Below are 70,225 nucleotides of genomic sequence, written 5' to 3' on the forward strand. Positions count from 1 at the left end.
CGTGAGCCACCCGGCCCGGCCAAGGGGTGATTTTTTAAAATACTGATTTCTTTTCTTTAATGGCCATTGATTTATTTAGAGTTTCTCTTCTTTTTGAATAAACTTTGATCACATATACTTTCCTATTTCTCTATTTCATTTATGATTTTATTTTATTTTTTTAAAGATGGGGTTTCACCATGATGGCCAGGCTGGTCTTGAACTCCTGACGTCAGGTGATCCACCCACCTCGGCCTCCCAAAGTGCTGGGATTACAGGCGTGAGCCACTGTGCCCAGCCTCATTTATGATCCTTAAAACTTCCACTCTCTCCGTAATTTCACACTTTTTTCATTCCTAATACTAGATATTTGTGCCTTTCCTCTTCTTTTCCTTGATTAACCTTGCTGGATGTTCCTCTGTCTTACATGTCATGTAAAGAGCCAGCTTTGGGCTTTGCTGAACATTTTGTAATTGTTGATTTCCTTTTCACGGATGCTCTTATCTTTATTGTTTATTATTCCCTTCCACTGTTGTTTTGTTTTTTTTTTTGAAGCTTCTTTAGTTAGTTGAAAGCTTTACACATGTATGTTTCAATCATTCTTGTTTTAAAGCAAATGCACTTAAGATTATATATTTCTCCATAAATGTCCTTTTAGTTGCATTCTGCAAATTTTGTTTTGTATTGATTTCTTTTACACACTATCAAATATTTCATAATTCCCACTGGGATTTCTGTTGCCTTTGAGTGGGCTTAGTGAATAACTTCCCTTTCCCTCCTGGATTTGAACTGACTGAGAGACAGGACAAGAGTCAGCAGAGGAGGGCAAACATTTTTTTTTTGTGGTTAAAACGTTTTTTTTTTTTTTTCGTGGAGATGGGGGTCTTGCTTTGTTGCCCAGGCTGGTCTCGAACTCCTGGCTTCAAGTGGTCCCCCTGCCTTGGTCTCCCAAAGTGCTGGGATTAAAGATGTGAGCCATCAAAGCCGGCCTTAAAAAATCATTTTCTGGCCGGGCGCGGTGGCTCAAGCCTGTAATCCCAGCACTTTGGGAGGCCGAGGCGGGTGGATCACGAGGTCGAGAGATCGAGACCATCCTGGTCAACATGGTGAAACCCCGTCTCTATTAATACAAAAAAATTAGCTGGGCACGGTGGCGCGTGCCTATAATCCCAGCTACTCAGGAGGCTGAGGCAGGAGAATTGCCTGAACCCAGGAGGCGGAGGTTGTGGTGAGCCGAGATCGCGCCATTGCACTCCAGCCTGGGTAACAAGAGCAAAACTCCGTGTCCAAAAAAAGAAAAAAAAAAGAAGAAGAAGAAGAAAATATTTTCCTTTTGCTCTCACTCCTTTTTTTTTTTCCTCGAGATGGAGTTTTGCTCTTGTTGACCAGGATGGAGTGCAATGGCACGATCTCGGCTCACTGCAACCTCTGCCTCCCGGGTTCAAGTGATTCTCCTGCCTCAGCCTCCTGAGTAGCTGGGATTACAGGCATGTGCCACCACGCCTGGCTAATTTTGTATTTTTAGTAGAGATGGGTTTTCTTCATTATGGTCTGGCTGGTCTCGAACTACCGACCTCAGGTGATCCACCTGCCTCAGCCTCCCAAAGTGCTGAGATTATAGACATGAGCCACTGCACCTGGCATTTTTTTTTTTTTTTTGGAGATAGAGTCTTAGCCCTGTCACTTGGGCTGGACTGCAATGGCATGATCAGGAGTCACTGCAGCCTCAATCTCTCAGGCTCAAGTAATTGTCTCACCTCAACCTCCCAAGTAGCTGAGATTATAGGTATGTGCCACCATGCCCAGCTAATGTTTAAATTTTTTGTAGAAACAGGGTCTTGCTAAGTTACCAGGGCTAGTCTCAATTCCTGGGCTCAAGTGAACCTTTTGCCTTGGCCTCCTAAACTGCTGGGATTACAGGTGTGAGCCGTCGCACCCAGCCTGCTCTCACGCTTTACTGATACTTTAGCTAGGTATGTTATGCTGAGCTGGGAGTTAATCTTCCTTACTCCACTGATTTCCTGCCCTTTTTGTGGCTCTGGAGAATTCTGCTATTGGTTTATTTGTCATTTCTTTGTCAGTAATTATTTTTCTTCCTCAAAGTTGCTTTTAAGATTTTCTCAAAAAAAAAAAAAAAAAAAAAGGCTCACGCCTGTAATCCAAGCACTTTGGAGGCCAAGACGGGCAGATTACCTGAGGTCAGGAGTTCAAGACCAGCTTGACCAATACGGTGAAACCCCGTCTTTAAAAAAAAAAAAAAGATTTTCTCCATTCTGAATTACAGCATATCATATGAAATGTGTATTTTTAGTTATTTAGCTTGGCTTTCATTGGGCTTCTTTATTCTGAGAACTCATGTCTCTTTATTCTGAGAACTTACTCACTTTTTGAGAATTCTCGCTATTTTGTCTTTGAATATGCGTCTCTTGGCATTCTGTCTATATCGTACTTCTGGAAATTCCTGTCATACGGATGTTTGACCTTCTAATATTATCCACCATTTCTCCTAATTTCTCTCGGATTTTTTTTTTTTTTTGCCACTTTTGCTGTATTGCCTTCTATGTGAATTCTTCGGTTCTAGCTTTTTATTATCCACCTCTCTGCGTTTAGCCAAGAGTTTATTCTATCTCTTGAGCTTTTATTTATGTATTTATTGAGACAAGGTTTTGCTCTGTTGCTCAGGCTGGGGTGCAGTGGTGCAATCATGGCTCACTGCAGCCTCAACCTCCTGGGCTCAAGCAATCCTCCTACTTCAGCCTCCTGAGTAGCCCAGCTAATTAAAAATATATATTTTGTCAAAACTACATTGAGATACCATCTCACGCCAGTTAGAAAGGAGATCATTAAAAAATCTGGAGACAACAGATGCTGGAGAGGATGTGGAGAAATAGGAACACTTTTACACTGTTGGTGGGAGTGTAAATTAGTTCAACCATTGTGAAAGACAGTGTGGCGATTCCTCAAGGACCTAGAAATAGAAATTCCATTTGACCCAGCAATCCCATTACTGGGTATATATCCAAAGGATTATAAATCGTTCTACTATAAGGACACATGCACACGAATGTTCATTGCAGCACTGTTTACGATAACAAAGACCTGGAACCAACCCAAATGCCCATCGATGATAGACTGGACAGGGAAAATGTGGCACATATACACCATGGAATATTATGCAGCCATCAAAAACGATGAGTTCGTGTTCTTTGTAGCGACATAGATGAACCTGGAAACCATCATTCTCAGCAAACTGACACAAGAACAGAAAATCAAACACCGTATGTTCTCACTCACAGGCGAGTGTTGAACAATGAGAACACATGGACACAGGGAGGGGAGCATCACACACTGGGGTCTGTTGGGGGGAAATAGGGGAGGGACAGCGGGGGGTGGGGAGTTGAGGAAAGATAGCATGGGGAGAAATGCCAGATATAGGTGAGGGGGAGGAAGGCAGCAAATCACACTGCCATGTATGCACCTATGCAACAGTCTTGCATGTTCTTCACATGTACCCCAAAACCTAACATGCAATAAAAAATATATATATATTGTCCAAAAAAAAATTGAAAATAAAAAAAGGCCAGGCACGGTGGCTCACGCCTGTACTCCCAGCACTATGGGAGGCCAAGGCAGGTGGAATATTTGAGGCCAGGAGTTCAAGACCAGCCTGGACAACATGACCCTGTTTCTACTAAAAATACAAAAATTAGCTGGGCATGGTGGTGCATGCCTGTAATCCTAGCTACTTGGGAGGCTGAGGCATGAGGATTGCTTAAACTCTGGAAGTGGAGGTTGTGGTGAGCCAAGATTTTGCCACTGCAATCCAGCCTGGGTGATAGAGTGAGACTCTTTGTCTAGGAAAAAAAAAAATTGCCAGACACAGTGGCTTACACCTGTAATCCCAGCACTTTGGGAGACTGAGGCAGGTGGATCACCTGAGGTCAGGAGTTTGAGACCAGCCTGATCAACATGGAGAAAACTTGTCTCTACTAAAAATACAAAATTAGTTGGGTGCGATGGTGCATACCTATAATCCCAGCTACTTGGGAGGCTGAGGTAGGAGAATTGCTTGAACACAGGAGGCAGAGGTGGCGGTGAGCCAAGATTGCACCATTGCACTCCAGCCTGGGCAACAAGAATGAAACTCCTACTCAAAAAAATAATTAACTTTTTTGTAGAGACAGGTCTCACTATGTTGCCCAGGCTGGTCTTGAACTCCAGACCTCAGGTGATCCATCTGCCTTGACCTCCCAAAGTGCTGGGATTACAGGCATGAGCCACCAATCCCGGCCTCTGTTAATGTAATGGTGTTTTTTGATGAACAAAAGTCTCTATTTTAATGAAGACCATTTGGTTACTTTTTTTTTAAGATTAGTTCATGGCGGGGCACAGTGACACATGCCTGTAATCCCAGCACTTTAGGAGGTTGAGGACGGTGGATCACGAGATCAGGAGTTTGAGACCAGCCTGGCCAACATGGTGAAACCCTGTCTCTACTAAAACTACAAAAATTAGCTGAGCGTGGTGGTGGATGCCTGTAATCCCAGCTACCTGGGAGGCTGAGGCATGAGAATCGCTTGAACCCAGGAGGTGGGGGTTGCAGTGAGCCAAGATTGCGCTGCTGCATGCCAGCCCTGGCGACAGAGCAAGACTCTGTCTCAAAAAAAAAAAAAAATTAATTCATTTCCTGTCCTATCTTTTCTTAGTCCAAGGCAACTGATTTTTTAAGTGTTGACATTTTTTTTTTTTTTTTTTTGAGACGGAGTTTCGCTCTTGTCACCCAGACTGGAGTGCAATGGCGCAATCTCGGCTCACCGCAACCTCTGCCTTCTGGGTTCAGGCAATTCTCCTGCCTCAGCCTCCTGAGGAGCTGGGATTACAGGCACGCGCCACTATGCCCAGCTAATTTTTTGTATTTTTAGTAGAGACGGGGTTTCACCATGTTGACCAGGATGGTCTCGATCTCATGACCTCGTGATCCACCCACCTTGGCCTCCCGAAGTGCTGGGATTACAGGCGTGAGCCACCGCGCCCGGCCTAAGTGTTGACATTTTATCCAGGCACTGTGACCAGTTTACTTACAGATGCTAATCATTTGTTTATTAATTTACTTATTTGCCTCCTATGTATACAATCACGTTGTCTGTGAGAAGTGACGGTTTAAATTCTTTCTTTCTCATTGTTACACTTTAAATTTATTTTTCTTGCTTTATTGCACTGAATAGTCTCTACTGTACAAAGTTGGACAGAAGTGGTGATATTCAGTGGGGAACAGCTTCATTTTCCTCCTGACCTGTGAAGGAAATCTTTAAATATTTTGCCTTGCTTTTTTTTTTGAGACAGAGTCTCATTCTGTTGCCCAGGCTGGAAGGCAGTGGTGTGTGATCTCAGCTCACTGAACCTCCACCTCCCAGATTCAAAGGATTCTCATGCCTTAGCCTCCCAAGTAACTGGGATTACAGGCGTAAACCATCACATCCAGCTAATTTTTTGTATTTTTAGTAGAGATGGGGTTTCACTATGTTGGCCAGGCTGGTCTTGAACTCCTGGGCATAAACAATCCACTCGATTTGGCCTCCCACAGTGTTGGGATTACAGGCGTGAGCCTCCACACCTGGCCTATTTCTAGTTGTTAAGAATTTTTATTCTGGATAAATATTAAATGTATTTATTTATTTTAGAGACGTTCTCCAAGCTGTAGTGCAGTGGCATGATCATAGCTCACTGTAACCTCCAACTCCTGGGCTCAAGTGATCCTCCGCCTCAGCCTCCTGAGTTGCTGGGACTACCAGCACCCACCACCACACCTGGCTAATTTTGAAATTTTCTGTAGAGATGGGGTCATGCTATGTTGTCCAGACTGGTCTTGAACTCCTGCGCTCAAGGGATCTTCCCACCTCAGCCTCCCAAAGTGCCGGATTTACATATGTGAACCACCGTGCCCAGCCTTATATTGGCTGATTTTTTTAACTCTTAAAATTACTGAGTCACTCTTGCTTCCTAGAATAAATCCTGCTTGGTCAAGCTATGATCTTGATAGCACTTGATATTGTTCTTTAGAACTTTGCCATTTTAAACCCCATCTTTAAAAAAAAACACAAAAAAACTCATGCCTGTCATCCAAGCACTTTGGAGGCCAAGGCGGGAGGATCACCTGAGGTCAGGAGTTCAAGACCAGCCTGACCAACATGGTGAAACCCCGTTTTTTAAAAAAAAAAACAACAAAGAACATTGCCATTTTAACAAGTGTGTAATGGGATCTCAATGTGGTTTTCATATAAATTTCCTTAGTGATTAGGGAATGACATCGAGTATCTTTTCATTCATTTACTTGCCATTCATATATCTTCTTTGTTGAAATGTCGGTTCAAATCGCTTGCCCATTTAAACAATTGTATTATGGCCGGGCGCAGTGGCTCACGCCTGTAATCTCTGCACTTTGGGAGGCGGAGGCAGGTCGATTGCTTGAGGTCAGGAGTTTGAGACCAGCATGGCCAACATGGCGAAACCCCGTTTCTACTAAAAATACAAAAATCAGCCAGCCGTGGTGGCTCCCGCCTGTAATCTCAACTACTTATGAGGCTGAGGCAAGAGAATTGCTTGAATCTGGGAGGAGGAGGTTGCAGTAAGCCAAGACTGCACCATTGCACTCCAGTCTGGGCCACAAGAGTAAAACTCTATCTCAAAAAAAAAAAAAAAAAGAAAAGAAAGAAATTGTATTGTTTGTCTTTTTTTTTTGAGACAGAGTGTTGCTCTATCACCCAGGCTGGAGTGCAGTGGTGCAATCGTGGCTCCGTGTACAACTTTGACCTCCAGGGCTTAAGTGATCCTCCCATCTCAGCCTCCTGAGTAGCTGAGACCACAGGTGTGCACCACTACACCTGGCTAAGTTTTGTACTTTTTGGGTACAAATTGGTTTCACCATGTTGCCCAGGCTAGTCTCAAACACCTGGGCTCAAGTGACCTATGAACCTTGGCTTCCCAAAATGCTGGGATTATAGGCGTGAGCCACTGTGCCTGGCCAGTTTGTCTTTTAATTGTTAAGCTGAGAGTTCTTTTTTTTTGAGACAAAGTCTCGCTCTGTCGCCCAGGCTGGAGTGCAGTGGCATGATCTTGGCTCACTGCAACCTCTGCCTCCTGGGTTCAAAGGACACTCCTGCCTCAGCCTTCCGAGTAGGGATTACAGGTGCAGGCCACCATGCCTGGCCAAATTTTGTATTTTTATTAGAGACAGCGTTTCACCATGTTGGTCAGGCTGGTCTCAAACTCCTGACCTTGTGATCTTCCCTCCTCGGCCTCCTAAAGTGCCGGGATTACAGGCGCGAGTCACTGCGCCTGGCCCAAGAGTTCTTTATATAATCTGGTTATAAATCCTTTGTTGGATATTTGGTTTGCAAATATTTTCTCCCAAACTGTGGCTTATTTTTTCATTCATTTTTTTGTTTTTTTTGACAGGGTCTCACTCTGTCACCCAGGCTGGAGTGCAGTAGTGGGATCTTGGCTCACTGCAAACTCTGCTTCCCGGGTTCAAGTGATTCTTGTATCTCAGCCTCATAAGTAGCTGGGATTACAGACATGTGCCACCACGCCTGGCTAGTTTTTGTATTTTTAGTAGAGACAGGGTTTCAACATGTTGGCCAGGCTACTGCCTGTAGTGCCAGCTACTTGGGAGGCTGAGGCACGAAAATTGCTTGAACCCAGGAGGTTGCAGTGAGCCGAGATCATGCCACTGCACTCCTACCTGGGTTGATAGATCGAGACTCTGTCTCCAAAAAAAAAAACAATCACTCGGCCACATTTGTGTGGTTCTGTTTATGAATTCTCCGCTCCGTTGACCTGTATGTCTGTCCCTTTGCCAATCCCACGCTGTCTGCTTACTGTAGATTTATATTAATAGCAAGTCTTGAAATCAGATGATGCCAGTCTCCTTTGTTCTTTTTAAAAATTGTTGTTATTCCAATTTGTTTTCTTTTCCATATAAATTTTGGAATTAGCTTGTTGATTTCTACTAAAAATTATCCTTAGATTTTCTTTTTTCTTTTTTTGAGACAGAGTTTTACTCTTGCTGCCAGGCTGGAGTACAGTGGCTCAGTCTTGACTCGCCCGCAACCTTGCCTGCTGGGTTCAAGTGATTCTCCTGCCTCAGCCTCCTGAGTAGCTGGGATTACAGGCATGTGCCACCACGCCTGGCTAATTTTTTGTATTTTTAGTAGAGATGGGATTTCTTCATGTTCGTCAGGCTGGTCTTGAACTCCTGACCTCAGGTGATCCGCCCACCTCGGCTTCCCACAGTGCTGGAATTACAGGCATGAGCCCCACTGTGCCCAGCCTATCCTTAGATTTGCTTCGGGATTGGATTGACTCTATAAATCAACTTGACAATTGACAGCTTAACAGTATTGAGTCTTCTAATCCATGAACATGGTATATGTCTCCATTTATTTAGGTATTCTTTGATTTATCATATTAATATTCTGTAGCCTTCAGCATACAGACTTATATTCAAATATTTATTTTTTCAGTTCTATCTCTTAGTTTTCATTTCTAATCATTCACTGGGAGTATATAGGAATATAATATTTATGTTTTATGTTTGTATATTGATTTGCATTTGGTGACCTTGCTAAACTTATTAGTTCTATGGGATTTTTAAACATACACAGTCTTTTTTTTTTTGAGACAGAGTCTCACTGTATCATTCAGGCTGGAATGCTGTTGTGTGCTTCTGGTAAACTGCAATCTCCACCTCCCAGGTTCAAGCAATTCTCATGCCTCAGCCTCCTGAGTAGCTGGGATTACAGGCATGTGCCACCACATCTAGCTAATTTTTTGTATTTTTAGTAGAGATGGGGTTTCACCATGTTGACCAGGCTGGTCTTGAACTCCTGACGTCAAGTGATCTGCCTATCTCAGCCTCCCAAAGTGTTGGAATTACAGGCGTGAGCCACCATGCCCAGCCAACATACACAGTCTTCCTGTGTGTGGGGAGGCAGATTTCTTTCTTGCTTTCCAAGCCATGTATCTTTTCTCCTTGCCTTGTCGTGTCGGCTAGGAATTCCTTTATAGTGTTGACTAGGAGTAGTGACAGAAAACATCCTAGCCTCATTCCTTATTTTAAGGGAGAAAATATTCAGCCCTTTACTATTAAGTATGATCTGAACAATCCAACACCAAATTTCAAACCAAAGGTTTGCTTTCCAGGGTTGCTGTCTAGGGCTTGAGAATTGAGGTAAAAGTGAAAGGCTAGTAATGTGTTAGGGAGCACAGCCACAGGAAAGCTAGAAGGAGGGAAATAGGAAAAAGGGGAGAACCCATGTGAAAAGTTATTCAATCTGTCCACCGCTTGATAATAATCACCGTTGATTTCTTGGTCTTGGGGAGCCATCTTGCACATACATGGGCATTGATGGATCTCATGGCATTTCAAGCACAAACACGGAGAAGCCCGTGGGGGCCAGAGGTGAGAATGCCGTCGGGTTGTGCCTGCACAGAGCTGTGCCCTTGTGGAACTGGTTCAGAGAGAACAAGTGGCCAAGACCCTCATAAACTGATGGAGTTGAGAGGATTCAAGATGGCACATGTGATTATATGAGAAACTTATCCAAATGTAAATCTTTCTCAATGGCTTTTTAATTTTCATTTGTATACACATGTGCAGTTTAAAGCATCGACTAGGTCCACAAAGTTTATTATGAGGAACTACAGCCTCCTGTCCCCCATCCTGGAATGCCTCAGTTTTTTGCTCCTAGATGCAAACTCTTTGAACTCTTTTAGCTGTTGCTTTTAAAATTTACCTCTGTATCCCTAAATAACTGTGTGTGTGCATGTGTGCATGTGTGTTTAGTCTTAAGCATTGTCTATCAACTTTCCACAAAAGAAATAAATTGTCTGACTTTCACCGGCACCACCACCCCTCCACCCCCACCCCTACTTCTGCTCCTTCATTCTCCCGACATACTGAAATCATCATTTGGGCTAGCTCTATATTGAAAGTTTACAACGTCGTGATTGCATAAATCCTATTCGCCCCCTGTACTATGTAAAATACTACAGATGGCGGGGTGCGGTGGCTCACACCTGTAATCCCAGCACTTTGGAAGGCTAAGGTGAGTGGATCACCTGAGGTCAGGAGTTCGAGACCAACCTGGCTAACATGGTCAAGCCCTGTTTCTACTAAAAATACAAAAAATTAGCTGGGCATGGTGGCATGCGCCTGTAATCCCAGCTACTAAGGAGGCTGAGGCAGGAGAATCGCTTGAACCCAGGAGGCAGAGGTTGCAGTGAGCCGAGATCATGCCACTGCACTCCAGCCTGGGCAACAGAGTGAGTCTCTGTCTCATAAATAAATAAATAAAGTACATTAATGTGTTTTCATGTGCGAATATCTTCATCCATTTTGTTAGATACTTGTCACGCATTTTCAATCTGGAAACTCATATCTTTTTGTTTTGTTTTTTGAGACAGTGTCTTGCTGCGTCACCCAGGCTGGACTGCAGTGGCATGATCAGGCTCACTGCAGCCTTGACCTCCTGGGCTTAAGCAATCCTCCCATCTCAACCTCCCAAGTAGCTGGGACCCCAGGCACCTGCCACCATGCCTGGCTAAGTTTTTAATCTTTTTTGTAGAGATGGAGTCTCACTATGTTACCCAGTGTGGTGTTCAACTCCTGGGCTCAAGCAATCCTCCCTCCTGCCTCATAGAGGGCTGGGATTATAGACGTCAGCCACTGGGCCCAGCTCCACATCATTTAATTTAAAGAAAGTGGCTGAGCACAGTGGCTCACATCTGTAATTCCAGCACTTTGGGAGGCGGAGGCGGGTGGATCACTTGAAGTCAGGAGTTCAAGACCAGCCTGGCCAACATGGCAAAACTCCATCTCTACTAAAAATACAAAAAAATTAGCTGGGTGTGGTGGCTCACACCTGTGATCCCAGGACCTAGGAGGCTGAGGCAGGAGAATCACTTGAACCCGAGAGGCGGAGGTTGCAGTGAGCTGAAATAGTGTCACTGCCACTCCAGCCTGGTAACAGAGCAAGAATCCAGCTCAAAAACAACGACGAATACATAAAATACATTTTTTAAAAAATAAAGAAATTGCCGGGCGTGGTAGCTCATGCCTGTAATCCCAGCACTTTGGGAGGCCGAGGTGGGTGGATCGTCTGAGGTCAGGAGTTCAAGACCAGCCTGGCCATCATGGTGAAACCTCATCTTTTAAAAATAAATAAATAAATAAATAAAAATAAAGAAATTTACTTGAGTAACTTAGCTGATGGTCCCTCTGTCTTTCATTTTCTACGTTCCTTCTGATACTCCTCGTACTTGGAGGTTAGGTCTCCCAGAACGATTCGCTAACTTTCACGTCTTTTCTCTCCTCTGCCTTGTCCTTTTGCTCTGCTGTCTGGGTTATCCATATCTCCCAAACCTTCCACTAAGGTTTTTTTTTTTTTTTGAGATGGAGTTTCACTCTGTCACCAGGCTGGAGTGCAATGGCACAATCTTGGCTCACTGCAACCTCTGCTTCCTGGGTTCAAGCAATTCTTCTGCCTCAGCCTCCCAAGTAGCTGGGACTACAAGTGCGTGCCACCATGCCCAGCTAATTTTTGTATTTTTAGTAGATACGGATTTTCACCATCTTGGCCAGGATGGTCTCAATCCCTTGACCTTGTGATCCCCCTGCCTCAGCCTCCCAAAGTGCTGGGATTACAGGCGTGAACCACCATGCACAGCCATCCACTAAGCTTTTAATATGTGCTATCTAAGGTATTTTTTGTTCTCAGAATGTTCCTTTCTTTCTTTCTTTCCTTTTCTTTCCCTTCTTTCCTTCTTTCCTTCCTTCCTTCTTTCTTTTTTTCTTTCACACGGTCTTGCTCTGTCACGCAAGCTGGAGTGCAGCAGCACAATCTTTGCTCACTGTAATCTCTATCTTCCCCAGCTCAAGCAATTCTTCTACCTCAGCCTCCTGAGTAGCTGGGATTATAGGTGCACACCACCATTACCGACTGATTTTTGTTTTTTTTTGTTTTTTTTACTAGAAATGGGGTTTCACCCTGTTAGCCAGGCTGGTTTTGAACTCTTGACTTCAAGTGATCTGCTTGCCTCGGCCTCCCAAAGTGCTAGGATGATGGGTGTAAGCCACCATGCCTGGCCAGAATGTTCCTTTTTAATAACATACTGTTCTTGTTTAATGAGTGCTATAGCTCATCTTTGGTACTAATAATGGTATTTTCTTAAATATATATTTTCTTCTCCTTATCTCTTTCCAAAGTGTTTTTCTTTAAAAAAAATCTATTTGTTATTGTTTGTGTCTGTGTTGGAAGCCTCCCTCAGTTGCCTTAGTGACCACTGACTCCTGTGAGCAGAGGCTGCTAGGCAGCTGGGAGCTCAGAGCTGGCTGCCCACCAAGAACTTTACTGTTGGGTGATCTGGCCGGGTTCTTTCATCAGCGAGCTCACAATGCCAGTGTCTTTTGGCCTTTGCTCTTGGGCTTCTCAGATCCCCAGGGAAATTTCTTTGAATCTCCTGCCTACAGGTTCATACTAAGCCCGGATGCCAACTGGGAGTCTTCATATTCAGTACAAAGGCCCTCAACGGATTCCTCTATTTTCAACGAGATGCCCCCGTCTCCAGCTAGACTTACTTTTCCTCAGTCCAGAGACCCTTGGCTTTAACCGTCTGCAAGATAAACCGTCTGTCTTCTGGCTTATGGTGGAGAGAGTCACCTTGGGGGGAATGTCTCTTGGTTACTGAGGGCTCTTTAAAATGTCTTTCAGCAAATCCCCTGTGATTCAATACGCTCCTCACCTCTGCTGCCAGAAGCACCTGGTACTCAATTCCTCGCCTTTGGGGGTTTCTTCTTGTTTCCAGGCTTCGTCACTTCAGCTTAGGACTCAGGTTTTTCATCAGCTAAGGTGGTTCTCATTCGTCCATTGCTTTCCAGTTTCAAAATTTTGTTTCTCTTGCTTCACATCCCATTTCCTTTGTCATTGTGATATTTTGAAAATGCCTTTTCTGCAATTTTAAAGGAGTTTCAGGAAGTAGCAGGGATAAATACCTGCAGTTTATTCTGCTGTCTCTAACCAGAAACTCTGTTTTTTTTTTTTTAATATATAAATCATTTTGATGTTTCCCAAAACTTCTTTATGTCTTTATTCTTTTTCTTTTTGAGACAGAATCCTACTCTGTCATCCAGGCTGGTGGTACCATCTTGGCTGATTGCAACCTCTGCCTCCCAGGTTCAAATGATTCCCCTGCCTCAGCCTCCCGAGTAGCTAGGACTACAGGCACCCACCACTATGCCCAGCAAATTTTTGCATTTTTAGTAGAGATGGGGTTTCGCCATGTTGGCCAGGCTGGTCTTGAATTCCCGACCTCAAGTGATACAACAGCCTTGGCCTCCCAAAATGCTGAGTGTCATTTTTTTTCCTTTTTAGACAAGGTCTTGCTCTGTCACCCAGGCTGAAATGCAATGGCATGATCATGGCTCACTGCAGCCTCAACCTACCAGGCTCAAGTGATCCTCTTACCTCAGCCTCCTGAGTAGCTGGGATCATAGGCATGCATCACCATACCATGCTAGTTTTTAATATTTTTTGTAGAGATGGGGTTTTGCCATGATTCCCAGGCTGGTTTTGAACTCCTGGGCCCAAGTGATCTGCTGACCTTAACCTCCCAAAGTACTGGGATTACAGGCATGAGCCACTGCACTTGACCTGTCATTAGTAATTTTAATCATAGCTATTTCATGGTCTCTCTCTCCTGGATCTATCATCTGAGGTTCTTGGGTGTCCACTTGTACTGTTGGTTTTGCAGCTGGATCTTGCTTATGGCTACTTTTGTTTTGTAATTTACCTTTGTGAGCTCATCTGCAGGGGAGTCTGTCTGTGGGAACCTTGGGCAGCCTGGGTTGAGGTCATAGCCCTCTAGTGTATATTTGCATTTGTTTCTGCCCTGTGCCAAGGGACCTGTTTTTGTGTTAAGTTCTTGCTTTGGGAGTCCCCAGAGCATGTAAGTAGCAGTCTAAATTTAAATCAAACCCCCTGAGGCTAAGTCTGTGGTTACAAATTCCCAGAGCAGCCTCCTTTCCCCACCCCAAGCCCAGATGTGGCAGGTGATCTGCCTGAGCGGAGACTGGTTTTTACCCTTGTCTACCTGTTCAGAGGATGTAACTCTGGAGAGTCTGGCTTGGGGGTGGGTCTCATTTACAATCCCCTGCTTTGTGGAGCCCAAAGCCTCAATTATTGTCACCATAGGGGTTGTAAACTCCAATCCCCACACTGCAGAGACCAGCATCCCCACCTCCCGCATGCTGCCCACACCACGCCAATACCGGCTGCCTGATTCCTGCTCTAGTTTTCAGCTTCTTCTGTGTTTTTGTCCCCGGGGAGTTCTTTTCCTTTCTTGCAAGCTCAGCCATGCATTTAAAAGTATATTTGTTATATTTTGGCCACCATTTCCATGTAGCATGTTGTAGCAGGAAGGTCTTCTGCTGTCTAGTCTGCAATATGGCTGGAAATGGAGGTCCAGGGTTTTGTTTGGCTATGTTTTGGTTTTCTTAAGAAGGCTTTTTGTTACAAAAATTAGCTGGGTGTGGTGGCATGTGCCTGTAGTCCCAGCTACTCAGAAAGCAGAGGCAGGAGAATCACTCGAACCCAGGAGGCGGAGGTTGCAGTGAGCCGAGACTGCACCACTGCACTCCAGCCTGGGCAACAGAGCAAGACTCTGTCTCAAATAAAATAAAAATAAAAATAAAAATAAATGCTTTTTGCATCACTGTATTCCCTGCAGCAGACCATCAATAGTGGTTTATATTGGGGAAATGGAATGGAATGGATTTGCCCCATTTCTATCTAATTGGCAATTGTGCCAAGCAATGCTGCTGTTCGAAGCAGGAGTCTTAGAGAACAGAGGACCGTGTTCATTTTCTTGAATCTGGCATTCAAGGCCCACCCTGGCCTGGACCCAACCTGCCTCGGGTCCCATCTCATGGCTGGCCAGTCTCCCCGGCATTCTGCCCTTCAACCACACACTTGATCGGAGGCGCCATGGCACCCTGCTTTGGACATGCTGCTCCCACCCTTGGCCCGGGCTGAACGTCCACCCATGGTCCACCCACACGCATCGCCCACACGTCCCCTGCAGACCCTGGCACTTCACCGTGGCTGTTTGCTTGCTGTCTTCTCTCCTGCGCCAGACTCGCACTCCCTGGGGGCAAGGCCAGCTTCCTCTCCTCTCTGTGTCTGCGGCATCCTCACAGTGGCTGCGTAAACATCCGAGGCGCTGGAGAGATGTGTGTCTAATGCGCACACGAGCAAGCCGCGTTCCCACTGCAGCAGCTCCAAGCACCAACTTTGCACTTGACAACATGAAAGGAGCTGTTCCAGGCCCCTCACGAAACCCGACCTTCACCTCGCTCCCCCGTCCCAGATGGTCCCACATACTGCAGGAGCAGAACTGTCCTCCGGCGTTTTAATCGGGAGGTGACAGGTCATTTGGGTTAAAATGGACTCTAATTAGCCCTAGTAAGAGCTCAGCCTCGGGGAGGGTGAGAGGGAGCAGGCCTTTGACGAGGTGAGAGAGCCTCACCTGTTTTGACACGCTAAAAAAAGGGCAGAGAATGTTGGGTGATAATGATGTGTCAGTGTGGGTTCTCATAACGCATCTGGCGGGGACATTGATAATAGGAGGCTGTGCATGTGGGGGCAAGGGACATATGGAATGTCTCGACACCTTCCTCTCCATTTTGCTGTGAACCTAAAACTGCTCTAAAAAAATAAAAAAAATTAAGCCTTAAAAAAAAAAGGGCAGAGAAAGACTTGGTCACTGGCTCCTCCTCAGCCCCGCTCCCTCCCTCTCAAGGCTGGATTCCAGAGCCCAAGCTTGGGGAGAGATCTGTTTCCACAATGGGAACCAGATGTGAGTCTCCCCAAACCTGCGCCCCCTCAAAAGCGAGAGACGCAAGTTCAGCAGCTTTGATGTGTGGGTTCCCTGGCTGCCAGGGCAGATGGCTGGAAGGAAGGTCACGGTGACCAGCTCACAGTAAAGTCACAAAGCACTTTCCCTCAGTGACAGCTGTCTGACCAGGACACCATGGGAGGAGCTCACGGAGACTCAGACGACATGAGAAAGCACTTGCCCAAGGTCACAAGGCAGTGGTGGTGGCACTGTGGAGGCTGGGGTCGCACAGTCCTGCACGCAGGGCACGTGAAATGTGGCTAGCCTAAACTGCCGTGTGCCTTGAGTGTGAAATGCACACAGATGCAAAGACTTAGTATGGGGAAAAAAAGTAAATATCTCATTAATAATCTTCAATATTTATTTATTTATGTATTTATTTATTTTAAGAGACGGAGTTTTTGCTCTGTTGTCCAGGCTGGAGTGCAATGGTGTAATCTTGGCTCACTGCAACCTCTACCTCCTGGGTTCAAGTGATTCTCCTGCCTCAGCCTCCCATGTAGCTGGGATCACAGGCGCCCGCCATCACGCCCAGCTAATTTTGTATTTTTAGTAGAGATGGAGTTTCTCCATGTTGGTCAGGCTGATCTTGAACTCCCAACCTCACGTGATCCACCCACCTTGGCCTCCCAAAGTCCTGAGATTACAGGCGTGAGCCACCATACCTGGCCTTAAATATTTATTACATGTCAAAGTGATAATATTTTGGATCTATTAGGTTAAATACAATGTTTTTTTTCGAGACAGAGTCTTGCTCTGTTGCCCAGGCTGAAGTGTAGTAGCACAATCTCAGCTCACTGCAACCTCCGCCTCCCAGGGTCAAGCGATTCTCTTGCCTCAGCCTCCTGAGTAGCTGGGATTACAGGCGCGCGCCACCGTGCCTGGCTAATTTTTGTACTTTTAGTAGAGAAGGGGTTTCACCATGTTGACCAACCCGGTCTCGAACTCCTGACCCCGTGATCCGCCCGCCTTGGCCTCCCAAAGTGCTCAGACTACAGAGGTGAGCCACCACACCCGGCAAATACAAATATCATGAGAAAAAATTCTACCAATTTCTTTTCTGTTCTTTTTTTTTTAGACAGAGTCTCACTCTGTTGTTCAGGCTGGAGTGAAGTGGCGCAATCTCAGCTCACTGAAACCTCTGCCTCCATGTTTCACCATGTTGCCCAGGCTGGTCTTGAACTCCTGACCTCAAGCGATCTGCCTGCCTCAGTCTCCCAAAGTGCTGGGATTACAGACATGAGCCACTGCGCCCAGCCCCAGTTTCTTTTTATTTGATTTTAATGTGGCTGCCAGAACACTGAAGACGGCTTATGTGTCTTGCATTTGTCTAGAGCTCAGGCCAGGTGACTCCTAGGCAGAGCCAAGGGCCAAGGGCCTCTGCTGGCTCCAGATTAGAAGCTGTGGGTTCAGGCCTCAGCTCCACCACTTCTGACCTGTCTGACCTTCCTCAGCCAACAGTCCCCTACACTCCAGTCCCGTTTTCTCACCTAAATGGACACAGTTGTGCCCGCGGAGGAACCGAATAGTCTAAGGATTCAAATAAACAACCAACGGCCGGGCGCGGTGGCTCACGCCTGTAATCTCAGCACTTTGGGAGGCTGAGGCGGGCAGATCATGAGGTCAGGAGATCGAGACCATCCTGGCTAACATGGTGAAACCCTGTCTCTACTAAAAATACAAAAAATTAACTTGGCGTGGTGGCGCATGCCTGTAGTCCCAGCTACTCGGGAGCTGGGAGGCAGGAGAATCACTTGAACCTGGGAGTTGGAGGTTGCAGTGAGCCGAGATGGCGCCACTGCACTCCAGCCTGGGCGACAGAGCGAGACTCCGGCTCAAAAAACAAGAAAAAACGACCAACTGACATGCAGGTGCTGAGCACCCATCCATAACGAAACCATTCCGCAGGGATGGGCCGCCCGGTCTCTGTATTCACCGCCAGGCTGTGAGTGCCACGAGGGTGGGACTTTGCATGTGGTGCTCAGTGCCTGGTACAGGTGGCCAAGAATGAATGAATGAATGAGCGCTTGTTCAGTGCCACTCGACACTGACTTACAAATGAAATGGTTCACTTCGGCTGTGAACACGAGCCATCCTCAATCTATTTTCCACCTTCGCGTTTATACCATATTTGTGAGATGCACAGCCATGGTAACCAGATTTTTTGAGATTTTTTTTGTGCCTATGTCCTAATTTGGGGTCCCTTGAAAGCAGAGCCCACATTAAGGACTTGGGGGTGATGCCAGGAGGAGGGAGAGTGTGGCGGTGGGGAGGAGAGATGGAGGTGTGTGTGTCTGAGACGGCTGTGGTCGGGGAGGAGAGGCTGAATTCCTCTGGGAATTCTGGAAGCAAACAGAATGCCTCCTAGAATGGTCTTCTGGAAGATTCCAGGTGGGGGCATCTATCCGCTGGCTCCTGCCCTCCACTGCAGAAGTTTGCTCCGGGAGCCTTCACCCCCAAGGCAGGTAGCACCTGAGAGGTGGCCCCTTGCCAGTAGGAGGTGGAACCCGTGCTGCAACCCTGATCAGAGGGGACCGAGGGCATGTGACATGGCACAGAAAGTGTCTGCCACAGTCCTGAAATTCACAGACGCCAAAAAGCACTCATAATGGCTACGACATATAGACAAAGATCAGTAGCAGAACTTGAGGGATGTGGCGCAGACAGAACGGGCTCTGGCTTCTGACAATTCTAGCAATTTCCGGCAATATGGGCAATTTCTGGCAAGCTAGCAGAAGTCTCACTGATTTGTTCATTCATGCACTCATTCATTCATGGGTTTGCTATTATTTACTGCATATTTATTGTGCACCTCGTCTGCATCAAGCCCTGGCGCACCCCAGAAAGGATGGTAGAATGGAAGAAAGGGTGAGAGAGTCATGAGACCCGCTGAAGGGAGGCTTTCCTGCCTCATAGATGACATGTCACTTGCAAACTTCAGTCCTTTCCTCTTCATTGGTAACGAGGCACTGATGCTGAATGTCACTCATTGTTGGGTGACAGCACAGCTGAAGGCCCCGAAGAGGGCTCAGCCGTGTCCTGAATGGAGGAGGACTCAGAAACAAACTCATCCACCCATCCTACCTTCCCGTGTCCACTTGGCCTGCAGCCCTGGTGCCTCCTCACTGCCAGGCTTTGTGCCAGTTGCCGGTGTGGTGAACAAGAGGGAGCCCCTCCCCTTGGGAGCTCACGGTCTGGAGGCAGAGAAGTAACCACCCCTGCAGATGATTCAGAGGCAGACTCCAAGCCCTGGAGAGAGCAGAGAGGGGGCTGAGAACTGCTGCATCTTGGAAGGCTTCCTGGAGGAGGTGGCATTGAACATTCACCCAAGGCCTCTGGGCCCCAGATGTGAGCTTCTGGCACAGATCAGACCTGGCTGAACCCCATAACTGGCTGCTTGGCAAAGGACGTTGGCAAACCCAGGCTTAGTCAGGCTATTTGCATATCATTTGCATCTATCTGCATATGTGGTGGCACAGCCTGGTCTCTTATGCATTTAAATTGCAAGTTATTTGTCTGTCTTTGAAAGCTCTCATTTTTTTTCCCCAAGGGGAGCTGGCTCCATTTCCCCTAGTTGCCTTAAGACTGTTGAGTTTGCCCAGCGACGTACGAGGCCGTGGATCTTTGGGTGCACTACATGTTTGGTTTTCAGATCACCTGATTATTTTTGAGGTACTCTTGACGGCCTGATACAGACAGTGTTGGGCATGTGCCCTGTGTTACAGATGGAGACACTGAGGCAGAGACTGACTGAGGTGCCCAACCTCACTTACCACGTGGGAGGCAGGACCATGGTCAGGGGTCAGGGCTCCTGATTTCTGATCCCATGTTCAGGTGGACCCTTAGAAATCATATCTCCGCTGGGTGCAGTGGCTCACCCCTGTAATCCCAGCATTTTGGGAGGCTGAGGCAGGCAGATCACTTGAGGTCAGCCTGGGCAACATGATGAAGCCCTGTTTATACTAAAAATACAAAAATTGGCCGGGTGCAGTGGCTCACGCCTACAATCCCAGCACTTTGGGAGGCTGAGGCAGACAGATCACGAGGTCAGGAGTTCAAGACCAGACTGGTCAACATGGTGAAACCCCGTCTCTAAAAAAAGACAAAAATTAGCTGGGCATGGTGGCTCATGCCTGTAATCCCAGCTACTCGGGAGGCTGAGGTAGAATTGCTTGAACCGGGACCAGGGAAATGGAGGTTGCAGTGAGCCAAGATCATGCCACTGCACTCCAGCCTGGGCTACAGAGCTAGACTCCATCTCAAAAAAAAAAAAAAAAAAAAAATTAGCAGGGCGTGGTGGCAGGAGCGTGTAATCCCAGCTACTCAGGAGGCTTAGGCAGGAGAATCGCTTGAACCCAGGAGGTAGAAGTTGCAGTGAGCTGGAGATCACGCCATTGCACTCCAGCCTGGGCGACAGAGCAAGATTCTATCTCAAAACAAAAGAAATCATCTCTCCGCGCAAGTGATGGGAGGAGCCCCAGAGAGGGGTGGGGTCTTTCCCAAGGCCACACAAGCTAGTCCAGCGCAAGTGATGGGAGGAGCCCCAGAGAGGGGCGGGGTCTTTCCCAAGGCCACACAAGCTAGTCCTGCGCAGTGATGGGAGGAGCCCCAGAGAGGGGCGCGGTCTTTCCCAAGGCCACACAAGCTAGTCCAGGAGCAGCCCTGCCTGAAGACAGCAGTCCCCTCTGCCAAGGTGCTTGTTTTGGCTGCTGTGTCAGTGACCGCTGCCACTTCGGAGGGGGACTGTCCCCATCAATGCCAGGTATTTTGATTTCTTCTTATTTGGATTGTTGTTGAAAGCCTTTTGAGGGAGTGTCACCCCAGCTAACCTCTTCCACTCAGTCAGGAATTGATTTCGCCCAGACACGAGCCCTCTAACTGGCGACTTTCTGCTGCCCAGGAGGCACAGTTTGGGCCATCCTTGGGGGTGCAGTTCCCTGCACTCCGCAGGTGCACCCCTGACATGACAGTGAAAACTAAAACCAGACTTGCGGACATCAGCTTGTATGTCAAAAATGTCACCAGAGTAGGGTAGGGTCTTACTCAAAGCAAGCATTGGGTCTAGTTTACTGTCACATCATTTGGGAACCTTTACTTGTGAGAAAAGAACTGTATAATTCACTCTTTTTTTTTTTTTTTTTTTCGAGAAGGAGTTTCACTCTTGTTGCCCAGGCTGGAGTGCAGTGGCTCAGTCTCGGCTCACTGCAGCCTCCACCTCCCAGGTTCAGGTGATTCTCCTGCTTCAGCCTCCTTAGTAGCTGGGATTACAGGCACCTGTCACCACACCTGGCTAAGTATTGTATTTTTAGTAGAGATGGGGCTTCACCATGTTGGCCAGACTGGTCTCGAACTCCTGACCTCAAGTCATCTGCTGCCTTGGCCTCCCAAAGTGCTGGGATTACAGGCGTGAGCCACCGCACCTGGTCTGTAATTCACTCTTAACAATGTGCTGGGTTTTCACTGGGGTTCCTTCCATTCTTCATCCTGTAAGACAGGGTGATTCCCATTACACAGATGAGGCCACCGAGGCTCAGTGAGGTAAAGAGGCTTGCTCAGGGTCACACAGTGAAGGGTCAAGGTGAAGGCTCAATATCAGGGTTGGCAGGCTCCAGACCCTGACAAAAGGGCCTGTACTTTCCACTAAGTCATATCATTTCCAATGTCAAGTCTAAAACCAGACCGGACATGAGCCCTCAATTCTAAGTCTTAGGTAGTAGAGTGTAGTGACCTATGAAGCTCGGAGTGGAGGAGCCGCTTGTGTCAGACTAACTTTCTGCTGGTGACAACAATAAAGTCGGAAAAATATATATACATATAAAATAATTTGATCGAAGGCCGGGCACAATGGCTCACATCTGTAATCCCAGCACTTTGGGAGGCCGAGGTGGGCAGATCACCTGAGGTTGGGAGTTCGAGACCAGCCTGACCAACATGGAGAAACCCTGTCTCTACTAAAAATACAAAATCAGCCAGGCATGGTGACGCATGCATGCTTGTAATCCCAGCTACTCTGAAGGCTGAGGCAGGAGAATTGCTTGAACCCGGGAGACAGAGGTTGCGATGAGACAAGATTGTGCCATTGCACTCCAGCCTGGGCAACAAGAGTGAAACTCCGTCTCAAAAAAAGAAAAAAAAATTTGTTCAAAAGTACTAAAGAGTGACCCAAAATAGGCAGAGACAGAAAGGAATGTGGTTCTTTTTTTCTTTCTTTTTCGGTTGTTTATTTATTTTAGGAATGTGGTTCTTGGAAGAAGGGAGTCATACTGGTGAGAGACGCATTTATCTGGTGTGAACCCTGAAAATCTGAGACAGGTCTCAGTTAATTTAGAAGGTTTATTTTGCCAAGGTTGAGGACACATGCCCGTGACAGCCTCAGGTAGACCTGATGATATGTGCCCAAGGTGGTAAGGGCACAGCTTGGTTTTATACATTTTAGGGAGACATCGATGTGTGTAAGATGTCCATTGGCTCAGTCCGGAAACTGGGACAACTCCCAGCAAAGGCAGGGGAGGGGAGGGGGCTTCCAGGTCATGGGTAGATAATAGACAAATGGTTGCATTCTTTAGAGTTTCTGAGTAGCCTCTGCAAATGACTAGCCTCTCCACATGAGGCAATCAGATATGCATTTATCTCAGTGAGCAGAGGGGTGACTGAATGGAACGGAAGGCAGGTTTCCCTAAGCAGTTCCCAGCTTGACGTTTCCCTTTAGATTAGTGATTTGGGGGTCCCAAGATTTATTTTTCCTTCACACTGGCTTTATCCTGCAGGGTATCCCCTAGTTTATGTGGTACATTGCTAATAGAAATCAAGCAGAAAATAGAAGTCTTATTGACTCAAGACTACATAGTTGGAGTTTAGGGCTTCCAGAGCAACTGGAAATTGAGAGAGAGAAGAAAGAAATCCCAGAAAAGACAGCCACAGAGGGAGGAAACTCCCCTTAAATCCTCAGCTGACTCTGGCATGGAGCATGACTCCAAGAAGCCTAGGGGAAGACACAGATGGAAGACGGAAAGAGGGGCGCATGGGTTCCTGTAGCTGCTTGATATTTGGAAGATGGATTTTCTAGTTCAAATCTCACCAAGTGGGGCTTGGTAAACACACCAGCCTTTTTCATTGAGATCCTGGGAGATCATGACTTAGGAAGAAGCCTAAACAAACCTACCCCAACAAAGTTTAAAATCAAGCCTCCACCAAATCAAGGTGAACGGTCAGCAACTAAACAGAGCAATATGCAAAATTCTTCAGAGGAAGTCAACACAATCCAGAATCTCTGTACTGTTATTATTTACAATGCCCAGCATAAAATAAAAAATTACTAGATAGATAAAGCAACAGAAAAATGGGACACATAATGAAGATTTAAAATAATAGAAACAGCCACTAGATGTTGGGATTCATAGGCAGACTTTAAATCATTGTAACACATTCCTTTATTGCAATCTACAAGAAGGCTGGGCACAGTGGCTCATGCCTATAATCCCAGCACTTTGGGAGGATAAGGTGGAAAGATTGCTTGAAGCCAAGAGTTCAAGGCACGCCTAGGCAACATAGCAAGACCCTGTCTCTGCAAACAAATTTAAAAATTAGCTGAGGCTGGGAGCAGTGGCTCATGCCTGTAATCCTAGCACTCTGGGGAGGCTGAGGCAGGCAGATCAGGAGGTCAGGAGTTTGAGACCAGCCTGGCCAATATGGTGAAACTCTGTCTCTACTAAGAATACAAAAATTAGCTGGGCATGATGGTGTGCACCTGTAGTCCCAGCTACTTGGGAGGCTGAGGCAGAAGAATTGTTTGAACCCAGAAGGCAGAGGTTGCGGTGAGCTGAAATTGCGCCACTGCACTCCAGCCTGGGCAACAGAGCAAGACTCAGTCAAAAAAAAAATTTTAGCTGAATGTGGTGGCACATGCCTGTTGTTCTAGCTAATTGAGAGGCTGGGACAGGGAGATTGCTTGAGCTCAGGAGTTTGGGGCTGCAATGAGGTATGATTGCACCACTGCACTCCAACCTGGGTGAAAAAAAGAAAAAGAAAAAGAGAGAAAGAAGGAAAGAAAGAAGAGAATAGAAAAAAAAGTAACAAAGTAAAATGAATCTATAAGGCAAAGCAAAGGAAATTATAACGGATAAAGGCAAGAGTAATTTAAGGAGTGTATTAGTTTCCTAGGGCCACGAGAACAAAGTGGCACAAACTCAGTGGCATAAAACAAAAGAAATGTTCTCTTCCATACTTACAGAGGCTAAAAGTATAAAATTCAGGTATGAGCAGGGCGGATTTCTCCCCACGGCTCTCAGGAAGAATCTGTTCATGTCTCTCTCCTAGCTTCCGGTGACAGACAGCCATCGTCGGCATTCCTTGGCTTACAGATGCATCACTCCAATCTCTTCCTTCCTCCTCACATGGCATTCTTCCCAGGGCTCTCTCTTCTTATTTCTTTTTAAATTTTAATGTATTTATTTGTTCATTTATTTTGAGACTGGGTTATGAGACTGGGTTATGAGATTGACTTGATTTTTGTATTTTTGGTAGAGACAGGGTTTCACCGTATTGCCAAGGCTGGTCTCAAACTCCTGGGCTCAAGCGATCCACCCGCCCCAGCTTCCCAAAGTGCTGCGATTACAGGTAAGCCACCACTCCCAGCCTCTCTCTTCTTCTTTTTTATTTTTTTTTTGAGACAGAGTCTCACTTTGTTGCCCAGGCTGTAGTGTAGTGGCATGATCTCAGTTCACTGCAATGTTTGCCTCCTGGGTTTAAGCTATTCTCTTGCCTCAGCCTCTGGAGTAGCTGGGATTATAGGCGTGCATCACCATGCCCAGCTATTTTTGTACTTTTAGTAGAAACAGGGTTTTGCCAGTTGCCCAGGCTGGTTTTGAACTTCTGGCCTCAAATGCTTCGTCTGCATTGGCCTCCCAAAGTTCCGGGATTATAGGCATGAGCCACTGCACCTGGCCTCCTCTCTTTTCTTATAAGGACACCAGTTCGGCTGGACACAGTGGCTCATGCCTGTAATCCCAGCACTTTGGGATGACGAGGCAGGTGGATTACTCAAGCCCAGGAGTTCAAGACCAGACTGGGCAACATGGTGAAACTGTATCTCTACTAAAAATACAAAATATAGCTGGGTGCAGTGGTGCATGCCTATAGTCCCAGCTACTCAGGAGGCTGAGGTGGGAGGATTGCTTGAGCCTGGGAGGCAGAGGTTGCAGTGAGCCAAAATTGTACCATTGCACTCCAACCTGGGCAAGAGTGAGATCCTGTCTCGGAAAAAAAGCAACAACAACAAAAAACCATGACACCAGGCATATTGCATTAAGGCCTACCTTACTCCACTATTATGACCTCATCTTAAGTAATTACATCAGCAATGACTTGATTTCTAAATGAGGTCACATTCTGAGGTACGGGGGGTTAGGAATACAACATATCTTTGGAAGGGGGTGGATATAATTAAACATATAACAAGGCTGGGCATGGTGGCTCATGCTTGTAAACCCAACACATTGGAAGGCTGAGGCAGGTGGATCACTTGAGGTCAGGAGTTCAAGAGCAGCCTGGGCAACGTGGTGAAATGCCGTCTCTACTAAAAATACAAAAAATTAGCCAGGAGTGATGGTATGTGCCTGTAGTCACAGGAGGGAGGTGGAGGCAGGAGAATTGCTTGAACCTGGGAGATGGATGTTGCAGTGAGCTGGCATCGTGCCACTGCACACCAGCCTGGGCAACAGAGTGAGACTCTGTCTCAAATGAAAAAGGTGGGAGGGGGGAGATACAGCAACTATTTTTTAAAAAGAGAGAATCAGATCAAATTTTAAACTAAAAAAATACAATGTCTAAGATTGAACATTCATTGGATGGGACTAAAGCATGCTAGACTTGGCTGGGCACAATGGCTTGTACCTATAATCCCAGCACTAAGCCAAGTCAGGAGGATCACTTGAGTCCAGGAGTTCAAGACCAGCCTGGGCAACATGGCAAAACCCCAGCTCTACAAAAAAAAAAAAAAAAAGCAAAAATTATCCGGTCATGGTGGCCTGTGCCCACAGTCCCAGCTACTTGGGAGGCTGAGGCAGGAAGATCACTTAAGCTCAGGAGTTTGAGGCTGCAGTCAGCTGTGATCATGTCACAATAGTCTGGGTGACAGAGTGAGAGCTTGTCTAAAAAAAACAATAGCATATTATTCTCAATTTTAAGACAGGTCAGTAGAAATTCTCTACATGGAAGTGTTGCAGGATCTTTGGGGTGTCACTTTTCTGGCTGGAGACCACTGTGGACCATGGCACCTCTGCCTGAGTTTTGCTCAGGCCCACTGGGCTTGTTCCACTCACTGGCCTGGCAGATTGCACTCAGCTCACACCACCAGCCTGGATCCCATGCCTGCCAAGGGAGAGCCAAGCATGGAGCAGCCAAGGGTGTGTGAGCAAATGAGCATGGGGCCTGGCCCCTGCCCACAGTCAGCCATGCCTGCTGCTGCAGTGAGGTGGGCAGCTCCAGGTGCCAGCATGGGCACTGGCTTTCTGCGAGGCTGTGACTGGATCAGGCACACTGCAAGCATCTTTGAAGGCTGCCGTCAGGGAACATGGTGGTGCCCAGAAGCTTGGAGACTCCAGAAACTGCAGGGCCCCAAAGAGGGAGTCATAGCCCTGGCTTGAGCTCTCAGGTCTAGACTCCCTGAAGGGCTGTGGCTCTTCTCTACTTATCTTCACCCACAATGTGGTGAGCAAGGGGCATGTTTCAGCCCTGTTCGTGTTACAGCTCTTTCAGCCTTACCATTCAGCAGGTCCTAAGTTCTTGTCCTGTGTCTAGGAAGAATGAGGTATGTGAACAGGTGGAGGGTGAGCAAGACTAACAGGAGCTTTATTGAGTAACAGAATAGCTCAGAGGAGGCCCTGGAGTGGGTAGCTCTTCTGCAGGCAGGTCATCCCATCATCTCTGCGGCTCTCTGTAGAGAGGAGGCCCTGGAGTGGTAGCTCTTCTCTGCAGCTGGCTTTCCTAACCTATGCTCAGCTCTGGCTGAGCCTGGGGCTTTTATGGGCCTCAGAGGGGAGGAAGTGCACACTGATTGTCCATGGGTGGCCATGGGCAGGCTCGAAAAAGGCACTACAAGTTTCCAACTTTAGCCTGTGGGACTGGCAGCCCAACCCCCAGCCTTCAGGCCCTCTCTGGCCCGAAGAGGGGACCTCCTTGGAGACCCGCCCCCTGCTGCCCATGAACCTGTCTGCTTCCTGCTGCCATTCATGGTGCCCAGGCTGTAGGTACCGAGGGGTGCCTGCAGGCCAGTGCTGAGCTGCCCTCAACCCCTATCAGCTTCCCTCGTATGCTTGCTGGTGCTCAAAGTCTGGAGGGGGCCGAAGTGGCTGGGGGCTGGTGTGTCAGTACTGATCTGAGCATGTTTGGGCCCTGCAGCTGCAGGGGGTGGGGTGGGGTATGCAGGGCTTCTGCCTGCTGCATGGATCGGGAGGCTTGGGTCTGCAGCTGCAGTTTGTGGCTGCAACTGCACCTGGGAGGGCAGGGCTCTTGCCTGCTCCTGCCCCTACCAAGAGCCCAGGGAGGCCTGGGTCTGCAGCCACCACTTGGGTGGCAGCTGTGCCCAGTGGGGTGGGGCTCCTGCCTGCTCCATGCCGTGGGAGGCCCAGGACTACAGGCATAACTTGGGTGGCTGTGGCTGCATCCAGGGAGCTCCTGCCCCACAAGCTCAGAAGAGGTGGGGCTCCCATCTGTCCCCAGGGAGTATACAGCCCTGGCTACACCTCCCCATTTCAGCTGGTGTAATGGCAGCAGCCACTCCAGATGGGCCACCACTGCCATCAGAAGCACAAAGAGAAACATGACTGAAAATGGAGCCTCAATAAGCTGTGGAGCAGGATGAAGCAGCCTAACATCCATTTAATTGGCATTTCAGAGGAGAAAAGAGAGAGAATAAGACAGAGAAAAAATTATGCCGAAAATATTCCAAGGTTGATTGAAAAAAGAAAATTAATCTACAGATTCAGGAAGTTGAGTGAGCCCCAGCCAGGATGAATGCAAAGAAAACTGTATTTAGGCACGCCATGGGCAGACTGTGAAAATCAATGAGAGAGAATCTGGAAAGCAGCTGGAGTGGGTGGGGTGGGAGGAGACAATTACATACGGGAAAACAAGGCTGCGGAAGACTGCAGACCTCTCATAGAAACAATGCACGTCAGCCAACGATGGAACAGCACCTGACAGTCATGAAAGAATAAATCTGTTAACTTTGAATGGTATCAGTGAAAACATCCCTCAAAATGAAAATATAAAACCACTTTTGGATAAATAGAACAGAGAATTTGTTGCCAGCAGACCTGCAGTATAAGAAATGCTAAAGAAGCCAGGTGCGGTGGCTCACACCTGCAATCCCAGCACTTTGGGAGGCTGAGGTGGGCGGATCACCTGAGGTCAGGAGTTCAAGACCAGCCTGGCTAACATGGTGAAACCCCATCTCTACTAAAAATACCAAAAATTAGCCAGGCATAGTGGCAGGTACCTGTAATCCCAGCTACTCAGGAGGCTGAGACAGGAGAACTGCTTGAACCTGGGAGGCAGAGGTTGCAGTGAGCTGAGATCACACCATTGCACTCCAGCCTGGGCAACAAGAGTGAAACTCCAACTTAAAAAAAAAAAATAAAAAGAAATGCTAAAGAAAAGTCTTTAGGTTAAAGGAAAATGATACCAGATAGAATTTCAGGCTTATGGGAGGGAAAAAAAAAAACCAAGCAGACACCAAGAGTGCTGGGAGTGGTAAGTATGTGAATATACACAAAACGATGTTTCTTTTCTTAAATTCTTTAAAAATGAATCCACCTTTTAAAGCAAAAATAATGTGTTCCAGGATCTATAACACATACAACAATAAAATATATGACCATAATAACACAAAAGACTGGAGGAGACTGGTGGCATTATATTTTTGTAACGTTCTTACGTTATACGTGAAGCGAGGTAATATTATTGGACAGTAGACTGGATGTTGAAGAAATGCACAGCGTAACCCTCACTACAGCAACCAAAATCTAGAGAGGCATAGCTAAAAAGCAAGTGGAGAAGCTGGAATAAAATGTTTTGTAAAGACTCAACCAAACAGAAGGCAGTAAAGGAGGAACAAGGGAGGGGGGCACACGGATAACAAACAGCAAGATGTAAGACTTAAACCCGCCCATAGCGATAAGCGGACTACGTGTGAAAGGACAGGCGCTGCCGCTGAAAGGCACATATCGCCAGACTTGACTGAAAAGAATCTTGGCGGCCGGGCGTGGTGGCTCACGCCTGTAATCCAAGCACTTTGGAGGCCAAGGCGGGCGGATCACCTGAGGTCGGGAGTTCAAGACCAGCCTGACCAACACGGTGAAACCCCGTCTTTATTAAAAAAAAAAAAAAGGTAAAGAATCTTGGCTGAACTCGTGGTATGTAAATGGTGAGAATGAAATGAGACTGTGCATCAAAGCGCTGAGCACAGTGCCCGGCCCACACTCGGGGCTTCTTCGGTGAAAACCCTGAACATATTCTAATAAGAGTCCTGCCTTCCTTCACGCCTGTCAGTGAGCCACCCACGACGCGTACAGCCCAGAGCTGAGCATTCATCTACTCAGGCTTTGTTGACCACTGACTTCAAGACAGACAGATGGGGCCCTGATCACCTGACGGTTGCATGCAGGTTATATGTCTGCGTTTCAGGAACAGGGAAGCGACCCCTCCTCACCTGCCTCCTCCAAAGACGGGGAGGAGAAGGAGCCAAGGCACAAAGAGACAGATTGCCAAAACCATGCCTAGGCTGGGCGTGGTGGCTCACACCTGTAATCCCAGCACTTTGGGAGGCTGAGGCAGGCAGATCACTTGAGGTCAGGAGTTTGAGACCAACCTGGCCAACATGGTGAAACCCTGTCTCTACTAAAAATACAAAAATTAGCTGAGCCTGGTGGTATATGCCTGTAATCCCAGCTACTCAGGAGGCTGAAGCGGAAGAATTGATTGAACCCGGGAGGCAGAGGTTTCATGGAGCCAAGATGGTGCCACTGCAGTCCAGCCTGGGAGACAGAGGGAGATGCCATCTCAAAAAAAACCCCAAAATGGTGCCTAGAGCTGAGACATCCTGAGGCCGGCTGGGGTCATCAGCTTGCGGCCAGTGTGGCCACCTCATGTTGCCCACACCCTCCCCTTCCCTGGAAGCTGAGGCCAGAGGTCTGCCCATTAACCTCCCAGTGCCCCAGACCTTCAGGGGAAGAAGCCCCTTTCCCCAGAGAAACTCTTGGTCTCTAGCCTGGAAGGCCAGCTCCTCACTTATTCCTGGAGTCTAGCTCTCTCTAGTCAAGCCAGCGGACCCAGCTTTTGGTCAGCAGGCTGTACACGTGGGGCAGAGCGGTGTCCGGGGCCTGCAGCAGGAGAAGCTTCCATTATGCTCTATGTCAGCTCATGGGGGCTACTGGTCCTGGGTTCCTACCAGTTGGTGGTGGTGCGGGCAAGGAAAGGGGGGTCATGGGACCCTGAGGGGCACTTCTCATTCCCCTGTGAGAGGCTCCACATCTGGCCTCTCAAGACAGACTCCATGCTGGACCACAGTTGGGTGCAAAGCCCTGAGGAACAAATTGCTGTTTCTAGCAACTTCTCAGCTGTTCAGTCCACTGGGCTCCGCCTCCTGGAAATCCCGTCACTAACCCTCCTGCTGCAGGAGGGTCACCTCTACCCTGTTTCTAACACCATAGAGCAGTTTTGCCTGTTTTTGCCCTTTTATATAAGTGGAATCTTTTGCATATTATGGTGGTAGATGGTCGATATTGTTGTGTACGGTTTGTTTATTCTTAAAATGGATCAGTCATCCACTGTATGAATGAATAGTCTGTAATTTCTCTATCCATTCGAAAGCTGGAGGATATTCAGATTCTTTCCAATTTAGGGCTATCATGGATAATGTTGGTGGGAATATTCCAGGTTATGTCTTTTTTTTTTTCCAGATGGAGTTTCACTCTTGTTGCCCAGGCTGGAGTCCAATGGCACAATCTCGGCTCACCGCAACCTCTGCTTCCCAGGTTCAAGTGATTCTCTTGCCTCAGCCCCCCAAATAGCTGGGATTGCAGGCATGTACCACCATACCCGGCTAATTTTGTATGTTTAGTAGAGACACGGTTTCGCCATGCTACCTCCCGCATTCAATCAATCCACATGCCTCAGCCCCCTGAGTAGTTGGGATTACAGGCACATGCCGCCACGCCTAGCTACTTTTTGTATTTTTAGCAGAGATGGGGTTTCGCCTTGTTGCCTAGGCTGATCTCGAACTCCTGGGCTCAAGCCTCCTCCCTTGCCTCCCAGTGTGCTGGGATTACAGGTGTGAACCACCTCACCTGGCATCGGTTACATCTTTAAGGAGCACATGGGTGCATTTCTTTTGCCTGTATGCCCCGGAGTGGAAGTGGGTCAGGGGGCAGGGTGTGTTCAACACGATTAGATATTACGGACGCTTTCGTGGCGGTTGCACTAATTCAGATTCCCATCAGCGACGTCTGAGAGTTCTGGTTGCTCCGCATCCTCATCAACATTTGGTATCGTCAGTCTTTTTCACTTTCACTTTTCTGGTGTCTGAAGTGGTAGCTCATTGTGGTTTTGTATTCTCCTTGCTGTTGTCTAAATGTTTCAGTTTCTCCCAAAAGTCATATATGTATTTATGTATATATATAATTATTTTATTTTGAGACAGAATTTTGCTCTTGTGGCCCAGGCTGGAGTGCAATGGTGCTATCTCGGCTCACCGCAACCTCTGCCTCCCAGGTTCAAGCAATTCTTCTGCCTCAGCTTCCTGAGTAGCTGGGATTATAGGCACGCGCCACCGTGACTGGCAAATTTTGTATTTTTAGTAGAGACAGGGTTTCTCCATGTTGGTCAGGCTGGTCTTGAACTCCAGATCTCAGGTGATCTGCTGGCCTAGGCCTCCCAAAGTGCTGGGATTACAGGCGTGAGCCACCATGCCCAGCCAATTCATATGTAAGACCTAATCGGCCAGGTGTGGTGGCTCACAAAGTGCATCCCAAAGTGCTGTGATTACAAGCGTGAATCATCGTGCCTGGCCAGCAATTTTTAATTTACTTTCGGCATTCTCCCCTCCCAAACTACAAGTTCTAGGAAAACAGAGATGGTATTTTTTCTCCTCATCTTATTTATTTATTTTTTTGAGACAGAGTCTCACTCTGTTGCCCAGGCTGGAGTGCAAAGGTGCAGTGTCTACCACCTGGGTTCAAGCGATTCTCCTACTCAGCCTCTCGAGTAGCTGGGACTACAGGTAAGTGCCACCATGCTCGGCTAATTTTTGTATTTTTAGTAAAGATGAGGTTTCGCCATGTTGGCGAGGCTGGACTCAAACTCCTGACCGCAGGTGACTGGCCCACCTCGGCCTCCCGAAGTGCTGGGATTACAGGCGGCACTATCTCGGCTCACTGCAACCTCCACCTCCCGGTTTCAAAGAATTCTCCTGCCTCAGCCTCCCTAGTAGTTGGGATTATAGGCACCTGTCACCATGCCCGGCTATTTTTTTTTTATTTTAAGTAGAGATGGGGTTTTGCCATGTTGGCCAGTCTGGTCTGGAACTCCTGACCTCAGGTGATCTGCCCACCTCAGCCTCCCAAAGTGCTGGGATTGCAGGCGCAAGCCACCACGCCCGGCCAAACATTCTTTTTTAATTAAATTAAATTAAATTATTTTATTTTTTTGAGGGCAGTGGCGTGATCTCTGCTCACTGCAACCTCCACCTCTCAGGTTCAAGCAGTTCCCCTGCCTCCTGACTAGCTGGGATCACAGGCGTGCGCCACCACACCCGACTAAGTTTTGTATTTTTAGTAGAGTCAGGGTTTCACCGAGTTAACCAGGCTGGTCTTGAACTCCTGTCGTCAAGCAATCCACCTGCCTCAGCCTCAGAAATGGCTGGGATTTCAGGCATGAGCCACTGTGCAGGGCTCTGACACTCCACATTCTTTCCGGTATCCTCAGCTCTCCTGGAGGCAAAGGACCAAGGGGGTGGGGGCGTGGCTCTCACATCCCGGACTGAGAGCCTAATATCGGGGCTGGGCTGGGACTGGAATGGAGATGTCCCAGCCTGAGGTCAATGGATGACAAGGGCCTTCCTCGGTCTCCTCCAGAGCCTCTTCTGGAGCTCCACTGAATTCCTGTCCTTGGAAAGGTGGGAGAGGACCAGAACATTCTGGAATAAAGACTGGAGACACTCACAGTGATGCAGGAAGTACAGTCCACAGCAGAGTAAAACTCCAGCTGCAGGCAAAGTCCTGCCGTGGGGGCCAGGTCTGGGTGGTGGTGGGGGAGGGGGAGCTAACTGCAGGGACTCACTTAACCCTTTCTGGGCAGAGGAAGATCACATTTCTTAATTGAAAATTTTTTTAATTAAAAAACATTTCTTTGACTGCTCCCTGTGGAGCAGGGCTACCCCACAGGCGTGTGCCTGGAGTCGCCTTAATTGACATTTTTGTTGAGATCATTGTAGATTCCTGCACAGTTATAAGAAATAAAACAGAGGGGTCCCAGGTACCCCCCTTCACCCAGTCTCCCCGATGGTAACATCTTGCAGAACTACTGGACACCATCAGAATCAGGGTCTGACTGATCTTGCTCAGATTTCCCTGGTTTTTCTTTTTTTTTGAGATGGAGTCCTGCTCTGCAGCCAGGCTGGCGTGCAGTGGCATGATCTCGGCTCACTGCCACCTCCGCCTCCTGTGTCCAAGTGATTCTCATGCCTCAGCCTCCCGAGTAGCTGGGATTACAGGCGTGTGCCACCACACCCAGCTAACTTTCATATTTTTAGTAGAGATGGGGTTTCCTCATGTTGGCCAGGATGGCCCCTGGTCTTTCTTACACTCATGTGTATTTAGTTCTGTGCAATGTTATCGTAGGCTTGTGTATCCCGCGTCACAGTCAAGATGCAGAACGTTTTCGACACCGCAAGGTCCCTCCCATTCTTTTTTTTCCCCTTTTCCTTTTCTTTCTTTTTTTTGAGGCAGAGTCTCACTCTGTCACCAGGCTGGAGTGCAGTGGTGTGATCTTGGCTCACTGCAACCTCCGCCTCCCCGGTTCAAGTGATTCTCCTGCCTCAGCCTCCCGAGTAGCTGGGATTATAGGTACACACCACAACGCCCAGCTAATTTTTGTATTTTTAGTAGAGACAGGATTTCACCATGTTGGTCAGGCTGGTCTGGAACCCCTGACCTTGTGATCCACCTGCCTTGGCCTCCCAAAGTGCTGGGATTAGAGGCGTGAGCCACCACCCCCGGCTGTCCCTCCCATTCTTTTATGACCACAATCCTCGCCACCCCTCACCTCCTTCCGGCCCGCCCCTTAGCCTGGCCTAATCTGCCCTCCATTTCTAAAATTCTGCTATGCCAAAACAACAATCTAAATAGAATCAAGGCTGGGCACAGTGGCTCACGCCTGTAATCCCAGAACTTTCAGAGGCCAAGGAGGGTAGATCACTGGAGGCCAGGAGTTCAAGACCAGCCTGAGCAACATGGTGAAACCCCGTCTCTACTAAAAATACAAAAATTAGCTGGGTGCGGTGGCACATGCCTGTAATCCCAGCACTTTCGAGGGCTGAGGCGGGAGGATCACCTGAGCTCAGGAGTTCGAGACCAGCCTGGGCAACATGGTGAAACCCTGTCTCTACAAAAAATACAAAATTTAGCTAGCCAGGCACGGTGGCACATGTCTGTAGCCCCAGCTTCTTGGAGGGCTGGGATGGGAGGATCACTTGAGCCCAGGAGGTGGAGGTTGCAGTGAGCTGAGATTGCGCCACTGCACTCCAGCCTGGGGGACAGGGCGAGACCCTGTCTCAAAAACAAAAACAAACAAACAAATAAAGAGAATGAGCGTATGCAACCTTTTGGGATTGACTTTCCCCTCAGCAGACACCACTTTTCTTTTCTTTCTTTCTTTTTTTTTTTGAGACAAGGGTCTCCCTCTGTTGCCCAGGCTGGAATGCAGTGGTGAAATCTTGGCTCACTGCAACCTCCACCTCCCGGGTTCAAGCGATTCTTCTGCCTCAGCCTCCTGAGTAGCTGGGAATACAGGCACCTGCCACCACGCCTGGATAACTTTTGTATTTTGTTTCAGTAGAGATGGGGTTTCACCATATTGGCCACGCTGGTCTTGAACTCCTGACCTCGTGATCCACCCACCTCGGCCTCTCAAAGTGCTGGGATTACAGGCCTGAGGCCACCACTTTTCTTAAGCACCTTGATCTCATAGCCCCAGGGACAGCTTCTGTTATTCCCATTTTACAGCCGAGCAAACTGCTCCCCACCCCCCAACCCCCAGAGCCAGCACTCAGGATGGCTACTTTGGGGAGCATCTCCTCCAGGAGAGGAGGGCAGCAGGTTGGGGTGGAGGACTGGGGTCAGAGTCCTCCCCAGCCCTGCTGAGACCCAGCTCCCTCTTCTGCAGCCTGTCTGGGGGTGGGGTCTCCTCTGTACCTCCCATCCCCTCCCCAGGCTGGTCTCTTCCCTCAACAGAGAGGCAGTGACTGGGGGCCACTGGGGGTTGAATCTGGGGACCTGAGGACTGGCTTGGTCACTAGACGCTGTGTGACTAGCACGATGGCCTCATCCTTTGAGCCTCAGGATCCCCCTGGGTAAAATGGGGTGGGGCGGGGGGGGGGAGGATCACACTCTACAAATCCATGAAGATGCAATGAGGCGACGTGCGAGGAGCAGTCATCGAAGTGCCAGGCGTAGAGTGAGCCCCCAGCACACGCCTCAGAGAGCCACCCGCAGCCCCATTTGGCAATGAATTATGTATGTCCTTCTGGCGGCCCTGCTGGGGGGGGTGCTGCAAGCTCCCTCTGCTCCCCGCACCCCCGCCGCTTCTCTCTCCTGTGAGGGGCGCAGGCCCCCGGGGGGCGGCAGTGTTCTTTGTCTCTCCTGCAGGGACCCCCTACCAGCTTCCGGAGGCTGGTGCCTCAGCCCCAGGATGCCCATTTCACAGGCTGGAGAACCAAGGGCTGGGATAGCTCAGGGTCTTTTTCAATGGACACTAATAGCAACGGCACCTGCTGGGCTTTATTGGGCCTTTTTGATGTGCCAGACACATTTAACAGAAAATCCTTCATCCAAGAAAAATGGGGGTGCCCGCCTGTGCAGGCACTGTCCGAGGTGCTGGGGGCACAGCCCACACCAGAACAAAGTCCTGCCCTCGCAGAGCTCGGGTGCCACTGTGGGAGAGCAGGAAATTAATAAATGAGCAATTGATGACATAAATGTCAGGTGACAGAGGCTATGCAGGAAGAGGAGAGAGACGGCCTGGTCAGGGAAAGCGTCTGTGAGGAGACAGCATTTGAGCAGTGACTGAAGGAAGTGGGAGAGCTGTCTCAGGAGGTATCTGGGGAGGAATGTTCCAGGCCAAAGGAGCAGCCAGTGCAAAGGGCCTGGGGTGGGACCTGTGCCTGTGCCAGGCTGGCGGTGCAGTGGGAGGCGTCGGATTCTCAGGACAGCCCGGGAGGTGCCTGCCACCACTGCCCCATTGTCGAGATGAGAAAACTGAGACTCAGAGCCTATTTAGAATCTTTCCTCATCTGTTTTGCTGCAGATGCAAATATGTTTGGTTGGGGGTGTCAGGAAATATGTGATGTATCACATCATCTTTTTTGTTATTGTTGTTTTTTGAGATGGAGTTTTGCTCTGTCGCCCAGGCTGGAGGGCAGTGGTGCAGTCTCAGCTCACTGCAACCTCCACCTACCAGGTTCAAGCATTTCTCCTGCCTCAGCCTCCCGAGTAGCTGGGATTACGGGCATGCACCACCACGCCTGGCTAAGTTTTTTGGTATTTTTAGTAGAGACAGGGTTTCACCATGTTGGCCAGGATGGTCTCAAACTCCTGACCTCAGGTAATTTGCCTACCTCAGCCTCCCGAAGTGCTGGGATTATAAGAATGAGCCGCCACGTCTGGCCCCATCTTTCTACAACTGGGAAAATTCTGAGTTCTGGAACCATCTGCCCAGGAATTTGAGATCAGAGATGTGCGCCGCTATGATCCTGGTCTTGACCATGATCACGACTGTGGCATCCCTGCTGCCCCATCACATGCCTCAGCCTGGTTTCTTTCTTTGCCAGGCTGCAAAACCCTGATACTGGACTAGCAGGAGCACAGCATTTCACAGTCTACAGACTCCATGTCAGGGTGAAATTTTGGTCTTCTCTCTTCCCCCCTTGCGTGGAGAGGACCCTCACTCCTGCCCCCACCCTCGCCTCACTGTGCCAGGCACAGGCAGAGCCCAGGTGCTGTCTCTGCTTGTCTGCAGTTGCCGACGAGGGCTGCACTGTGCTTTCGGCAAGTCTGGAGACGCGAAGCCCCAGGCCCGCGGCGCAGGCCCAGAGGTGGCAGGCGGGGGTTCATCGATGCATCTGCCAGTGTTTGTCCCGGAGATGAGCCCAGAGGTGTTCAGGCGTGGGCTCGCGCTGCCTGACACTTCCATCGATGGCCTGGATGAGGAATGAATGACCAGCATCCTCCTTCCTCTCCAGCTGGGGGTGGAGGGTGTGAGCCAGCCCAAAGACAGGAAGCTGGTTACACAATCAAAACGACTCAGGCTGGGCTCTGGGGTACATGTCTGCAGTCCCAGCTACTCTGGAGGCTGAGGCAGGAGAATTGTTTTAGTCCAGGGGTTCAAGGCTGCAGTGTGCTATGATCATGCCTGTAAATAGACACTGGACTCCAGCCTGGGTAACGTAGAGAGACCTCGTTCCTTTCTTTTCTTTTCTTTTTTTTGAGAGGCAGTCTCGCTCTGTTGCCCAGGCTGGAGTACAGTGGCGTGATCTTGGCTCACCGCAACCTCCACCTCCAGGGTTCAACCGAGGCGCCTGCCTCAGCCTCCTGAGCAGCTGGGATTACAGGCACCTGCCACCACACCGGGCCAAGACCTCATTTCTAAAAAACAAAAACAAAATGAGTCACAGAAAGGGCGGAGTGGCCAGAAATCGTGGCCTGGAAACCTGTGGAGGAAGAAAAAATCACTCGACAGCGGCCTCCTCCCGGCCTCCTCCTAGCCTTCCTGCCTCCAAGTTTGTCCCTCTAATCTGTCCTGCAGAGCTTCCAGTTCAGTCATTCCAATTAATCCTCCTACCTGAGCCAGCAAACCTTCGCTGTTGCTCCCACTTGCTTCCAAACGTAGTTCAGTGCCTGGCCCCACTGCCTTTCCAGTGCCTCCTCCTCCTCCCGAGCACACCTGGCTGCCCTCCTGTCGAAAGCCTTTGTCTGGCCGGGCACACTGGCTCATGCCTGTAATCCTGGAACTTTGGGAGGCCAAGGCAGTTGGATCACCTGAGATCAGGAGTTTGAGACCAGCCTGGTCAACATGGTGAAACCCCATCTCTACTAAAAATACAAAAAATTAGCTGGGTGTGGTGGCACGCACCTATAATCCCAGCTACTCTGGAGGCTGAGGCAGGAGAATCGCTTGAACCTGGGAGGTGGAAGTTGCAATGAGCCGAGACCGTGCCACTGCACTCCAGCCTGGGCAACAGAGCAAGACTCCGCCTCAAAAATAATAATAAAAATACAAAATTTAGCTGGGCGTGGTGGCACATGCCTGTAATCCCAGCTACTTGGGAGGCTGAGGCAGGAGGATCACTTGAACCCAGGAAGCGGAGGTTGCGGTGAGCTGAGATCACACCATTGCACTCCAGCCTGGGCAGCACAGCAAGATTCCGTCTCAAAAAAAGGAAAAGAAAGGCTTTGCCCATGCTGTTCCTCATGTCTGGATCAGCATCACACGTGCAGGCCAGCTCCACATCAGAGGAGGCCTTCTTTCTACAACTCCTGAGGGCTTCTCCAGTCTGCCAGCCCCACTCCATTCCACATCTTCACGGCCAACACAACCCTGCCTGCCTGGACCCTCAGAGCAGTCTCCCAGTAGGCCTCCCTGCCTGGGGATGAGCCCCAGCTCTCAGTCTGGCACTCAGCGGCCTTCCTGATCAGCCGGGATCCAGCCTCACGATTCCCACCCACTGTTCGGCCTGACACAGCTGTTTAAGTTCTCTAGTTCTTCTGGATTACCCTGTTCTCTCACTTTAAGACCTTTTTTTTTTTTTTTTTTTTAAGACTCAGTCTCGCTCTTGTCCACTAGGCTGGAGTGCAATGGTGCGATCTTGGCTCACTACAACCTCTGCCTCCCAGGTTCAAACAATTCTCCTGCCTCACCCTCCCAAGTAGCTGGGATTACAGGCACGTGCCACAGCACCCAGCTAATTTTTGAATTTTTAATAGAGATGGGGTTTCACCATGTTGGCCAGGCTGGACTCAAACTCCTGACCTCAGGTGATCTGCCTGCCTCGGCCTCCCAAAGTGCTGGGATTACAGGCATGAGCCACTGCGACTGGTTGAGACCTTCTTACGTGCCAATTTCCTCTTCCTGGAACACTTCCCTCCCCTCTTGGCCCGCCTTTTACTCATCTGTCAGGAAGCCATGTTGATCCTACCTCCTCCAGGAAGTCTTCTTGGATGTAGGGTCCTTCCCGTTGGCTCCCGGAGGTCCTGTATCCTTTGCATCATCACAATTCCTCCTCCGGATTGAAGCTGGCTGCTTTACCAGTCCCCTGTAGGTTAGAGTCTCCTGGACAGAGCCACACATTGGCCTCTATCTCCCCCAGCTTGATCAGGGCAGGAGGTGCCCAAGAGAGCCCGGAAGGAAGAAGTAGGAAACGGCCCCGCGCGTGTGTTGAGCTGCTACTCTACGGTGAGCCTTTGCCTGCAGCCCGGTAGCCTGCATTGCTAGGCCTCTCTGATACAGAGTTAGCTCACCCTCTGGTCACGGCCTGCAGCCCCAGGCTCTTCTCATCTACACAGTGGGCATAACCCTGGATCTTAATAGCCTTGTGACATGCAAGGGAACACTAGATGCTGCAGGCTCATCACAGTCCCCGGGAGATGATTTTAAGCCAGTCACTACTGGGGCTCTGGAGCCAGCCTCTGTGGCTTCAAACCTTGTCTTCTCTTCTCCTGGCTGGGTGACTTTGGGCAAGTTCCTTAACCCCTCTGTGCCTCAGTTTCCTCATCTGTAAAATGGAGCTAATCATCAGCTCGCTCTCTCTGTGTCTCAGGGCCCTGGAGAGGATTATATGAATTGCTATGCATGCAGAGTTGGCACCGTGCTGGCGCAGGAAAGGCCGGGCAAATGCTGGCTGTGGCTGTTATTATCTCAGGGTCACCCTGAGCACCTGATACCCGTGAGGAGACTCTGGCTTCTGGGGAAACTTCCAGAGCTGCAGATCTGAGCCAGGCAGGAGAAACTTCTTAGACCTTGTGAATACTGAATTCCTGTCCCCTGAAGCTCTTGAAACCATCCCATCCATGTCTGCCGGTCGGTCAGAGTCACCAGGAAGTTCTGCCTTGTATCTATCCAAAGTCTTTCCTGAATTGATTTCTCTGGGTGCCCATCTAGACCAGATAGGAAGATGAGGGAAGGAGCCTTAAGGCTGTTTCAAGCATCAATCCCAGAACTTCCCAGCTCAGCCCAGAAACCAGCAATGTGAGCCTCTGGCTCCTGGGGGGCCAAGAGCCAGGAGGGTCTGCCTGGCTCAGTCTCCTTCCAAGGTCTCCCAGACACAGCCTGATGCAAAACCACCTTTGTTCCCTGCATTTCAGGTCGTGCGAGGAACTGGGGTGCAGCAGGGGAGGGAGGAAGAGATGCGAGGATTGAAAAATCGAGGGAGGCCTAGGGCAGGAGGGAGGAGGACGGGGCACCCTGGACAGCCAGAGAGGGGCAGGGGTGTGGGAAACCGAGGGCGCAGAGCAGGGGCCAGCAGGGCTGGGAACAGCAGCCTCGGGGAGGCCGGCGAGGCGCGGAGAGGGAGGCCTCATACCAGACACTGTCTAGACGCAGCAATTATTGTCAGCTCGGAACACCCAGGCTCTGCCGGTTCAGCTGAAAGGGAGCTTAACAAAGAAGCCAGGGAGGAAGAAAGCGGGAGAAAAGCCGGCTCCTGGCCTGTCGGGTTCTTTCTCTGCCTTGGCCACCCCCCTTTGTGTTCCACCAGCCCTGGGGGGGACCCCAATGTGAACACACAGCTCAGAGATGCCTAATGGGGACATAGCTTCTCCTGGGCCCAGGGGGCCTGGCCAGGATCACTGTGTGGGTTTTTGGGAGGGAGAGGAGGGTGCTCTGGGCTGCCTCCTGCACGTGTATTTCTTTATATGGAGGAGTGAGAACGAATTCCCAGGGAGACAGCAGGCCCGAGAGTTTGAATCGCAATTCCCCCACCTTCCTGCTGTATATTTAGCTCTGGGCTGACTAGAAATTTCTCTGAGCCTTGGTCTTCTCGTCTGCAAGACAGGAAATGGAACACCGCCTGGGCCGGGTGTGGTGGCTCACGCCTGTAATCCCACCACTTTGGGAGGCTGAGACAGGCGGATCACGTGACGTTAGGAGTTCAAGACCAGCCTGGCCAACATAGTGAAACCCTGTCTCTAATACAAATACAAAAAAATTAGCTGGGCATGTTGGTATGTGCCTGTAATCCCAGCTACTCAGGAGGTTGAGGGATGAGAATGGTTTGAATCCGTGAGGTGGAGGTTGCAGTGAGCTGAGATCGCATCATTGCACTCCAGCCAGGGCAACAGAGCGAGACTCTGTCTTAAGTAAATAAACAAACAAACAAATAAATAAATACGCTGCCTGGCCCATGGTTAGATCGTGTTAATCTAATTCTCTTCCATCTTGGAGGGTTCATGCTCTTATACTGTTGGGGACATTTCAAGGCCCCAAGGGACCCAGGACAGGCCACTTCCTTAACTAAGGGGCTTCCCTCCATTGTTTCTCTGCCCCGGAGAACAGAGGAACCATTATTATCCCCATTTTGCAGATGAAGAAACTGAGGAAGGCAGCGGCTGGAGACACTCGCCAGTCAGGAACAGGTTTGGATTCAGGTTCGTCCGTTAACTGTGACTTCCTGTAGCACTGCTGGGGGTGGAATGCCAGCGTCTCCTGTGGTCCGGGAGTCTGCAGGTAAGCTCAGAGTCCCCTTCTTCCCTACTCATGGACTCAGTACTCCGTTTCTGCCTCTTTGCTTCCATCCCAGGGAGAGTCCTTCAAGTGCCGGATGGGACCTTCAAGGCCCTAAGGTTCTGTGGCTGCAGAGTCAGCTCAGAGTCATCTGGGCCAAACTCAACGGACCCACAGAGAAACTGTGGCACGTGGTCCCGGGCTCAGGGCTGCCACGTGGCTTTTTCTCTCTCCTCCTGTCCCTGGCATTTTTTTTTTTTTTTTTTTTTTTTTTTGCAGTTTCTGGGACTTTGGGTTCCTCTCTGGCTCCCACTTTCTCCCAGCCTCCCGGGGTCACTGTGACTCTCTAGACCTTCATCCTCCTTCCACAGCCCAGGCCACTGTCAGCCCGAGCCACCCTCTCGAATGGGACCTCGGCTGAGCTACTGGGCCTGGTATGGTGGGCAGCTCTGAGCTCAGCAGCCCTGAGCTCCATCCTGAGAGAGGACAGCCCAGGTCCTGAGTAGGAAGTGGGCAGGTGACCCTGGATGCTGCCCTCCAGCCACCTGGCTCCTTGGGGAGGGGCTCAGATGCTGCTCCAGGGCTCCAGAGTGACCAGGGCTGGGGGGTTTTCAGAGCAGCCGCCCAGCCCCTCCTCCATCCCTCATTTCCTGGTCTGGCCTGGCTGGGCCATTCCCTAGTCCCGGAGGGGTTGGAAGTGTCCCATGGGTTGTACCTCAAGTGGAGGGCAGGGCAGTTAGTGCAAGGGACACTCAGTCTCACACTCACACTCTCACACACAAACACACCCAGTCTCACTTATACACACACACTCACACATATACACTCACACAAACGCACTCTCACTTATACACACACATATACACTCACAAACACTCACTCACATACACTCACACACATATACACTCACACAAACACACTCATACACACACACTCACACCCACTCATTCACATTCATACACGCACACACTTATCCACACACGCTCTTGCACTATCATTTTGTTTGTTTTGAGATGGAGTCTCGCTCTTGTTGCCCAGGCTGGAGTGCACTGGGACGATCTCGGCTCACCGAAACCTCTGACTCCCGGGTTCAAGCGATTCTCCCAGCATCAGCCTCCTGAGTAGGTGGGATTACAGGCATGTACCACCACGCCTGGCCAATTTTTGTATTTTTAGTAGAGACGGGGTTTCTCCATGCTGGCCAGGCTGGTCTTGAACTCTCAACCTCAGGTGATCCGCCCTCCTTGGCCTCCCGAAGTGCTGGGATTACAGGCCTGAACCACTGCGCCTGGCCCCTATCATACTCCTACACTCACTCTCTCACACACACTTGCTGTCCCAAAGCTGGGGCCCTGACGCCTTGCCCCAGTGACACTCCCCCACCCTCAGCCTCAGTCCCCAGCTGGTGGGCCCCATCACTGTGTCTAGAGCTGGAAGCCCCCTTCCCCTCCCCCACTCCTACGTGTCCATAGCGGTCCACTGCCTGCAGATCCAGAGCAGACCCCTCTGCCTGCATCAGAGGCCCACCTCTCCGGAAGATTCCGGCATGTCCCCCATGCCACACGAACTCTTTGCCTGTCTCTTCTCCGTGCCTTTGCTCAAGCTGTTCCTCGCCCCGCACACCGTTCCTGGCTGCCCCCACCATGTCCTAAAACAAATGCCTGGCCTCCCATGAACCTGCGCCCATGCTGTCCTCTGCCTCAGGGGACAGCACCAGCGTTCACCCCCTGCAAAGGCAGGACCCACGGGGCCTCCCCAACCCCTCCTTGGCCTCCTTCACCCTCGGGCCATGCCACACCAAGTCCTGTCCTCTGTACCTCCCCCACGGCCTCAGTCGGCCACCACCATCTCCCCAGGATCTCACTGCCACACTCCCAGTTGGCTTCTGTGTCCACTCTTGTCCCTACTATTCTGAGTAAGCTTTGGTGATCTAGTCTTTTCTCTGTAAAACCCTTCCTAAGCTTCCGGCCACCACAAAACAACAGCTGGTCTCAGGACAAATGTCCTCCTCCCAGCCTCTGGCCATAGTGAGCCCCTCTCAGCCTCTCAGGTCTGTGGGCTGGGGGTCCTGTCCAGAGCACCCCGTCCCTCTCGCCTCCACCAGTCTCCTCCCCTTGTCAGCCACTCTGGTCCTCAGGCACCCCTTCGGGAGAGGTCTTCTGTGCCCTCTGTGGAGGCCAGCCCCAGGGGACTGGTGCTCCCTGCCCACTATCTGTCTGTCATTCTTTAATGTCTTATTCACCACGACGTGTGCAGCCGCCATCTCTCCTGCAGGACTGCCCTGTGTGGGCCTGCCTGTGGCTGTCTTGTCACTGTGTCCCCAGCACCCTCCCAGGGCCCTCTCTGGGTTTGGTTTTCAGCCTGGCTCCACCCAGAAGCAAGAAAAAGGGAGTCTGAGTCCCTTCCACCCTCTCCTCCAGGAAGCCCTCCCTGAAGAGACCCAGGGCTTTCAAGGAAGCACTCCTTGCCCTTCCCCTAGGGCTCCCAAGCCCTAAGTCCCAGTGGTCACCCCAAGGGCAAGGACTTGCTGGCGTGCTGCCCACGGGCTGGAGAGCCCCCAGGACAGGGCTGCAGCTGGCTGCCTTGTGCCTTCCACTCCTCCAAGCCCAGTGCCCCCCACCCGTTTGATGACACTGGGGGGCTGCTCTCAGCTGGGGCACCAGGAGGCCAGGACGGAGCCCCACAGAGCCCCAGGGGTACGAGAGAGGTGGCAGTGCCCATTCCTCCTCCCCAGGCCCTGCCAGCTGGCTTCCCCAGCTCCAACTGGGCTCTGCCTCTCCCTCTCCCTCCATCACCCCGCAGCCTCCCCTCCTTCTCCCCTCCGCTCGCCTCTCCTGCTCTCTTTCCCGTTCCCTCCCCTCTCCCCATTCCCCTTCCCGGACCTCCCTCGCCCCCACTTCTCTCCTCTCCTCTCCTCTCTTTTCCTCTCCTCTTTTCTCTGAGTCCTTCTCCCTCGCCTCCTTCCTTTCTTCTTCCTGGGTTAAAAATAATCAACTTTCTGGGAAGCAGCAGCTCCTGCTGAGCCGCCCTCCCCACACTCGGGAGCCCCTGAGAATAGCTTTCTGCGGTTCTCCACTCGAGCCCCTCCCCTCCCCTCGCCGCCTCCCCGCGAGCTGACTAATAAGCCCGGCCGCGCGGTGCCAGCTCGGCTGGAAAGGCGTTAACCACTTCGTGTCCGGACCGCGCTAACCGGGCGGATGGGCCCCCTGCAGGCCTGCCGGGAGGGGTGGCGGGCGCGGGCAGCTCCGGGGCATGGCGCGGCCGTGTCCGAGCCTGAGTCCCGGAGCGGCCACACGGTAGGCCCTCGGTTTTACTGGCGGTGGGATCGATGTTGACCTCTGACCGCCACGCCGGCAGGTCCCGCCGCTGGTACAGCTAGCAGAGCTTGGTGAAATCGGTGGGCGCGCCAGGTGCAACACCCAAGGCATGGGTCGGGGCCACATGGAGGGCGAGGCTGGGCCGGTGAGGCTCCCTCCCGGTGACCTGGGGGACTCCTGGGTCCTTGGCTGTGGGCACCGCCTGAGGAGGGCCAGCGCGGCGGCCGTTAAAGTTCAGGCCAAGGCAGGGAAGGGCTGAAAACTGTTCTGGGGTCCAAGGACGTCCACTGCTGGTGGGGTCTTTAGCGATCACCCACTCTCCTTGCAGAAAGGGAAACTGAGGCCCAGGGGATATGACTGAGGCCGGGAGGTCTCTGGGTTCCTGTCCCAGACTAAGGGAGGCCAGCGGCCCTGGAGCCGAGACCTCCAGTTCGGGGGTTTCTGCAGGGGTAAGGTTGGGGGAGAGGTGGGGTACAGCAAGGTCAAAGGTGAGGGGTAGGTGGGGAGAGAAGGAGCGCGGAGCTCTGCGGGGTCCCCGCCGGCCCCGCCCACTCCGCGTGGTCCCGGCATTACCTCATCGCGGCGCGCGCTCATTGGCTAGCTCCCCCCTTGAAGGACGGCCCAATGCGGCGGAGCCCGTTAACCCTTTCCGCCCCGCGGACACTGCCCTGGCCGTGCCACCTCCCTCCGCGGCCCCCAAGCGGCTTTCAGGCGCTGGAGGGCCACGTAGACCAGGGAAAGGTAATGTAGAAGCCGGTTCGAGGCCGGAGAGTACAGTGGTTAGAGCACAGGTCAGACAACCACGTCTTAGGCCCCTGCCCCGCGGCGGGCTGTGTGACCTTGAGCGACTGGCTTCACCTCGCTGAGCCTCTGCGTGTTTGCTTAGCTGTAAGCAGAGGTGAATGATGTAACTCCTGCCCTTCCCAATTTCTTCCCGGCGTACTTGCCAAGTGCCAGGCACACGTGGGCTCTGCGTTCCATTCCACCTTGTCTCCTCCCTGCAAGAGATACAGTTATTATTATGGGTTTTCCGAAGAGAAAACAGGGCTCAGAGCAGCAAAGCTGCCTCCCAAGGTCACGGATCAAGAAAGTCACAGAATTGGGATTTGACCCCGAGCCTGCGGGTTCTGAGCTGTACTCCTCCCAGGACAAGATTGTGCTTTTGCTTCTGCTGGGAGGAGCCCTCCGTCTTTCCGAAAGGAGGGACAGGACTCATACCCAGCAGGTCAGCCCATGACACATGCCACTGTGGCCAAATAAAACCAGTGACAAGATGGAGAGCCCAGGACCTCCAGGGACAGGGATAGGAAGAAGGGTGAGGGCAAGGAGGGGCTGGAGTTGAACCCTCAAACGGGGAGGCAGGAGGACACTCAGACAAAGGCAGGGGGGCTGGATGGAGCCCGGCCGGGGTGCATGGCATGGGAAGCTCTGAAGGAAGGCTGCAGGATCCCCGGGGGGTCATCCTGCTGGTTAGGGGTCAGCGCAGGGAGGCGGCTTCTCTCTGGGCAGCACCAGGGGTCAGCCTGGGGCCGGAGTGCAAGCCAAGGCCCACATACCTCATGTCTAGGTATTTACAAGTTATAAATCAAGCTAACAAACTGCTAAATAAAATATGTTCTGTTGCTGGGTGCGGTGGCTAAAGCCTGTAATCCCAGCACTTTGGGAGGGCAAGGCAGGGGGATCACCTGAGGTTGGGAGTTCGAGACCAGCCTGACCAACATGGAGAAACCCCGTCGCTACTAAAAAATGCAAAATTAGCCTGACTGTCTGAAATCCCAGCTACTTGGGAGGCTAAGGCAGGAGAATCATTTGAACCTAGGAGGCAGAGGTTGCGGTGAGCAGAGATCGCGCCACTGTACTCCAGCCTGGGCAACAAGAGTGAAACTTCGTCTCAAAAAAAAAAAAGTTCTGTCCTCTTTCCTTGACAAATACACCTTCATAAGGACAAACACACCTGGAGGGCTGGGTTTGTGTTTAGAATTCTCAGGCTCCTCGCAGCCCGCAGCAGGACCTGCAGTGGGGTGGCGCCAGCCTCTGGCCTCTTCTTTTCTTTTTGCCCACATTTTGTCCTTTCCCCTGAGGGGCTGTGCGCGCTCAGGAGTAGGCACTCCAGGCTTCGTGCATCCGTTCTGTCCACACCCCCTGTGAGCAGCCACCTCCTGGTCACTCCTAGGGCTTAGGGATGCCCAAAAGGGCAGCTCGGACAACCTTCAGGAGAATGCACCCAGGATACAGTCTGGGGGCCACTGAACAGGGAACTCCAGGGTCCCAGGTGCCAGATCATGGTCAAGGGGCCCATGGTTTCAGCTGGAAATGTCCCCCCCATCCAGGAGCGCTGCTGTCTTAAAGCACAGGGCTCAAGTCTGTGGGCTAAGGGCCCGGGGTGCTGCTGCAGCTGGGGTGGCCAGAGGTGGACAGGGGGTCTTTCCTCCCTCCTTGAGCTTGCTCCTGCCATACACCCCCACCCCAGCCAGATTCCCCACGGCCCAGTCAAATGCCAACGCTGGGGAGCTTCTCACCTCAATGAGTCAGCTCCCTTTACCCTGTCCCCACTGCCCCCGACCCTTATCCCCCTGGCCGCTCCATCTCCTGCCTGTTCCCTGGGCTCCTAGCCTCAATTCTCTGTGCCTCACCCCCCACCCCAACCTCCTATTTGCCCTCCTCAGGTCAGCCAGCCAGATCTTTCTAAAGGTCTGGCTTCCTTTCCTCTCTAACCAGTGCTGGCTCCTGGACTCCACATTTCATCCCCAGACTCCAGATGTCCCCCCTTTCCTCCCCCTGGGTTCTGAGCTCCAGCCATGTGGGCCTTCTCTCCAATTCAGTTTTGTGTCCTTTCTGCCTCACGGTCTTCATGCACGCTACCCCCTCTACCTGGAACCACGTTTTCTGCTCTTTGTCCCTGGCTCCCCAGACCAGCAGAAACCACGTGGCGATAAGCACATGGAGTTGTCAGTTTCCAGTGTGTTTCCTACCTGGCCTAGGGGCAGCAGGAGGGCAGACTGGGTCAGTGTTGTTCACTGCTCCATCTTCAGTGTCTGGCACAGAGCAGGCGTCACTGAAGTTTCATGAGTCAGATGCGTCCACACCGGGCTTGAAATCAAGACACCGTGGCAGCTAGTATCTACTGCAGGCTCACTGTGTCCGAGGTCCTGCTTTTAAGCATATTACATGTATTAGTTCATTTATTTCTCACAACAATCTTTGAAATACGAGCGATTACTATCTCCACTCTACAGAACAGGACACTAAGGCGCAGAGAAATTCAGACTTAGGCTCATAGCTGGCCAGCGGCAGACCCCGATTTGAATGCAGGCAGTGGAGTTCCTCCCATCTAGGCCCAGCTGGGCCACAGCCTTACTGTGGGTCCCTGGGCCAGTGTCTCCATGTCTCTGAGCTGCAGCTTTTCTGGGTGTGCAGTGGGGGGTTGGCCACAGTGGTGACCCCTGAGGTCCCTTTCACTTCTGACAGCCTGGCAGCTCCTCTGATGATCCATCCTTCAGGGAGCCAAAGACTCCCTGTGGAGGTCCTGCAGGGATGCCCAAGACTTGGGTGGCTGGGAAACAGCTTGGTGTGAGTCAGGCGAGGTGAGCACTGAACACGTCTGTTCTCTGTCGATGAGACAAAGGCAGAGCACAGCCCAGGGGTGAGAGCGCAGGGCTGGAGCAGCTGCGAGGCCAGGGCCGCAGGACCTCCCCTCCCAGCCTCGGCTTCCTCGTCTGCCATGCCTCATTTGAGCTGCACGTGGCTGGTGGGGCTGTCGGGACATCTCACGGGACCTGGCTTACGTGGGGTGGGAGTGATCGGTACTTAGGAACTCTGGTCAATGCGCATTTTCTAACCAGTGGGCCCCGGCAGCCAGCGGGGAGCTCATGGCTCCCCCAACCAAACCAACCACGTGGTTCCAGAACTCATCTCTCTTTGAAACAGTGCTCCTCGGAGAGCCTGCAGACCTGAGTACCTGGCCAGGGACCCAGTCGTCCCTAGCAGTCTTGTCATTGTGGCTGGCCTTCATCGAACAGGAACCTACGCTGGGCTTTGTGAATGAACTGAGCTGAACTGCCAGGTGCTGGGGTTCAGGCAGAGACTGGCGGCTAGAGGTTTGGGGGGGCCGAGTACTGCAGCTGGGTTGGGGGGCAGTCCTTGGGGCAGGGCTGAGCTTGGGTCCCGACACCAAGAGCTTCTCGGGCATCTCAGGGACCCTTCAACAGCAGCCCTGAGGGCTATGCATCCCTTTTCTATAGGAGGACATGACATGGAGGCACCGGTGGCCTGGCCGAGGTCACACAGCAAGGAGTCTAGATTTTGCTTTTAACTGCTCTGCCCCCAGCCTTGGGCAAAGGTGTTCCACGTAGATGGGAGAGTGAATTGATAGAAAAGTTCTGGAAAGGACCAGTCACGGTGGCTCACACCTGTAATCCCAGCACTTTGGGAGGCCGAGGCAGGCGAATCACGAGGTCAGGAGTTCAAGACCAGCCTGGCCAACATGGTGAAACCCCATCTCTACTAAAAATACAAATATTAGCTGGGCATGGTGGTGCGTGCCTGTAATCCCAGCTACTCGGGAGGTGGAGGCAGGAGAATCGCTTGAACCCGGGAGGCGGAGGTTGCAGTGAGCCAAGATCACGCCACTGTACTTCAGCCTGGCGACAGACTAAGACTCCATCTCAGGGGGAAAAAAAGTTCTGGAAGAAACTCTGGAACGTGCATATGGGTCCATGCGCCTATACCCCTGAGCATGGGGACCCCCTGCTCCCCACCCCGGCACCCCTCCTTGCCCTCCTCTGTCTCCCTGCCTTTGTTTACTCGCCTGTGCTCCCTGTGGACTCCGCTAGACCCCGAGCCTGTGAGGGCAGCGGCTGTCTTCCTGCTTCCAGCACACCAGCATGTGACTCCAGCACAGGCAGGAGGGAGGCGGATGGGAACACAGGCGCGGCCCTCGGCTGTTTCACCCTGTGCCCGGTCCCTTCCCTCCTCCGGCCTCTGTTTCTCATCTCTGCATATGGGTAAAGTGCCCCATCCTTAAGTCCGGGGTCCGGTGAGCCGCTGGGTTCCTGCTGGGGCATGGGAAGGGCCCTAACATCCGAAGGGCAGGGAGGACGAGGGTGGGCAGCTCAGCTGCTCTCCCACCATGCCGGGTCCTGCCACCTGCCCTGTCTTCTGATTCTGGTCACCTGCAGGGAGGGGCTCACCACCCTGCTCAGCAGGCAGCCAGGGAGTGCTCTGCTGGACTGCAGGAGCCGATGTGAGCCCAGGCCACCCTTGGAGGCTCCCCCTGAAGAGAGGGAACAGACAACCGCAGTCGCTTGTCAGGAACCCCCACCAAATACCCGACACCCAGGGCTCCGCACTAAGTGCCTCGGGGACCTGATTTGCAGGAAGGGCACCAGGATGCTCACTTGGGGGTAGAACACTCACCCGGGGAGGAACTGTCCCTGCCAAGGCTTGGGTTACCCACAAACTCAGCCCACAGAAGCCCGCTGGCTGTGCCAACAATATCCACCGTGCTGAGATTCTGTGAGGTGCTTTCAGTGTTAGCCCATTTTGCAGAGGAGAAAGTTGATGCTCTGGACAGACGTGAGCTTAATTAAGTTCAAAGTCACCAAATATTTCAGAGGCCAGGGCCTGGGGTGGGGGTGGGGCACCCCAAGCCCAGGTGAGGGTGACCTGAGGGTGAAGCCTGGGCCTGGAGGGGCAATAGAGGGAGTGAGGGTGGCTCCTGCCAGAAGCAGGGGAGGGGTGTTTGAGACCTTGAAGGAGGTGGGACTGTGACAGTGGTGACCGTAGGAGGGGTCCGGGTCCAGGCAGTAGCCGGAGGACCTGGTGCAGGGCCCTGAGCTGAAATGGAGGAAAACGGAGATGGAGGGGTCCTGTCCTCACCGGGGTGTAAAGGCCGAGGTTGGGGGCTGGACGAGTCCAGAGGTGGCACCAGGGCAGCCCAGACATGAGCCATGTGGTCTGTGTGTTTACTGTGTGTCAGAGCATGTGAGGTATGTGTTGAATGGTCTGTGGGGGTCGGGGCATAAGTGTATCAGCATAGTGTGTGTGTGGGTGTGTGTGTGTGTGTGCGCGTGCACATGCGTGCTGGAGCATGCCCCTTTGTACCTGTGATCTGTGTCATGCAGTGTGTCTGTGGCTGTGTGGGATGTAGTCCCTGTGATGTGGGGAGTGTGTGCTGGTGTGTGTGTGTGTTGTGGGGTGGTGCTAACTGGGACACTCTCCAGGGGAAGAGCCTGTCGAGGATGGAGGCGGAGGAGTTAACCAGGAAACTGGGAGAGGGAACAGCACGTGCAAAGCCTGGAGGCATGGAGAGGCAGCCTGGAGCACCGGAGGGCTTGAAAGCTTCCTGTGAGGCTGGGGCAGGGAGGGAGAGGCAGTGTGTGGGAGGGACAGGGCAGGCCTTCCTCCACCAGTGTCAGCTCGTTAGCCTGAGGGTGTGTATGGCCTGGAAGGGTACAGGGGCTGAGAGGAGGCCGAGCCACCACTGACCAGGTGGAGGGGTAGGGGGCAGGCCTGGATTGCGGCAGGTGCTGGGTGGAGGTCGGGGAATGACAGCCAGAGCTTTCAACTAAGCCTCTGGGAGGCCACAGGGCCTGGGATCCCAGACCCAGTACCCAGAGGGTTTTTAGTTTCCCCTCAGTAAATCTGGGCTCAGGACATTTCTGGGGCACTTGCTCGGTGTGACTGGGCACGGGCTGGGCAGGCGTTTCCGGCATGAACACATTTTCCCAGGCCCACTGGCTGCAGGAGCCAGAAGCAGGAGCCAGGATTTGAACCCAGGTGGTCTGACTTCAAGAGGGCCCTGTCACCTGACTTCAATAGTGACACCAATAGTGACTTTAGTGCCTTCAATAGTGATCCAATAGTGACAATGGTGACTCACCTGCCCCATGGGCTTCAAACTGCAATGGCTGTGTTCTGGGGGACGCCATAGGTCCTCATACTGTCACTGCACCTTTTTAAAGATGAGAAAACTGTGGCCAGAAGTGGAGTGGCCTGACCTAGGCTCCAGCCTAGGGTCCTGCTGTAGAGCTCCCTACCGCCTCAGATGATGTAGGCACAGTTTTCTCAGCACAGGCCAGGAAGCTCTCTTAGGTAACACGTGCACGACAGCGTGGGACCCCGCAGAAAGGACTTGTAACTCCGGGTGGCTGTATGACCTTGAGTGGTCCTTTTCCCATCTCTGGGCCTCGGTTTACCCAACTGTACAATTCACCCCTTGAGTCTAGGAAGATTGGCTGAGCTAAGTCTGCCAAGTGGCAGATGAGGAAGCCGAAGTTCACAGAGTTGAAGGCGCGTGCTCAGGTCAGGCGGCGGCACCAGGCGGCGCCGGCTTCGAAGCGGGATTTCGAGGACGTGCGGGCCCTCGGCCCCAAGCGGCGTCGTCCTGCCCCCAGGGGGCCGCGGCGCGGGGCTGTTCCAGGCCCTGCCAGCCTGACGTCAGGCCCGGGCCGCGGGGCCTCGCTCTGCACAAACAGACGCCGCGGGCCAGCGCCGGGGCCGGGGGCGGCGATGACTCAGGGCCCCGAGACGGGCCGGGAAGCGGAAAGTTGTGTGCAGATGACATCAGCCGGCCGCGAGGGCGGGAGGGGGCCGGCTCCGGGAAACGGCGGCCTGGCGGGCGGCCCGGCCCGGGGCAGGGCGCGGAGGGGCCGCCGCGGGGGGCGGGAAAGCCGAAAAGTGTGTCCCCTCCCGCCCGCCCCAGCCCCAGGCCCCGGGCCCCGGGCCCCGGAGCCCGGCCCCGCTTTTCGCCTGCGAGGAGTGGACTCCACCCGCCTGCAAAGACGCCGCGCTCCCCCGCGCTCCGGAGGCAGCCGCATCCATCCTGCTGCGTCCCTGCATTTTAATTACCGCCGCATTAATATTCATGAGCCGGGACTCGAGGGGGACCGCGGGCTGTCATTTCCCTCGCCCGCCCTCCCCCCACCGCACCCCTCTTCCCGGGCTGAGTCGTGGGCTTTTTTCCTCCCGTTCTCAACCCCGCCCGCACCAACCGTTGGTGCTCAGCAGATTTTGGGGCGTGGGGGTGTGAGTGTGAGCATGAGTGTGAGTGAGCGTGAGCGGGTGGGAGGGCGCAGGGTGGGGGCCGAAAGTGAGTCTGTGCCTGTGTCTGTGTGCCTGTGTGTACGTGCCTATGTGTGCCTGTGTGTCTGTCGGCAGTCCCAGGGGCTGTGTGCATGTGTCTCTGATGTCTCTGTGGGGCTTGGAGAAGGGCCAAGGCTTGTCCGCGTTAGGAGGGCCTGGCTGCACAAATGGGGAAACTAAGGCCTGGAGTGAGGCTGGGCCTTGTCCAAAGCCACCCCATAGGTCAGTAGCACAGGGGAGCCGGAGCCCAGGGTCCGGCGGTTTGGCCGGCTCTGCTCCCCACTCTCCCGTGCTGTTGTTTGTAACAATGGCAGACCGAATGTGCTGAGCTGGCACCTCTCACGTGGCCTCCCCAGCAAACCTGCGCAGCACGTGGTGCTATCCGTCCCCTGTGCAGATGGGAAAACTGAGGCAACTGGTCCCACCATTGAGGGGTGGACTGGAGCCCAGAAATGTCTGAATCCCAAGACCGTGGCTTTAAGGGCCCCACTGTGGTGCCTCCTGGGGAACTGTGGAGGGTCTGCACTGGGGTGATTCGGGGGTACCTGGACGTTCCTGGGTGCCAGGCATCAGAGGGGGTGTTTCCCCAGAAACACAGCTCACCTTCTGTTTCCCTCCCAAGTCAGAAGGGGCTGCCTGCCTGTGGCTCTCCCAATACCCTCTCTGTCCCCTCCCTATCCCTGAAGCCTGCCAGGAGCCACCCTGCACACCAGGCCTTGCTGCCCGGGCCTGAGATCAGGCAATCATTCATTCATTCATTCATTCTTCATCCAACAAATGCTTCAGTGCCTTCCATGTGCCAGTCACTGTGCTAGGCAATGGGATTCTCTGCTCTCCACTCTGGGCATCTCCACCTGGCCCAGGCGCCTCCAGGCCCTCATGGGGCTGTTCAGCTCTGTGTGTGAATCGTCACTAGGGGTAAGGGACTAGGGGCACCTGTGCACAAAGGACAGCTACCCCCGGCCTTGCCACAGAGGTCTGGGGTGAACACATTCAGTGACCAGAAAGGGGCTGCGATCACCTGAGGGCTGATGGGCGGTGGCCACACTAGGCAGCCTGAATCTTTGGTTCTCTCTCCTGGAACTTGTCCTTCTCTGGCCTCCAAGCCAAATAACCCCAAGGGCTGGTCAGTCTGCCTTGCCCTGGGTTGAGCCAAGGCCATCTTCTCTCTCACGTCCATCCTAGAATAGGCAGGTTGTTCCCTCCTCTGCCCACACAGGGCTGGGTGGGAACTCATGTCCCAGCCATGTCCCCGGAGCCTTTTCTCCCCTCCCTTTGGGAGCTCCACCGGAACACAGAAAAGAGGAGAGAGGTGCAGCCAGAGGACTCTGGAGAGGAAGTGATAATTTAATTGGGCTTCACGGGGCAAATAGGAGTTTGCCTAGGAGAGGCAGCCCAAGGAAGGGGGACTAGCTCAGAGGGGCACCCGCCTGCAGCCCCCATTCTATAACAGGAACCAGAGCAGGCCAAAGGCAAGAGACCTGGGGAGACTGTGAGGATTTCTCCTAAAGGGCCTGAGGCAGTACAGCCTAGTGGTCCCGTCCGCACTCCTGGGTGAGTCCATCCTGGGTGAGGATTCTGCTCCCTCCTCACTGTGAGGGCCTCTATTTCCCGATCTGCAGAACTGGGAGAATAAGTTTTTTTTTTTTCAGGATTATATTCAGACCAAGAGACACTTGCCCATACTAGCACGGTGGCTGGGGCTCTTTGATGGGGTGATCTGTCCTCAAGGATGTAGGGAGGCCTCTGGAATCACTGTCCCTATTTGGCCCAGAATGGGATTTAAGGATTGGTCTGTGTCCCACATTCTCCATGGGGAGGGGTTTGTTGGGGACTGACTGCTGAAAGGAGAGGGAACAGGCTGAAACTGTCATGGGTCAGGGAAGGCCCAGGCTCTAGGTAAGAGAGGGGTCTCGGAGGCCCCGTGGCCCTGCTTGCTGGGCTCCCTGTAGACCTGCCAGATGGCCCATCACCCAAACAGCCAGGGCCGCAGTGAGAAGGGCAGCCTGGCCCACCAGCTCCTGGCTCCCTCCTGCTGTCTCTTTGCCTCCTGGCTCCCCTCTGTCTTTTGAAAATTTCCTCCCTTCTTTTGTTAGAATAGTCATACCTGTACATGGCAAACGCGCACACGCGCGCACACACACACACACACACACACACAAACAAAAAACACCACCATTTTTTATAAAGAAAGAACTGTAGTTCATGCACTACATCCTGATGCTGTCATTCGTGTACATTTCCAGGACTTTTTTTTTTTTTTTTTTTTTGAGACGGAGTTTCGCTCTTGTTACCCAGGCTGGAGTGCAATGGCACGATCTCGGCTCACCGCAACCTCCGCCTCCTGGGTTCAGGCAATTCTCCTGCCTCAGCCTCCTGAATAGCTGTTCCAGGACATTTCTCTGCATACAGAGCTGTCTTTCTAAAGCTTCCATAAGATGACATCCACCTCTGCTCAAAGGCCTTCCATGGCTCCCCAGTTTTATAAAGCAAGGCAGCTTCCTCGGGCCTTTGGAGCCTGGGCCAGGCTTGGGAACACGATCCTCCCTCCTCTCCCCATTACCCTCCCTGACGCTGGGCTGCGGGCCCTTCCTCAGAATGTGGCCTCCTCTCCTGGCACCATGCCTTTGCCTTTGCTGTGCCCGCCTCTGGGAATGGCCCCATGCCCTTCACTGAGATTTATCCTCATTGCTCAAGACCAGCCTTTGTTGTCCGCCCCCACCACCGAGCCTCCTCTCCCAGCTCTCCTCCCTCCCCATCCGCTACGCCAAAACCCACCTCTCTCACGGTGCCCTCAGCACTGGTGGACACGGCTAGGGTGCTGCTTTTCACATCTAACTCTCAGGAGCGCCTCCTCCGAGTCTTGTGTCCCCACTCAGCTATGAGCATCTCAAAGGCTGGGGCCCTGGCATCTTCATTTTTGTTACCATCTACCTTGATTCCCTGCACATAGTAGGCACTTTAAAATGTTATATTTAAAAAATATTCAAGTTGCTTCTTCTTTTTCTTTCCTTTCTTTCTTTCTTCTCTTTCTTTTTTTTTTTTTTTTTTTGACAAGGTCTCATTCCATTGCGCAGGCTGTATGGAGCACAGGGGCGCAATCGCGGTTCACTGCAGCCTTGACTTTCCCAGGCTCAGGTGATCCTCCCACCTCAGTCTCCTGAGTAGCTGGGACTACTGGCGTGCTCCACCATGCCCGCATAATTTTTGTATTTTTGTAGAAGTGAGGTTTCGCCACATCGTCCATGCTGGTCTCAAACTCCTGGGCTCCAGTGAGCCTCCAGCCTCCACTTACCAAAGTGCTGGGATTACAGGCATGAGCCACTACACCCCGCCTGCTTTTTCTTTAGAGATTCAGACTCTAAGCCAGCAGATGAGGGTTTGAATCACGACTCTTTTTCCTAGCTGTGTGTTCTTGAGAAAGTGAATCAACCTCTCTGAGCCTCAGTTACCTCATCTGGACAAGAAAGTTAATAAAATTTCCCTCCATGAGTAACAGTGATAACAGTGCATGTGAAACGTCTAGCACTGGCCCGGGGCAGAGAGTAGCCAGCAGGCTCTACTCTGTTACTCAGTCTTGTCTTATTCAGTCTCATTCAGACTTGTCCAAAGTCACCTGTCCAGTTTGGGGCAGTGCTGAGATGCTCCCCCTGTCTCTTCCCCCTCCAAGCTACTTCCTTCTAGCGAGAGGATCCCAGGCCATTGTCTCTGTTTTGCAGAGGAGAACCAGGTTCAGAGAGCCAAGTTGCTCATCCAGGGTCACACAGCCCTGAGAACAAAGCAAGGGTCTGCCAGTTTGCTAAGTTCCCTGTGAGTGCTTCAGGTGGCTCAGGATAGGGACAGCCTCAAAGAGACCCGCCGTCCTGACAGAGGGGCTCATACTCCTCCTGTGGCCAAGAACTGGCAAGGTGGGCCCCTCAGGGGGGCCAGGGAGCCCCCACAAGTGGTATAACCGAGACATCACTAAGTCAGACAGCCTGCATTTCTGGGGTGCTTTCCCCAGCAGGAGCTGTGTGAAGTGTTTGTTTGCCGCAGTCTCCTTCCATCCACACAGCAACCCTGTTACCCCGCATTCCAAAGGTGGGTGCTCACTCAGATCCCGGGTAGGGGCTAAAGGAGGGGTGGCAGCACCCGAACCCCGATCTCGCGGCTGCCCTGAGCCTCTGTGGATCATCGAGGACAAAGGCCTTTGCCTTTGCAGAGTTGGGGGTGCTGCTTAGATCTCATAGAACATCTGGGGGTCCCTCCCCAGCCCTGGACCCACAGAGCTGACCCAGCTGCGTCTCTGAGCCGCACCCAAAATCTTCCCAGCTTTGCCAGGGAGACTGGAAATTTCTGCTCAGCAGCTTCGTCTGGGATGATTTCGACACTTGGCTCGGTGGGGACCGGGAGGAGGAGCCAGGCCGCTCAGCTGCTCCACATTCTGGAACTCCCCTTGGGGCACCGGGAGGGGGGCTTTGCTAGGCCTAGGTGAGCCCCTCCGAAATGATAAAATCAAACCACAGCGACCAAGTGCCGAGGCTTACCGTGTGCGGGGCCCAGTGGCAAGTGAGGACTTGCATGCAGGGCCTCACGGAGCCTGCCTGCGCCCGGGCCAGGCCAGCACTGTCACCAAGCTTCTCGCGGGCCGCCACTAACTGGGGTCTCTGTTAGCATCCAGTAGGCTCCTCCTCGGATGCTCTGAGTTCCCCCCCGCCCAAGAGACCCCAGGCTCCGGATTCTCTCTGCGGGGCGCTGACGTGCCCAGCTCTGGCGAACCCCTCCTTCCAGACACTTCCACCCACGCCCGGCGCTGGGGCTGGGGGCGTCGGGCAGAGCGCCCGTGAAATTCTGCCAGCGGCTGAGGCGCCTACTGTGCTCCTGGCTTTTCGAGGGTCGGGGTCTGTCACCAGGCCCAAAGTCGCAGGGAGGAGGGGCGTGAATGACGACTGTCAGATCCGGGCACGGGATCGGAGAGGGTGTTAAGACACCCGGGCAGGCGGCGGAGGCCGGCCCGGCTGAGCGACCCCCGGCAGCCACGGCCCTCGGGGGTCTCGCGGGCTCCGCGCCCCTTCACAGGGTGCCACTCCCTTCCCTCCCGGGGAGCCGAGCTCCTGGGCAGGAGGGCCTGGGGCCGCTCCCCGCTCCCCGCTCCCCGCTCCCCCGCCCTGGGCCGCATCACCGAGCGCCAGGCGTGCAGGGCGCGGCGCGGGCCGGGGCGCCCAGTTCAGCGGAAAGGAATGCCTGCTCGGCGGGGGAGGCCGCGGCCCCGAGGCCGTGTCCGCACCCACCCGCCCCGGGCCTCATTCACCGCTGCTCTGAAGCCCGACCCGTTCCGCCCGCCAGGCCCCGCGGGGAGACGCCCCTCACGATCGCGGCCCCCGCCCCCTGCCTGGCCGCCGCCGGCGGACCCCAAAGTCGGGGCGAGTCTCCAAACCGGGGAGCCCGCCCCGCCCCCACGCCGCGGCGGCGCCCTCCCTTCCCCTCCCGCTCCGCGCCGCCCGCACCTCCCCCTCCCCCTCCCCCTCCCCCTCCATAACTCAAAAGCCTGTCAAGCTGGTTCCAGACTCCTGGCGCCGGGCTCGGCTCCAGGAAAGAAAAAAAGGAAAGAGAGAAAGGGAAAAACCCGGCGCGAGGGAGCGAAAGAGGCCTGCGGAGCGAAACCGTGGGCCCCGGCACGCACAGCCCCGCGGCCCCAAACCCCCGCGCCCCTAACCCTAACGGGGAGCCCCGTCCTGGGGACACCGGGCGCGCGTGCGACCCCAATCAGTTAATCATGGGCGAATCAATTGTAGCCGCCTGTGGCGGGGGCGGGGGAGGCCGGGGGGTGGGGGCCGTGCGACGCGGAGACCACCCGGCCGCGGTGGCGGCTCTCCCGCCGGGCCTCGGGGTCGAGAGGCGTCCCCACGCCGGCCGGGTGGGTCCCGTGGTGAGAAAGCTGCCTCGGGGTGGGCTCCGGGAGGAGCGCGGGGGAACGTGAGGAAGAGGGAGAGACGGCTCGGAGACCTCCCAATTAGACGGGGAGGGGAGATGGGGGCGGGCGGCTGGGCTGGGAAAAGCGGGCGGCGGAGACGGGGGCGTGGGAAGAGCTTGGCCTAGGCGTTTCTTCCCTTCCTGCCTTCCTTCATTCCCATCCTTACTGCGAGCTCACTACTTGCCACTGCGCCCATAGCAGAGGGCGGTATTAGGGAGGGGTTAGGAGCAGGAAGGACTGACCAGGTAGAGATGGGTCCAAATCCAGATTTGTATCCTACACTCCCCTGCTGTGTGGCCTTAGACAAGACCTTGCCCTCTCGGATCCTCCACTTCTTTATCTGCCTGTGGTCTTCAGGAGGTGGGAGATGGGGGCTTGGGCAGAGAGCGTGTGGGGGCGGGGTTGGGGGGGTCCGGTCCTTGGGAAACTTTACACTGAAGGGAACATGCCCAAGCCCCCAGTATTCCCCTCCTCCAAGCCCCGATATTGGGTCCCATATGATCTACTTCTTCCTTGGGGATCACCCATTTGAAGATAATTATTAAAACCGGGCCAACCTCAAGGCCGCTGCTCAGGGCCCTCACCCCTGGCTTCTCACCAGCCTGGCCCTTCAGAGGGTCGTGCATATGGCAGCCAGGGGTGCTCAATCTCGCCCTTTGACTCCCCACCTCCCCTGACGCCCTTACTCCGCCATTCGCATCCCCATCTCCTCTGTTCTCCTTCCAACCTGTTTCTAGTCTGCACTAGGGAGATTGGAGCCCTGAGGCCATGGGGGCTACGGGGCAGCCAGAACAGGGATGGGGACTCAGCTGGCCTCCACTGGACAAATGTCCCCCTTGTCCAGGGTGCCAGGTTGTTCTCTTTCCAAGATGCAGAAGCAGACTGAGGCTTCCATTTGCCACCCAGGATTGCCTAGGGCTTTGCCTGTCTTCTTACACCAAAACTTGCAATAGCTCTGTTAGGTGAATGGGGCCTGAAGATTTTACATCTTGGGGACCCACGTTAAGAAGAATGGTGCGAAGTTACGAAGTTACGAATAGGTGGTTAAGCCCAGGGCCTTGGTAAATGACAGTCCCAGGAGCTAAAGCTTCATTAGCCTCTTGGTAACTCACCAGTGTAGATGGACAGCACGACTGTCATCCCTTTGCAGAGGTGGAAACAAAGCTTAGGCAGGGGAAGCCGCAGGCCCGAGGTCACACAGGTAGAAAGGACATGCTGGGATCAAACCCAGCTCCTACCCCACAGGCAGCGCCCTGAACTGACGGCCTCAGGACGAATGCCACCCTCTATGCCATCTATCCCCTGCCACACCGCACCTGTCCCCACCAGTGCCCAGCCCAGGCGAGGTCAGTCAGCACAGCCTTTGCTTCCAGAACAGTCTGTGACCCTCCCTCCTGAGGCCTCCATGCCCCAAGGCTCAAGCGTGGGAGACTCTGTCTTGTGACAACAGTCTCAGCTCTAGGAAGTAAGTCTCTTCTAAGCTTTTGATTCCAGCAGTGGTAACTTGTTCACTCCAGAACTCGGCTCCTCCGCCCACCTGGAGGGAGCGCCCCCCTATTCCACGGTGGTGCCCTGGCGGTAGGGGCTAGATTTGTTTTCTTTGGCTCAGTATTCCCAGCTCTCTACTGTGGCAGTAACATTTATTCCCAGCATTGTGGAACAGGATGTTGGTAAAGTGCAGATTCCCGGGCCTTCCCAGATTCTACTGAATCAGACTCTGTGCACAGGGCCCGGGACTCACCATTTTACAAACTCTCTTGGGTGCATCTCAAGCATAGTGAAGTTTGAACTACAGACCTGGGGCCAGAAAGGACCAAATGGTGGTGTCTAGACCAAGGCCCTCTCACCAGGGGGGTTATCTCCCCTAAATCTGACTGATTTCACCGGTTCTCCAAGATCTCCCAGCTGAGATCAAATTATTTCCCTTCTCAGGCCAGGCGTGGTGGCTCATGCCTGTCATCCCAGCACTTTGGGAGGCTGAGCCTGGCAGTTCACTTGAGGTCAGAAGTTGGAGACCACCTGGCCAACACGGCAAAACCCCTCTACTAAAAACAAAAAATGAGCTGGGTGTGGGGGCAGGCACCTGGAATCCCAGCTACTTGGGAGACTGAGGGATGAGAACGGTTTGAACCCGGGAGGTAGAGGTTGTGGTGAGCCGAGATTGCGCCACTGCACTCCGGCCTGGGCGACAGAGACTCAAAAACAGCAAAGCCTAGTGCGGTGGCTTACGCCTGTAATCCCAGCACTGTGGGAGGCCGAGGTGGGTGGATCACTAGGTCAGGAGTTGGAGACCAGCCTGGCCAACATGATGAAACCCTGTCTCTACTAAAAATACAAAAATTACCTGGGCATGGTGGTGGACATCTGTAATCCCAGCTACTCGGGAGGCTGAGGCAGGAGAATCATTTGAACCCAGGAGACGGAGGTTGCAGTGAGCTGAGATCACTCCAGCCTGGGAGACAGGGCGAGACTTCGTCTCAAAAAAAAAAACAACAAAAATTATTTCACTTATCAAAGACCTACTGTGTGACCGGGACTGGGTCTGAGGCACCGGAGAATTGACCTCATAAGAAACTTGCAAAAGCCCTAAGTAGGGACAATTATTGTCCCTGTTTCATAGATGGGAATCTGAGGCCTGGAGAAGCAAAGTGACTTGCGGAAGGGACACCATCCTGGGGAATGAGGCTGGGACAGGAGCTGAGCTCACACCCTTAACCCCTTCCTTTCACTACCCACAAGGCCACTGACCCGGGGGCTGAAACTCGCAAGGGTCCCTCAGTAACATCCCCAGATGAGAGTTTACACACCAGCCTGTGAGCGGCTTCGGCTTTGAGAAATCCAGCCCCCTGCAGAGTCACTACAGGGACTGCACGCCAAGATGGGCAACAAAATCAGGCGACAGGCCCCAAAGAAATCTAATCAAGTCGGCCTCTTCTCCTCGGAGTCTTTGGAGTCGGTGTTCAGGAGAATGTGTGTTTGCGGAAGGATTTGATATATTTGCTCCAGGCAAATCTCTGCCTTCTTCTCTGCCTCAGTTCTGTGCTGGGCAGCAAGAAAGCCCCATAGCTGGTGGCTGGTGCTGCAGCGTGTGGGTCCCCGAGCTGCTCAGGAGGGCTGTGTTACTGCCATTCCCCGGGGCCAGTGCTCTGTGCAAACATAACCTGACTCTTTCCTGCTCCAGGATGGGCAAGGCTCAGGGGAAGTCTCAGGTGGAGAGAAATTGATTTCGTGGCCGCTGCTTCTGAGGCCGGAGGACCTGCCTGAGGCAGAGGGTGTGGAGGACCCAGAAGGCAGAACCACAGAAGGTTAGCCAGAGGGGTGGGTTTTGCCTGGTAAGATGAACTATCCAATAGTCAGGGCAGCCTGGGAGGTAGTGAGGGCCCCGCCTGGGGCCTGGGGAGGCAGTCACGGTCACGGACAGGCAGGGCTGGAGAGTGGGCTGTCTGGGAGAACAGAGCCATGCCTCAGGAGAAGCGGCTGAAGGCACTTTGGTCTTTCGAACTCTGGGAATTTCCATTCCCAATATTACTGACCAGCCCAAGGGGGACTGAGGGGATGAATTAACAGAAAGGGAAGGGGCAGGTTATGATGGCCAGACTGGGAGCCGCTGACCCCGAGGGACGCTGAAGCAGGCTCCTAGCCCCGGTCTTCCAACAAAACCGCTGCTTTGTTATTTTGGTTTTATTTGAGACAGAGTCTTGCTCTGTTGCCAGGCTGAAGTGCAGTGGCGCAATCTCGGCTCACTGCAACCTCCGCCTCCTGGGTCCAAGCGGTTCTTCCGCCTCAGCCTCCTGAGTAGCTGGGACCACAGGTTCGTGCCACCATGCCTAGCTAATTTTTGTATTTTTACTAAATACGGGGTTTCACCATGTTGGCCAGGATGGTCTCGATCTCTTGACCTCATGATCTGCCCGCCTCGGCCTCCCAAAGTGCTAGGATTACAGGCGTGAGCCACCGCGCCCGGCCAAAAGCTCTGCTTCTCTTTCCTCCCTCCCTCCTTCCCTCCTTTCTTCCCTTCTTTCTTCCTTTTCTTTTCTCTCTTTTTTCTTTCTTTCTCTCCCTCCCCCTTTCTTTCCTTTCTTTCTCTTTCTTCTTTTCTTTCTTTCATCTCTCTCTCCATCCTTCCTTCCTCCCCCCTTTCCCTTCCCTTCCCTCCCTTCCCCTCCACCCCTCCCTTCCCTGTCCCCTCTCCTCCCCTTCCCTTCCTCTTCCCTTCCCCTTTATTTTTCTCTTCGTTCAACAAGGTCTTGCTGTGTCACCCAGGCTGAGTGCAGTTGTGTGGTCACAGCTCCCTGCAGCCTCAGCCTCCCAGGCTCAAGTGACCCTCCCGAGTAGCTATAGTGAGACCACAAACACACTCCACCATGACTGCCTAATTTTTGTATTTTTTGTAGAGACAGGATTTTGCCATGTTGCCCAGGCTGGTCTCGAACTCCTGAGCTCAAGTGATTCTTCCACTTTGGCCTCCCAAAGTGCCGGGATTACACGTGTGAGCCGCCCCACATGGCTTCAGTCTCATGACGCCTCACGAGGTCTTGTCATGTTCCCCAGGCTGGTTTCAAACTCCTGAACACAACTCGGCCTCCCTAAGTGTTGGAATTGCAGGCCTGAGCCACTGTGCCCAGCGCACTGCTGTGTCTTGAAATTCAAATATGCTCCTTTTGCAGTGATTTGTAAATGTTTGGTAACTTTTCATAATGTTATTAATAATATTTCTAATAACTGGCAATCAATAACTGTACTCCCCGTAGCATTAACTGCACGTTTACTGAGAAAGGATGCATTCTAGGCCGGGCGCGGTGGCTCACGCTTGTCATTCCAGCACTTTGGGAGGCCGAGGTGGATGGATCACTTGACGTCGGGAGTTCGAGATCAGCCTGGCCAACATGGTAAAATCTCGTCTCTATTAAAAATACAAAAGTTAGCCAGGTGCAGTGGCACACGCCTGTAATCCCAGCTACTCTGGAGGCTGAGGCAGGAGAATCACTTGATCTCGAGAGGCGTAGGTTTCAGGGAGCTGAGATCGTGCCACTGCATTCCAGCCTGGGTGCGACAGAGCGAGACCCTATCTCAAAAACAAACACAAAACAAAGAAAGAAAGAAAGGAGAGGAGAGGGAGAGGAGAAGGGAGAGAAAGGCTGCATTCTATGAGCTTTGTGTGTATAAATGTGTGTAATGGACATGGCAGTCCTATGAGACGGGTGTTTTTTGTGCTGTCACTTTCGTTCTAGAGATGAGGACACTGAGTCTCAGAGGGTCAACACGCCAAGCCCAGGGCACAGGAAGGCGGCCTCTGCTTCCACCCCACATCCCCCAGCGCTGCTGGAAACCGCAGCCTGGGGAGGGAGGGCCTGAGGTCGCTCACCACCTGTCTCTACAGCTCATCCCTCGGCGAAGGCTGAGGGTCCTTGACGCTGTCCCCATCCTCCTGCCAGGCCTCATCTCAGAGGCAGGCTTAGGAAGGGAGCTGGGAGATGCTGGCAGAGCCCAAGGAGAGCTACGGGGCTGCTACTGACCTGGATGGTCAGGTATCCTGGCCCCTCCCAACCCCAGGGACACAAAACAGAAGAACCCAGAATGGGAATGGAGAGAGAGGACTGTCTTGTCCAACTTCCTCATTCTCTACCAGGAAAGTGGGCATCAGAGAAGGGAAAAGACCTCTCAAGGTCAATGCCAGGTCCAGCCCCTGCTGCTCTCCAGAACCCTCCACGTGGACTTCTCCTTTCACGTTCCCACATCTCATTCCTCAAATCTTTTTAAAATTATTAGTAGTAGCATAATAGTAAGAAAGCATCATTCAAAGGAACAAGACCCGCCATGTATGGAGCAGCCGCTGTGCATCAGGCAATGGGACCCGCGGTCTTCCCTCCTGCAAGACAGAGATGAGAACATGGCCTCCCCAGCTGACTCATGGGAAGGGGTTAAGATCAAAGGTGACAGTGGACATGAATCAGCATTTTATAAGCTGCAAGGCAGTGCCACCATGGCTACCTCTGTTTTTTATTATTTTTTTTTCAATTTTAATTTTTTAAAAATTTTTATTTATTTATTTTGAAACAGAATCTTGCTCTGTCACCTAGGCTGGAGTGCAGTGGCGCGATCTCAGCTCGCTGCAACCTCCACCTCTTGGACAACAAGATGAGGTGAGCTCCATCTCAGAAAAAAAAAAAGACGGATCTCAACTATGTTGCCCAGGCTGGTCTTGAACTCCTGGGCTTAAGCCATCTGCCTTGGCCTCCCAAAGTGCTAGGATTACAGGCATGAGCCACCTTGCCCAGCCCTGTGGTTATCTTTAAATCCTGGGCATAGAAACTAGAAGTAAGCTCCTACCAGGGAAACCAGATGGCATTTAGGGCCCAGAAACAATCAGTTCTTCAAGGTTAGAGCCTCCCTGGGAAAGCACGTGGGGCTGCTTACTCGTTTGTTCGTGTACAGCATCTGCTGTGTGCAGTGGCTCAGCCCTGCAGCTTTGAGTGCAGGTTCTGGACCGAGCCCTCTCAGGCTTGGGTTCAAGTCTTGGCTTTACCACTTCCCAGCTAACCATAGTCTTCCCTCTCGGAGGTTTGGGGTCTGGGTTAGGATGCTGGCCCAGCTGCTGTACCAGAACCTGAGTAACAGTGGCTACGGGAGAGAGGAGCTGATTGCTCTCATTTCAGAAGAAGTTTTCCTCCTTTAAGTCTAGGGGATGGGAGGCTGCCCTGGGAGCCGCTCCAGGGCCCAGGCTCCTTCTGTCTCTCTCATCCCTGGAGGATTGCTTCTGTCCACAACTTGAAGATGGCTGCCCCTCCCCTCCCCGTTTTCTCTGTGTGTGTTTGGGGGACCAAGGAGGTGGAAGCCACCAATCTCTTTTACGGCCGGGCAGGAAGGTGCATGTCTCATTGCTTGTGTTTCATTGGCCAGATCTGATCACATGACCACACCTAGCTGCAAGGGAGGCTGGGAAAGGTAGTACTTAGCCTGGCAGCCACGTGCCTCATTACAACCTGGGAGAGGGCCATTCTCTTACCAAAGGGGAGGTGGCAAAATGGGTACTAGGCAGCAGCCAGCAGCACAGCGTGCGTCCCACGGGATTCGTGGGGATCTTTTGGGAAGCACTTAGCAGAGGCCAGGTGCGTGGAGGGTGCTTGGGGAACGGGAGCTGGTGTTGGTGTTACAGGCGAGTGCCTACGCTTTCCCAAGGGAAGCTGTAAGCTGAGTCCTGGGACTGTTCTGGCTGCTTTGTGGGGGTCTTCACCCTGCACCCTGCATCCTCTAGGTGATGAGGAGAAGCATGGACAAAGAGCAACTCCCAGCCCGGACCCCTCAGGGCCTCACAGCCCAGTCTAGGGAAGACCTCAGACCTCTGCCTCCTTTCAAAGAAAGAACAGGAAAGCAACTTTGTCTTCAGGATGTGGGGCCCAGGAGAGAGTGACATTGGGGGCCTACAGCCCCACCCCACAGCTGCCTCCAGGGACCATGGCAACTGCCGCCTCCTGTGGGGAGCAGTGGGGTTCTGCCTGGAGGCTCAGGCAGGTGCCTGTGTCCCACCCCCCTCAGGCAGTGCCAGCCAATTTGGGCTCAGAAATGTCCCCTCTCTGAATTTTCCCCTCTGCCCCTGAAGCTCCCCCAGCCCAAGGAGAACTGGTGGGTGACAGGAAGGAGAAGCATGACTCCAGCACACACTGTGTCCCAGTAGGGCCAGCTCACCCAGGAGCTGAGAGGGATGGTCTCTCTGCCCTGTAGACACTGGGTTCGGTCAGGAGCTGAGAACCCAGATCAGATAGACCTAGACCCTGACTCTTTCTCTCAGCAGCTGTGTGCACGCCTGTAATCCTAGAACTTTGGGAAGCCGAGGTGGGTGGATCACAAGGTCAGGAGTTTGAGACCTGTCTGGCCAACACAGTGAAACCCCATCTCTACTAAAAATACAAAAAAATTAGCTGGGTGTGGTGATGTGCACCTGTTATCCCAGCTACTCGGGAGGCTGAGGCAGGAGAATCATGTGAACCCAGGAGGCGGAGGTTGCAGTGAGCTGAGATCACGACATTCCACTCCAGCCCAGGCAAGACTGCGAAGACTCCATCTAAAAAAAAAAAAAAAAAAAAGGAAAAATAAATAAATAAATAAATAACCCATGTAAAGTGCTTGTGGGGAGAAATGGCTCACAGGATGGTGCCTGCTGCGATCACAACTATGACTATTGTTTTTCCTTTTTTTTTTTTTTTGAGACAGAGTCTCACACCATCACCAGGCGCCAGGCTGGAGTGCAGTGGCGTGACCTTGGCTCACTGCAACTTCCGCCTGCTGGGTTTAAGCGATTCTCCTGCCTCAGCCTCCCGAGTAGCTGGGACTCCAGGCGCGCACCATCATGTCCAACTAACTTTTTTGTATTTTTAGTAGAGACGAGGTTTCACCATGTTGGTCAGGATGGTCTCGATCTCTTGACCTCGTGATCCACCCACCTCAGCCTCCCAAAGTGCTGGGATTACAGGTTTGAGCCACAGCACCCGGCCTATGACTAGACTATTGTTTTTTTTTGTTTTTTCTTTTTTTTTTTTTTTTGAGATGGAGTTTCGCTCGTTACCCAGGCTGGAGTGCAATGGCGCGATCTCGGCTCACTGCAACCTCCGCCTCCCGGGTTCAGGCAATTCTCCTGCCTCAGCCTCCTGAGTAGCTGGGATTACAGGCACGCACCACCATGCCCAGCTAATTTTTTGTATTAGTAGAGATGGGGTTTCACCATGTTGACCAGGATGGTCTTGATCTCTTGACCTAGTGATCCACCCGCCTCGGCCTCCCAAAGTGCTGGGATTACAGGCTTGAGCCACCGCGCCTGGCGACTATTGTTTTCCTAATCCACACCACAGACCTTGATGGTCTGCCTCCTGCGCACACCTCCCAGCCGGCAATGCCCTCCCCGCCCTGCAGTTTGCACTCTAGGCCTTTTCTGAGCCCCTGAGACTAGGTGGGTCCCCTGCACGCCCTGTGCGTGCTTCGTCCCAGCACTTTCCAGAATCATGATGAATTCATTATTTGGGTGGAGTGCTGCCCTCCAGGTGAGGAATTTTGTGACAACAGGGACTTTGATTATTTCATTTATTGCCAAAGAACTCACCGGCCCAGTGAAGGGCGTGGTGTGGCGAGGATTCATGGGGAATGCTGTCATTCATTCACCTAGCCATTCATTCATTTATGCAGGGCTAGATGAATCAGACGCTCCACCTCCGTCATTGACTTTTCTGGGTGACCTAGAGCAGCATCCTTCTTCTCTTAGCCTCAGTTGCCGCATCTGTAAAATGGGGCTAGCACTGCCCTCTTAGAGTATGGGAAAGAGTCATTGAGATAACAAGCCTATGACACAGATATTTTGAGCGCCAATGGCTCAGCAGCCGCTGGCTGTAATAAGAATCTTATTTGGGCACTTGTTATTGCTAACGTTCTCCCTGAAACTACAACAGGAGTTTGCTCTGCCCTTTCAGGTCAAAATCCACTGACTGACCCACACTGCCTGACTACTGGAAAGGTCAGGAATGGCTGATACAAGCTCTCCCTCTTCCCTTCCTCTCTCTCTCTCTTTCTTTCTTTTTCTTTCTGTGTCTCCCTCCCTTCCTTTCTTCCTTCTTTTTGATGGAGTTTTGCTCTGTCGCCCAGGCTGGAGTGCAATGGTGTGATCTCGGCTCACTGCAACTTCCGCCTCTCAGGTTCAAGCAATTCTCCTGCCTCAGCCTCCTGAGTAGCTGGGATTACAGGCATGTGCCACCACGCCCAGCTAATTTTTTGTATTTAGTAGAGACAGGGTTTCACCATGTTGGTCAAGCTGGTCTCGAACTCCTGACCTCAGGTGATCTGCCCACCTCGGCCTCCCAAAATGCTGGGATTGCAGGTGTGAGCCACTGCGCCCAGCCAAGATATATATTTTTTTTAATTTTTATTTATTTATTTTTTAAGATGGGGTTTCACCATGATGGTCAGGCTGGTCTTGAACTCCTGACCTCAGGTGATCCACCCACCTCGGCCTCCCAAAGTGCTAGGATTACAGGCATGAGCCACCATGCCCGGCCTTTCAAGCTAATATTTTTTTAAAATGTTTTGTAGAGTCAGGGGTCTTGCATGTTGCCCAGGCTGGCCTTGAAATCCTGGCCTCAGGCAATCCTCCCAAGGTGCTGGGACTCGGTGTGAGACACCAAATCATTCATTCATTCATGCGCACAATGAATCTATAAATATTTTCCGAGTGCCCCCCAGGGGCAGGGCCCAGGACTAGGTGCCGGTGGCTGGAGGCAGAAAGGAGGGTCCTGGGCTGCGGGAAGACATCAGCTTATCCTCCGTGCAAAGGAAGTGGCTGAGCCCTCTGCCACATCCTGTCACCTCCACCCCCACACTGACTGGTCCATCTGTGTCCTTTTCCTGAACCTCTTTCATCCTGGCCTGGGCAGGGGGCTGAGCACCCCCACCCCAGCCTGCTGCCATTTCCTGCCCTCTGTCATCTGCTTTCTTTGATCCTTTTGTCAGAAGACTCTTGGAAGCCTCTGAGCCGCTGGCAACCCCGGTGCTGGGCTGGGGCTGGAGACCCCACAGGGGCTGGGACCAAAGTGGGCTTCTCTTGGGATCCTGCTCTGGGAGGCAGGTGGATTCTGGCCACATGTGTTCATTCGCTCATTCATTTATTCATTCACAGGTTCCAGGCTCTGTGCTGGGCCAGGGGCCGCAAAGTCAGCAAGACAGCCATGGTGCCTGCCCTCATGAAGCTCCAGACTAAGGGACAGCAGCTCACCCCATGCCAAGGGGCTCCTCTCTCTCTCTTTCTTTTTAAAGACTCAGTCTCGCTCTGTCGCCCAGGCTGGAGTGCAGTGGCGCAATCTCGGTTCACTGCAACCTCTGCCTCCCGGGTTCAAGAGGTTCTCCTGCCTCAGCCTCCTGAGGAGCTGGGATTACAGGCGTGTGCCACCATACTGGGCTAAGTTTTGTATTCTCAGCA

General features: G+C 52.3%; 1 protein-coding gene and 2 long non-coding RNA genes across 4 annotated transcripts; 1 reads left to right on the forward strand and 2 right to left on the reverse strand.

Annotated features, from left to right (window-relative positions):
- Nucleotides 1-20,592: 20,592 nt before the first annotated feature.
- Nucleotides 20,593-32,048, forward strand: LOC135275395 (uncharacterized). Its single transcript, XR_010342996.1, has 3 exons — nt 20,593-20,692; nt 24,454-24,546; nt 30,888-32,048. It is a non-coding gene; the product is annotated as an uncharacterized LOC135275395 (long non-coding RNA).
- Nucleotides 32,049-39,162: 7,114 nt separating this feature from the next.
- LOC135275394 (uncharacterized) lies at nt 39,163-52,518 on the reverse strand. Of its 2 annotated transcripts, none has more exons than XR_010342994.1 (4): nt 52,114-52,518; nt 48,206-48,382; nt 45,807-46,231; nt 39,163-40,352 (listed from the first exon to the last, which is right to left on the reverse strand). It is a non-coding gene; the product is annotated as an uncharacterized LOC135275394 (long non-coding RNA). The 2 variants fall into 2 exon arrangements; XR_010342995.1 differs by having other exon boundaries at nt 48,206-48,385.
- On the reverse strand, nt 50,625-51,254 carry LOC105721023 (uncharacterized). Its single transcript, XM_064375426.1, is given in 6 exon segments — nt 50,625-50,819; nt 50,822-50,868; nt 50,870-51,046; nt 51,048-51,090; nt 51,093-51,155; nt 51,158-51,254. Coding segments are annotated over 6 exon segments (621 nt in total). The 3' UTR covers nt 50,625.
- Nucleotides 52,519-70,225: the final 17,707 nt, after the last annotated feature.

Source organism: Aotus nancymaae, unplaced genomic scaffold (genome assembly GCF_030222135.1).
Source record: "Aotus nancymaae isolate 86718 unplaced genomic scaffold, 86718_ANA_hifiasm-v0.15.2.pri h1tg000003l, whole genome shotgun sequence".
NCBI classification, from domain to species: Eukaryota; Metazoa; Chordata; class Mammalia; order Primates; family Aotidae; genus Aotus; species Aotus nancymaae.